The sequence below is a fragment of the Capsicum annuum genome, chromosome 1 (assembly GCF_002878395.1).
Source record: "Capsicum annuum cultivar UCD-10X-F1 chromosome 1, UCD10Xv1.1, whole genome shotgun sequence".
NCBI classification, from domain to species: domain Eukaryota; kingdom Viridiplantae; phylum Streptophyta; class Magnoliopsida; order Solanales; family Solanaceae; genus Capsicum; species Capsicum annuum.
The window spans coordinates 11722871-11794959 of NC_061111.1; the positions used below are offsets into that span (position 1 = coordinate 11722871).

Here is a 72089-nt window from a genome sequence, read left to right on the forward strand (position 1 = left end):
TTTCTTTTTCTGAAAATGATAAAGAGCATATGCCCATTTGGCATAATTTTAGTTTTTAAACACTAACAAATTTTGGTAAATACTACACAATTTATGTTGCATAATCTAACTCTTAGAAAACTCATGTCGCACAAGATAAAAGTTCTCTAAGTTTATGTCGTGTTTGTTAGATCAAGATAGACAAAAGATACCTTGATCCACAAATTTTTATTAGATAGAACAATAGAGATAAAAATTAAAAATCATCAGAAAAAATTATAGACTGCCATAACAATCCGTGCAAAAACTTGTTACGTATCACTATACAATCCCAATCTATACAGACTGGGCTATGATTCTAAAGTTCTTTTATAGATAAATATATTTTTTTTCATGCAAGATGAAATTTTAAGTTGAGGAGGAACCTCTTGACAGGAGAATATTGGAAGTTGATGTATTAGAATTCACAAAGTGCAATTAGTAATGTCAGTGCCAGAAAAGGAAAATAGCTTGTGCCAAAACGTTAGTGTAAGTGAGACTTCCAAAACACTTTATCCCAAAAGTGAGACTTCTCAGATTAGTCACGCGCTAGTTTAGATACCTAAATATCGAAGGAGAAACTAGTAGGATAGTCCCACAAGTAGAATCCGGGGAATGGTAGAATGTGCGCAAACCTTACCTGTACTTTGTGAGGTAGAGGAAATATTTGTAATAGACCTAAGCTCAAAAGAAATGACTTATTACAAAAAATCATGGAGTTTGCTCATTCCCAATCATCAAAAGTTGATATTATGGTTTCCTTTTAATATGAGTTGCTAACTCATTGGAACTGAATCTTCAGTGCACTGAAATGATTGTGATGATACGGTCTTTTTCTCAAAAAGACAAAACCAACAGCACTTACTAACAAATACTACTAATATATTCAAAACGAAATATTTTAATGGCAAATCAAAGCAATTATTCTTAAAGCAAAACAAGATCATTCTTTTCTTAATCCAAATATTAAATAACCAAATCCGGCGTACTATATAAACAGAAAATTAAAGAATATTGTTAGTCACAATTTCAGGTCATTCAACTTTCTATTTTTAATTTGCTGATAATATTATGAATTATCTGCCTGTAAGTTTCATTAAGAGATTTTCTTGCATAATACATTTTCAGAGACTCGATGACGTGATGTCTGACGCATGCCAAGAGGTCAATGTATTAATCAATCAACGACATCTCAATCTCAAAAATAGTAACTTCACTCTACTTTTATTTAAATCTCACTTTCAAAAATTGAAGGTGGTGGGAATACGGATGTTGCATTAGATGTGTGGGCTTATTAGGGGTGATAGAGTTAGGAATGAGACTCTTCAGAAGAAGGTGGAAGTGACTTCGGTGGAGGACAAGATGCAGGAAGTTAGGTTGAGACGGTTCACGCATGTGATGATGAGGGGCACGGATGCCCCCGTTCGTAGGGGTGAGAGACTAGTTTTGGATGGTTTCAGGCAGGGTAGAGGTAGGCCAAAGAAATACTGGAGAGAGGTGATTAAACGTGACACGGAGCAGTTACAACTTACTGAGGACATGACCCTAGATAGAAAGGTATGGAGAACACGAGTTAGGCTAGAAGGCTAGTGTTTGTGGGTGGGTCGTAGCTAGTAGTTAGGAGAGTTTTGGGGCAGTCGGGCTAGTAGTCTTAGGGCAATGTCCATAGATTGAAGTTGCTAGTAGGAGGCTCGAGGGTGGGGAGTGCCTTTGGTTCTTTAGTTCGTTAGAGCAAGGTATTACTTTGTGGGTGTCTTATTTCTATTACTGCATCTTGTTTCATGCTTTATTACGAATTTATTTACTATTCTTTGTCTTGAGCCGGGGGTCTATCGGAAATAACCTTTCTACTTCTCCTGAGGTAGTGGTATGGACTGCGTACATTTTACCCTCCCCAGACTCCAATACGTGGAAATATACACTGGATTGGATGTTGTTGTTTGGTTTAAATCCTGATCGATATAGCTAGGGCCAAGAGAAGTACGTCATCACGAATTCAAATTTAGAAGATTCATAATATCCCTCTTACTTACAAAGTTAAAAGGTAAAACTGCACATAATAGACGTAATATAGATGAGCTTTCATTCAACCAAGACTGCCATTTAGTAACAAAGGGGATGAATGGCTTTGAGACGGAAAAACAGCTACACTGTCGTGGTATGCAAAGGGAAATTTTGTTCTTACTTATGAGCAAGGATCTAAGCACATGTACAATTTTGATAAGTGAGGCTGAATGGAAGGAAAACTGGTCGGGAAGGACAGAGTTGTTGATCTTCGTGGAAAAAAAGGGACAGAATTGTCGATTATTTTGATCGGTAGAATTAGTGATATTACGGAAGCTGTTGTTGTGGTTTTGATCCTCCTTTGTGTGCTCCATCCCGACTTTACACCAAACGGGAGAGTTTTCCCTTCAAGATAAAGATTAAATCTCTTGCCTAGGCCTTAATGCAGAAAGAGGTGGACAAATCTTCCAATCACTAGCCAGAGCAAGCAACAGTACAATCAAATATTCTACATTCTACATTCCTGGGATTGCCTGTTCTAACAGAATCAAGTATGTTCGACAAATGACACTGGTATACTTGAACGTACACAACGTGACAACTTTTGCACTTCATCATAATACATAAAACAATCTGAAAGTAAGGTTTTATACACCCCAGGTCCATCCGTGTCGGATTCTTCAAAAATACACTACTTTTGGCGAATCCGACACGCACCCGTCGACATTTTTGACGAGTGTGAGGAACATAGCCCCAAGCACATTATCCAGATGCCTAGATGGATTTACGACTATGAGAAATACATGGAAAAATTTGGCACACTTAAATACATCTAGCTAGTAGAAAGGTCACTTGACCAAGTACTGCACTTTGACTATCTATAAACAACTATTTTTAACTTTATGATTTCTATGAAATAAGTAAAGTTGCATCATATGATTGCCAAGGAACTCTATAACAAGAGTAAACACCATACAAACATACATTCTTTAGAGGACAAGAAACATCACAAGGCAATATGAAACTACATGTTATCTTTTCGACAAAAATTATACCTGCCCTTTCTAATGCAATATCCAAAAGCAAATGATTTTCCAACCATAACTATGTCACTGGCTCAAAAAGTTGTCCTTGAGTTATATCACGAGTCATACAAAATCAAGTAGTATGTTCAGAGAGCAAATAACCCTTTGTCATGTGCAACTCTGGACAACGACAAATCAGTTGGAGGTCTCCTCCCGTAATACAGGAAGCAACCAGCACTTCAATTGACATTCATGGAACTGCAAACAGTTTGCGAACTAACAATGACCCCTGCCCCTAAACAGATTCTGGAAGTCATTCAAGCAGCATTATGATGGAAACTCAAATAACAACCGCGCTGAAAATTATAAAAACTATCCATCCATATCTCAAGTTTCATTCTTTACATATTAAGGTTACCACATTGCAACCAAAATGTTTTCAAATATACCCATATGCTACTGCTTGAAACAAAAGTAGATATATTTCCAAGACGCTATCCTATTCCCTTTACGTAATTCAATACATTATACCTCCTACAGTCGAGTTGAGGCATGAATGCAGCAGTCCTCAAAAGTTTAAGCTTTCCCTTGTGTTCCTTAATCCTCGCAAAATCTGCAAACCACCATTATTAAACCCTCAAACTCCAAAAATTACTCAACAAATAAGGATCAACACAGAATTAGAGAACCATAAAAAACACAAAAGAGAGTAACCAAACCTTTTCCACAGTAGCGAAAATTCACATACACCAGTGCGCTATGCCATATCTACTTCTGCAACAAACATGTGATTCTTAATATCTTAACATCAAATAAACTTATGTTGCTCGGACTCTTCGAAAATGTTGTTCCAACCATGTCAGACTCTCAAAAAATGCATTACTTTTCGAGTATCCCACACGCACCTGTTGACATTTTTGAAGTGTCCGAGCAATAACACTTCAAAAGTAAAAATAGTCTATACCGTAGCATCGTTGACTCTGAACGAATCAGCAGTAAGGCCTACTAAATACAACCCAGGGAAAGCATTCTGTGAACAAAAATATCAAACAGAGCATAAGATAAAAAATGAGAAAGCAAAAATGGATTAACAAGGAAAAAAAGGGCCGAACCACAAGGATCTATTGTACCACAACCTTACCCTACACAGTCTTACCCACTATTTCGACGACATGGTGACATGCCAACAACTTTACGGCTTACTAACAAACGTAAAAATGTAAAAGCTTTTTGTACATACATCGAGTTGTTTCTGAACAGCCTTGGATCTTTTTTTGGGTCTTCTAGCGGGTCTTGACCCGGTCATAGAATAAACATCTTCTTCAATTTCTTCCTTTGACAAAGAGATCCATAATTTCCTTTTGCCTTTCTTAGCCGACCCGGACCCGAGTCCATTTCCATCTGCTGCATTCTCTTTCAACCTCTGTGACCTCTGCAGCATAACAACAGCATGACTACTACTACTTTCATCTTTCTTCAACGACGACACCTTTTCACTCCTCCTTGGCCTTAAATTCCACAACGGCCCCGTTTCCTCAACTTGTTCTTCTTCTTCTTGGTGTTGTAGCTTATCGGAGTCAGAACCACCACCGCCGCCGCCGTCACCGTCGACGTTGGTGTTTGACGGAGGAGAATCGCGGCGGCGGAAGCGGTGGTGGTTAGTGTTAGTGTGCGTTTTGTTGGTGCTCCATTTCAATTGGGGTAAAGAGAAGTAGTGAAGCGGCTGTGACTTGACAGGGGCTGTTGCCATTACAGTAACTGAAAAAAAACACAATACACTTGGTGAAAATATATGTTGGAAGAAAAACAAGAACAAAGAGGACTAAGATGGTACGATGTAAGGAAGAATTATGGTTTATTTTGTCGGGAAAGGGGAGACGGCGCCGGTGGAAAACGAGGAGGATGGTTTTGCGTTGTTGTGGGCAGAACAAAGTGAAATGGAATGAGGAAGAGAGTTTACTAAAAAGGTAGATTATATATAGAATTTAAGTTTTTTTTATAATATAAATATTCTACTCTATCATTAAACTTGATGCGCTTGATGGTTACGGATTATCCAGATTATTTTCTTAATTTAAAATCTCGAATTTGAATCTTGAATATGAAAAAATTCTTCGTAGAAAGTGCTGCCTCCAAATAGAGCCCTATTCGATGCAAATTTAAATTAATCAGACTCTAATGTGGGTACCAAATACTGGATGAAAAAAAAAAAAAAAAACTAACAACAACGAGTATAATATCTATGAGACTATTTTATCCAATCTATGCATGAGATAGTAATTTTATTATTTTAGTACAATAAAATAAAATATTTTTGAAATTAAAATTAATCTTAAATTTTATTTTAAAATATTTCTTTTTAATATGTTGTATCAAACGATTCCTTAGTTCTCGATCTCAATTTATGTATATGTATTTATTGACACTTGAAAATGAAAGAAATTTTTGAAATGCAAAATTTAAAGTACATACTAATAATTATGTGAAAATGTTTGACCTGAGTAAGAATTCAAAATAGAGTTACAAAATTGTTTTGTTAAAAAAGTTAGATAAGATACTTGAAGTTAAGTTGTTACTAAAATAAAATAATATTATTTCTATCTCTTAATTTATATGTCACGAATTGAATTTTGAGAGTCAAATAATTTACTTTTAATGGTAAATTTTGACATGAAATTTATATACTTTTTAAAATAAAAGTTATATATTTGAAAATTATGTGAAAAGTACTATGAGTTACAATAATTGATTATTCAAGATATTTAAAAGGTATGTGAAAAAATTAATGTAAAAAAAAATAGTGTTTGAATCTCGAAATTCAAAAAATATTACATAAATTGAGATGGAGGGAGCATTCTTTCTGAACCAACAAAATAAATCGTGATGTGTCACGCTTAGTCTTTTATACTACTAGGCGCTAACCATAGCATCCCTCAGGAGTTTCTTGTCATTTCAACTTTATAACTATTAATTGTTTCTACCATTTTGATTATCATATTGTTTTGTGATAGTGACTATTTTATTTTTAGAATGCATTATCGTGCTTTGTTTAGCATTTTGACTTGGCTTCCTAGCTCTTGTTGTTTCTCTTCAAAATGTTTTATAATACTTTTACTTGAGCCAAATATTTATGTGTAGAATTGGAAAAAAGGTTGGACCAATTGAAAGTAAGGTCGAGATTGTTTCTAAAGCTTGAATCTGTGAGCTCTAGATCACATAATAATAATTTTATTAATTAGTTCAAGATTCCCCTATTTTCCACTATAAAGAAAATAATAGGAGTGTTTTGTTTTTGTGATACCTTAATTTTGGATCCATACCTATGATGCTTTGTAAATCAGCCAATTAATTATGGAAAGAGAAGAAGGGGAAAAAAATTCAAGAAGTTAATCATTATTAGCCCGTAGATTGCACCAGCCTTGATTGTATTACCTTTCGATTCATTTTCCAAAATTGATTATATTAATTCGAAATATGGAGGTTAAATTAATCAATACGTGATATGATTCTGGATACAGAATTTTTCTTACATAATTACGCGCTTTTTTTTCTTCTTCAGCATATGTATCATATCTTTTATTTAAGTACGTCTCATAAGAAATGTTATTTTTTAAAAATTTAGAAAATTTAACTTTACAATTATTTTTTTATTTTTACTAAAAAGGTTTATTAGCACACAAATGTCTAAAACTTGTTTTAGAATTCAGATCAAAATTTTAAAAGTTTTCATTTCTTTTTAAAATTTTGTGTCAACTCAAACAATGCTACATAAATTGCAAAGAAAAAATATGATGTAATTAATTTCCTTATATGACTGATTGACTACTTGCATATAATTGGGGTCTTTGCAATTATTTTAAATTGAAAAATTGTGAAAAGCTTTATAATGAACTCATTGATTACTTATTGTCAAGTTTCCTTTGGTGTTTGATTTCGAATCCAAGGTATTGAACAATTTTATAGAGAGCGCTACCTTCAAACTTCCTCCATCCCAAATTATTCGTCCTTAAATTTTTTAATTTGATTTCTCATTTTACTTATCTTTTTTCGTTAATCAAGAAGAGATAAAAAAATTTTTTTCATGTTTTATCCTTTGCGTTAATTTTTTTTTTAAAATTAAAATGTAAATATTATTTAATAGGGGTACTATAGTAAACTAGTCACGTTATTAATTATTTTTTTAATTAATGTGTTATTTTAATTTGAAACGGGTAATTTGAGACGAAGAGGAAGAATGAAATAAGAAGAAAAAAAAAGTTTTCCCCACTGGACAATTAATTATTTAATTTCCCTATTTGACCGGTCTGTACACGTTTTTGTAAACTTTAAATGAATATTACAAAACCTTAGTCCATCTATGAAAAGTCAAAATGTCAACGAAATTTTGGCTTGATCTCTACATTGAACGATAAACAAGAGAATTTCTCTAATACAGTGTTTAATTTAAATCTTCAAATTCTCAAATTGATGACTTTGGTTGTTCAAATAGGAATAATGGTGTGCTTTGGTGTGTTTTTATACAAAGAAAAATGTTTTCTTAGTTGGTTTTTACTTAGAATTCTTTTAGCATTATTTGTAAGTCAGTAAAAAATATTAAAATATTATTTCAAAAGTATTTATATATAAATCCAGTAAACGATTAGGGATACTTGGTGAGATGGTCAAGGAGTAAAGATTGAATAAGTTGATAGGAGAAAATAAACTTGAAATATTTTTCAAAAGAATACGATTTTTTTTTTTATTTTCATTAAAAAAATTATTTTTCACATTTTAAATGAACGTGTTTTCCTAGAGAAAATATTTTGCTCGACCAAATATAAAATTATAAAATACTCCTTCTATCCCAAATTGAGGTGACACATTGATTAAGAAAAATAATGAATAACATGACTAGTTTACCATAGTACCCTTATTAAATGATGTTTATATTTTAATTTGAAGAAAAAGTAATTAATGCAAAGGGTAAAATATTGAAAAAGATAATTAAAATGAGAAATTAAATTAGAAAATTAGGGACGGATAATTTGAGACGGTGAGTATTTTTATCTTTACCAAACACATGTCTTTATCTCTAAAGCACAAAGCATTTATTATAAATTTGAGAAAGTATAAAACCTTGTTGCCTAGTGGTTGGGACCTCCTTTCTAGCCATCAAGGCAAAGGACCTCAGATTATCCCCACAAAATTTAGGAAAAAATTGACATGTAGTCACTTTTCTAATTAATACTAGAGGAGTATGGTTTGTGTTAGCATGGATCTAAATAATGATTTGAGTAGATACAATAAGCTAGATTGATATTAATTATAGCTTGCAAAACATTAATATATAAAATATATTAACTGTTTGATAATATTAGTCAAGGAACCACGTTTTACAAAATATGTACCATATCTTATTTACATAAAAATTGAATCTGATAAACTGTGAAGTTGAGATTTTTAATCACAAGATTTATAATCGTTACATAAAATAAATAACGTGAGATTAAGATTGAAAAAAGGACTGAATTTGACGACTTCTATTCTTAAGTTCACAAATAAAAATGTATTTCAATATTCTGCATAAGCTTCCTGCAAAGTTCAGACAAAAGCTATCTAAAGTACAAAGACGTTAAAATATATGGGATTAAAACAACGTTATAAATGACTAATATATATAGAGAAAGATGTGGACAAGAGGTTGTTACTAGATGTGTTATTCATAGTTGTTGCTTGATTGTTTATTAAAAACAAATATAAGTATTGAACTTGTTGGGAGAGCACAAAGAACCTATGAGGAGTAACTACTCAGGAGAGGATTATGATAAGTTGTTCATTCGGGAAATAGTTAAGCTGCATGGGACGCCGGTGTCCATCATTTCAGACCGAGGGCAATCTATGAGTCAACAAAATTATGTTATGAAATCAACTTCGACAGGCACGTACTACATGTTTCTTTCTGTACACAAGTATGCGCACGGTGGCAGCACAAATACATAATACATATGCGTACTGATACCGTATGGAGTTGATACAATATATGTGCTCATATAATTGATATTCGCAGTCTGAATACAACTGCATACAACGATTGTAGCTACGTCTTATAAATACTTGCATTGGGTGTACACGCCTTGCGCGTTCAAACATTAGGATATTTGTGTAAATAATAAAGACGAATATAATAATTAAATTTAATAGCTTTTGAGTAGGTAAAGATGGAGAATTTATTTATTAAACCTAATCCTTACCAAAAATATTCTTAAAAGTCGATCGACATTCATCTACCATCTCTAAATTGCAACAAAACAATACAATGATAGAGTAATCAAAATAATACTACAATCTTTAGACACAAAAATTTTCTCAAAGTCGTTCGAAGTACTACAAAATAACAAAATAATACATGTATAATAGAGATAATACATGTATATGAAATCAACTTGGACAGGTACGTACTACATGTAAACAATAACAAAATAATACGATAATAGAAATATCAAAGTAATACAACTAAACCTAACCTTTACATAAGAAATTCCTCAAAGCAGACCAACATTTATCTATAATCTGTAAACTGCAACAAAATAATACGATAAAAGTGATATCAAAACAATACAATTAAACTTAAATTTTACACACAAAAATTTCTCAAAGCCGATCGAGATTCATCTACGAACTGTAAACTACCACAAAATAACAAACTAATAGAGATATTATGATAATACAACTAAACCTAATCTTTACCTAAATTTTTTTTTTTCAAAGCTGCTCCACATTCATCTAGCATCTGTAAATTAAAATAAAATAATAAAATAATAAAGATACAAAACAATACAATTAAACTTAGCCTTTATACAAGAAATTCTTCAAAGCCATTATGCTTACAAAAACAATGAAGAAGTTGAGGGTTAGAAAATCAAAGCATCCACCAATCTAGACATGCAATCGAATTAAGTTAGATGCATATTAATCATATTCTCCCAATAGGCAAACTGATTTGTTCTCTAATTTAACGTATATCTCAATATTTGTAGAAGTATTTTCGAGTCCTATTTTAGGAGTATTTTTCTAATTGAACAGTAGAAAGAAAAATATTAATTAATTCTCATACCATATATTTTAGGAGTCCCATATATTTTAGGAAGTCTAGTGAAAATAAAAATATTAATTAATTCTCCTAACATATATTTTACAAGTCCCATATATTTTAGAAAGTTTAGTTAATATAATAAAAAATAATTAAATAATAAATTAAAAAAATAGTAAAAAAACAGTTTTGATAAAAAGAGAGTCTTTTAATGAAGGACAAAAAGTTTAAATCACTTTTTTTAAAATCTACACTTTTAATATGTTATAGATTATAGATGGATATAGATTATAGATTATAAATTACACTCTAAACTATAGTTATTTATGAAAATTCTCACTTTTTGCATTAAAAAGCTAAAATTTGAATGTTAGTCCAACAAGTGGTTAGCCCATTCAATTTTTATGAAACTTTAGTCTTTCAATTCTGGGCCGGTGCGAAGTCATGGGCCCTTACCCTTGTAATGGGCCAGTATCACAATTGTCTTTAATACTGCAGTATAACGCAAATGTTCATGGCACTTAATTGACATTTGACAATTGTTTTGGGACATCACTAGTAACGTAGTATTAGTTTTATTCTTATAATGTCTTTGTTCTTGCTTTCTGTTACCATCTTATTTTTTTACGGGTGTTTTGGTTATTGTACTATTTATTGTTGTTTCATTTTCCGTATTACTACTTACTATGTTTTCTTCACTGTTGCTTTCCGTGTTTATAATTACTTTGGTTTGTGGTACTCAAGCCAAGAGTCCTTCGAAAATAACCTCTATACCTCCCACGAGGTAGTGGTACGGTCTGAATACACTATACACTCCTCAGACCCACTTGTGAGATTTCACTAGACACACATTGTTGTTGTTTTTGTTGTTCTTGTATCGTCCACCCCAACCTCAAAAGTTCGTCATCGTCGGAGTTCACCACGGATACATTGGCTACTGAAAAATCGATGCTTCTTCGTCGGAGATCGATATCTTCTTCGAAGATCACCATCTCCACATAAATTTACATATCCTTCGCATATTTGGTCATTATTATGCACGTACAATATAAAAACACATACATTGGATCTAGTTGGCTTCACACACATTTTATACCTTTACATGCATAAACATACAACTAGAATCTTCTTTAAAAAACCTATGCATATATATAAAGTTGGCTACACTTACATTCAACTTTAGCTAAAACACATACATGTATGCATATACAATGCATACATACATATATAATTGGCCATACATATATACATATACAATTACACTCAGATATTATATTCGTATGACTCAGCTAGGATCAACTTTTGTATACATATTGATATTATGTATTTTCTATATTTTGAAAGAAAAATATTTATTAAATTATAGAAAAAAAAAGGTAAGATTTATAACTATTTCGCGCTATTTATGAAAAATTCCCCTAAAGAAGTAAAAAACAAATCAAATTAAGCGAAGTGACAGAACTTCTCAATCCAAAAAGGAAATTACTATTACAATATTAAAAGGGGATAGAGATCTGAAAAACTTTCTGGAGTTTTTTTATTCTTCAAGGAAAACAAAAAAGCTCCATTAATAGTTCCACTAGTAGTAGTTGCCAATGCCAGTTTTTTTTTTAGGTGTACTTGGGCCTGTAAATGTCATCGAGGGATTTTACTTTATCATGAATCCATTGATTCTATATGACTTATTACTACTCCCCCTTTCGCACTTTATTCGTACATGGAGTGGGGTGGAGAGAGGAGAGAAATGAAATTTTATTTTTCATTTCACAAATGGGCATGCTAGATCATCTATCTATATATGAATAGATAGATCGACCGGTGAATTCGCACCAGAGATCTTTCTTCAGATAGTGGGGGTATCCACCCCTATAGCCATGTTCTATTTGGAGGAATAAAATAAAAGTAGTCTATCGAAAAGATGGCTGAGTGGTTGATAGCCCCGGTCTTGAAAACCGGTATTTTGCTAATTGAATGGATTTTTTTCTTTAGTGGTTTTGCCCAATTTGCTATCCGAAAGAAAGGGGAATGGCTCGGCTATCCCACCTAGCCAAGCCAGTTCTAGAAGAGGAAATAGTTCCTAGAGAGTGGTACAGTAGCTGCCGGAGGGCACGTAAGAACTGTTCCATCCGCGGTCACCGTGTATGTCTCGGGATCAACTTTGATGTCAGGCAGTGCATCATTATGCTTCATATCTAACTTACTGATATTTCTCACATTAGTTACAGCTTCAACCCTCTTGTTTAGTCCATATGAGTCCTTTATTCCAGCATCCAGAGCTGCCTGTTACATATAGAGTAGTTAAGTGCACATTTTATACAACTTACCTCGATTCATCGGTGCATTTTTGTGTAGCTGCAGAGCTTGTTCTAGCAAAGCCACCAAAACGAACTTCCTTAAAAAATTTGAACTTTCCCAACGTCAACTCCTATATAGTTTAAGTTCTGTGGACTCTGTATGACTATTACACCATTAGGTTAAGTTAATGAAACTAGATATTCGTAGCAAGTCTAATATTGTTACCTGCAAAATAGAGTAAATAACCTTTTGTAACAGGTTATACAGATGGTGAAAACAACCTTTACACTGTTAGGGGTCATTAGGTAGGAAGTAGTAGAAAATCTAATACAGGTATTAGGCATAGCATTATTTAATCCTTTTGTTAGGTAGCATTTTCGGTCTATGTATAACTAATACATAGACCGATTAAGGACATGTACAACGGAGTGAAAACTCGAGTGAGAAAAGTGGTGGGAGATTTGGAGCACTTTCCTTTTAAAACATGGTTGCACCAGGGATGGACTCTTAGTCCGTTCTGAGATTTGGACCACTTCCCTTTTAAAACATGGTTGCACGAGGGATGGACTCTTAGTCCATTCTTATTCTCCTTGGTAATGGATGTATTGACGCGACATGTCTTGGGGTATGTTATTTAGATGGTGTAGTTCTAATTAACGAAACTCGGGGATGCGTTAATGATAAGCTGGAGGTTTGGAAACAAACTCTAGAGTCTAAAGGGCAAGACCAAGGCAGAATACTTGGAGTGCAAGTACAGTGAGTTGATGCAGCAGGAGGCGAACGTGGTAGTGAAGTTGAATTCCCAAGCCATTGAAGATAGTTTCAAGTTATCCTGGGTCTATGATCCAAAGGAATGGAGAGATTGACGAGGATGTCACACACCATATTGGCGTAGGGGAAAAAAAACCTCGCTTCTGGAGTCCTGTGTGATAAGAAACTGCCTCCTAAACTAAAAGGCAAGTTCTATAGAGTGACAGTTCAACCGGCTATGTTGTGTGGAACGGAGTTTTGGCCAGTTAGAACTCTCATATCCAAAAGTTGAAGGTAGCAGAGATGAGGATGTTGCGATGGATATGTGGACTTACTAGAAGAGATAGGGTTAGAAATGAAACTATTAGAGAGAAGGTGGTAGTGACTTCAGTGGAAGATAAGATGCGGGAAGTGAGGCTGAGATGGTTCAAGCATGTGATGAGGAGGTACATGGATGCCCCAATTCGGAGGTGCGAGAGGTTAGCTATGGATGGTTTCACGCAGGGTAGAAGTAGACCGAAGAAATATTAGAGGGAGGTGATTCGACTTGACATGGAGCAGTTACAACTTACGGAGGACATGACCCTAGATAAGGTGTGGAGGACGTGTATTAGGGTAGAGGGTTAGCAGGTGGGAGTGCGTCTTTGCTAGTAGATAGGTGTGCTTTGTTTGTAGTGAGGCCAGTGGCCATAAGTGCTATAGGTGTCTGGTAGATTGCTATTTAGTGTCTTGTAACTACTCTCTGGGTGTCTTGTTTCTGTTATATCTATTGGCGTATTATTCCATTTGTGTTTTTGTTTTTATTTTAACTTTGTCCTTTTACTGTTTGGTGTCATGAGCTAAGGGTCTATCGAAAACAACCTCCCTACCTCGTCCGAGGTAATGGCATGGACTGTGTATACTTGCCCTCCCTAGACCCCACTTTGCGGGAATACACTGGGTATGTAGTTGTTGTTGTTGTTACTCTACCAAACGACCCCTTAGTGTATATGAAGTAAATCCCAACTCCTAAATATATGAGTGGGGTGTGTGTGTGTGTGAGTGTTGAGGGAAAGAGAGAGAGAGATACATGCCTTGCTTACAAAAGCAATTGAATTAGTACTTGCAGCCTTGGAGAATGCTCCAAACATAGGCCTCATTAACACCTGTGACAACTTGTGCTTCAGTAGTGAAAATGCAGATAACTGACTTCAAGAGGATAACAAAACCGAAAAAGGGTATTAGTTGAGCATAAGAAATATTTAAGATTCATTGATGAAGCCAAAAGAGAGAGTCAAACTATTCATTTGTTGCATAAACATTACTCTGGTATTGGATCTCTTGGATGCAAGAACTTAGGTCCAATAGCTGGTTACGAGCAAAAATTGCGACTACAAAGGAGTACCAATGTAAGAAGTTACCGGTTCAGGAGTTGGGATGCTAGCATTTGGGTCTCCCATGTTTGACCAAGCTATTACGCCTCCTTTGATCACCATTTCTGGTTTCGCCCCAAAAAACGACGGTTTCCACACCACAAGATCGGCTAATTTCCCTACCTGCAAGATATCCAATAACTTGAAACTGTAATCTATGATACCTGCAAGATATCCAATAAATTGAAACTGTAATCTATGACAACGAGAGTTGGAAGTGCTCGACTTTTCAGAGGACAATGAAGGACAATGCCTTCAGCACTACAATGATAAAGGATGGAATAATCACCTCTCAAGATTCTAATAGCTTTATACAATGCGAGTTTCTACGTGTTTTAAGTTTTCTACGTTTTATATTATTATGATCTCGTTTCTAGCTAATCAAATCAACTCCTCGGTTATTTTCTGTTTGATTAAAATGAGATTAATAGTTTTACCAAGAGCTCCTGGAAATTGCACAATTTGATCAGTCCCAACTATTGTAAGGACTGATGAAACCGCATTTAGATTGTCGACCACCCTCATCCCCCAAAAAAAGAAAAAAGAAAATAAACCTTCATTGACTGATGACACAAAGATGTGTTCGTCCACATCATAGCATCTGATAAAAGTCGGTTATTCCCTGACTAATAATAAAATCAAAGACGAAAATTTATCGGCAAACAGACTACAAACTTCCTTATTTTACCAAACTAAGTTACTCCAAACTTATGGCCATAGAGGAGATATTAAGTTATTCCGCACTTTAAAATCCTTACAAGGGTCTCCTTTTTTATCTCAAAAAATGGAGTAAACTGTGTACTAAAATTCTTTAATGTGTTGATGAGATTTGGCTTGTGCTTCACACGATGCTAAAAATGATATTAAAAGTGTATACTTCGCACTCCTTTAGTTGGATTCAACCCTATCCATTCCACCCGTCCCCTCCTTTTACACCCCCCCCCCCCCCCCACCCCCACCCCCAACTTTACATAGACTCAGATATTATGTTTATATATGGATCTTGTTAGAACATGAGTAGGAATAGGAAGAGTACACAAAATCCTACTTGGAAAAGGAATGTAATGTAGTGCCTATAAATAGGGTGGCAATGTAATAATGTAGTAGAACAATTTAATAATATTTTTCTCCATTATTTCTCACATGGTACCAGAGCATTGGTGAGAAACTTCAGAAAAAGAAAACAAGGTCATTGTGCTTCAATTTCCGGTGACCGACTTGTGTCATCTTCCGTTTGGTACATGTGCGAAAACCAACAGTACCACGAGGCTCAATAATCTCTGAAAACTAAACCCCAACAAGAACCAGTGGAAAATACCTCTGCTCGCGCCGGCAACAGTAAGAATTTCCGACGAGATCTCGGTCACATGCTGAGCGATCGAGGCATTTTCCGATCTAGTTTCTGAATATTTCTTCTTCTATTGGAGTCGCCTAGGCATTCCAATCTCATTTGTGAGATTATTTCCAAATTCTGATCGCCGGAGTTGGGGTTCTAACGACTTTCAGAAGCTTTTCCGGCAACAAATCTAAGATTCCGACAACTTAACACAATTTTTCCAGATTCCGGCAACATATTTTTTAATTTTTTGCTAGGTGTCCTATGATTAAATCTGAACCCTTAATGAGGAGATCAGAAAATCAAACGTCACAGTCCATGAAGAATCAACGAGGAGAAGGTCGATTTGGAAGATCTCGACCAAGGTGTAGTTATTGTAAAAGGCTTGGACATACTCGTGGCGTATGTTATTCTCGACCTAAGTGTGATTATTGTAATAGACTTGGACATACTCGTGGAATATGCTATTCTTTGCATGATCGACCACCTAAAAATGTTCATGTTGCTCAGTCAAACACCACAGGTGATCAATGGGTGTATTTACCTGACAAGGAATATCACAAGTATCTTCAGTATCGAGCAAGTAAGCAGATATCTCTACCAATAGCCTCAACTGCACAATCGTCTACCTTTGGATCATGGGTTGTGGACTCAGGTGTTTCGAATCATATTTCTGGTGACAAATCACTTCTATTGGACATTGTTTATTCACAATCCCTTCCTTCTAGTACTTTAGCCAATGGGATCCGAACAAAGCCAATAGGAGTTGGACATGCCAAACCCTTATCTTCCGTTACTCTAGACTCTGTTCTTTATGTCCCTGGTTGTCCTTTTAATCTTGCATTTGTTAGTCGTTTGACACGTGCCCTTCATTGTAGCATAACTTTTTTTGATGATTCTTTTCTAATGCAGAACCGCAAAACAGGACAGACGATTGGCATGGGACATGAATCACAAGGCCTTTACCATCTTACCTCTTCAAATTCCTCACAAAATACTCCATTACAGACCCTCCCGACCTTATTCACAAACGTTAGGGACATTCGAGTTTATCCAAGCTACAAAAGATGGTGCCTAGTTTGTCTAGTTTATCCATATTAGATAAAGTCGTGTCAATTTGTGAAACACACTCGTACTACATTTTCACATAGTGTTGAGAGTCGTTTGGAGTCTATTTTCTCATTATGAGTCGTGTCAACTTGGGAAACACACTTGTACTACATTTTCACGTCGTGTTGAGAGTCGTTTGGAGTCTATTTTCTCATTAGTTCATTATGATATTTGGGGTCCTAGTAGAGTTAGTTCACCCTTAGGATTTCGTTACTTTGTTAGTTTCATTGATGATTTTTCAAGATGTACTTGGGTTTACTTGATGAAAGATCGTTCCGAGTTATTTTCTATAGTCAAAAGTTTTTATGCTGAAATACAAAACCAATTTGGCATTTCTATTCATACTTTTCGTAGCGATAATGCCTTAGAATACTTATCCTCCCAGCTTCAGGAGTTTATGACACATCAAGGAATCACTCACCAGACAACCCACAACAGAACGGCATAGCAAAGGAAAAATAGGCATCTCATTGAGACTGCTCGCGCTCTTCTTATTGAATCCCATGTTCCGCTGCATTTTTGGGGCGATGCAGTCCTCGCATCTTGCTATCTCATTAACAGAATGTCATCATTATCGATCCAGACTCAGGTTCCCCATTCCATACTATTTCTTCAGTCACATCTCTACTCTATACCCCTCGTATTTTTGGAAGCACATGCTTTGTTCACCAGAAAAAGATAAATTAGCCCTCATGCTCTCAAATGTGTCTTCCTTCGTTACTCTCAAGTTCAAAATGGGTATCGATGCTATTCACCTGGGTTGCTACCTTATGTCCACCGATGTCACATTCTTTAAATCTCAACCTTACTATACATCTTCTGATCATCTTGATATCTCTGAGGCCTTACCCATACCTCCAGTCTTACCCACGCCAATCTTTGAGGAATCTACGGTTACTTCTACTCTCCAGCTGCAGTGCCACCATTTTTGACTTTTCACCGCCGCCCACATCCAACATTAGTCCCAGATGATTCATGACATGCGCCTGAAGCTTCCCCTACTGCAGACCTGCCTTCTCCTAGCCAATCAGTTGCATTACAAAAAGGTATAAGATCCACAGGTAATGCTAACCTACATTATACTTTCTTGAGTTATCATCATCTGTCATTACCCCATTATGCTTTAGTATCATCTTTGTCCTCCTCTATTTCCAGGTGAAGCACTTTCCCATTCAAGATGAGAACAAGCTATGATTGATGAGATGTCTGTTTTACATATGAGTGGTACTTATGAGCTTGTTTCCCTTCCTGCAGGTAAATCTACTGTTGGTTGCCGTTAGGTTTATACAGTCAAAGTTGGTCCAAATGGTCAGGTTGATCGGTTGAAGGCTCGCTTTGTTGCCAAAAGATATACGCAGATATTTGGATTTTGATTATAGTGACACTTCTTCTCCCGTGGCTAAAATAACATTTGTTTGTCTTTTCTCTCTATGGATGTCGTTCATCATTGATCCCTTTATCAATTGGACATTAAGAATGTTTTTCTGCATGGTGATCTTAAGGAAAAAGTCTATATGGAGCAACCACATGACTTTGTTGCTCAGGGGGAGTTTAGTAGCCTTGTATGTCGATTACGCAAGTCACTCTATGGTTTGAAACAGTCCCCTCGAGCCTGGTTCGGGAATTTTAGCACAGTGATTCAAGAGTTTGGCATGATTCGCCGTGAAGTTGATCATTCAGTGTTTTATCGCCATTCTGAACCAAATCTGTGTATTTATTTGGTGGTTTATGTTGACGATATTGTTATCACTGGCAAGGATCAAGATGGTATCATTAACTTGAAGTAACATCTCTTTCAGCATTTTCAGACTAAAGATCTCGGAAGACTGAAATACTTTCTAAGTATTGAGGTTGCTCAGTCCAGATAAGGTATTGTTATTTCTCAAAGCAAGATGCCTTAGACATTCTTGAGGAGACAGAAATGATAGGTTGTCGATCCATTGACACTCTTATGGATTCAAATGCTAAACTTCTGCTAGGACAGGAGCCACTCAGTGATCCTGGAAGGTATAGGCGGTTGGTTGAAAAGTTGATTATCTCATAGTGACCAGACCTGAAATCTCTTTTCCTGTGAGTGTTGTAAGACAATTTATGACTACCCTCTGTGATAGTCATTGAGATGCAGTTGTTCGTATTTTCGATATATAAAGTCATCTTTAGTAAAGGACTACTCTTCGAGTCACCCTCTGTTAGACGTTCTACATCCGGATATTGTGTTTCGATAGGAGGTAATTTGGTGTCCTAGAAGAGTACGAAACAGAGTGTGCTTGCTCGATCTAGTGCGGAAGCAGAATATCGAGCAATGGCCGCAGCAACTTGTGAGCTGGTTTGGATCAAACAATTGCTGAGAGAACTAAAATTTGGAGAAACCGGTAAGATGGAACTTGTATGTGATAATCAAGCAGCCCTTCATATTGCATCCAATCCAGTGTTCCATGAGAGGATTAAGCACATAGAAATTAATTGTCACTTTGTTAGAAAAAAAATGCTCTCGGGAGATATTGTTACAAAATTTGTTTAGTCAAGTGATCAACTTGCAGAAATCTTCACCAAGTCCCTCATCAGTCCTCGTATTATTACATTTGTAACAATCTAGGTACATATGACTTGTATGCACCAGCTTGAGGGGGATGCACCAGCTTGAGGGGGAGTGTTAGAATATGAGTAGGAATAGGAATAGTATACAAAATTCTCCTTGGAAAAGGATTGTAATGCAGGATCTATAAATAGGGTGTCAATGTAATAATGTAGTTACATCAATTCAATAATATTTTTCTCCATTATTTCTCACAGATCTAATGTGGCCATGTCCAATGTTATTACAGGTTTTTGGGTGTATTTTGAAGGACTTGCAGAAAATATCCATACCCTTGTCATACACCTTCAGCGTCTAGGTAAATGAAGAGTCCATATATCACAACCCCATCCCCCTAAAAAGAAATAAAAAAGAACTGTAACAAAAGAAAAAAATTGTCCAATTCATAGAATCACAGAAGCATCTCTCTAAAGAAATTGGAATTTGGTATTGAAAGTCACAAAGGTAAAAGAGTCTGTAAACAATTAAATAAATTCATGAGATGAACAGAGAGGATAAGGACAGACCTCAACTGATCCGACATATTGAGAGATCCCATTAGCAATTGCCGGATTTATAGTGTATTTTGCGATGTAACGTTTGATCCGGAAATTGTCATTGTATGGCCCATCAATGTCCAATGGTCCTCTAAATGACTTCATCTTGTGGGCAGTCTGCCATGTTCTACAAATCACCTGGTAAGACAAGTATCTGTCCCATATATCATATAGCCAAGTTTTGAGAACGTGAAAAATATATATTCATCTCAATAACATTCAGTGTTAACTCACAGCAGGTAGCTGATTCCAGGCTTAACAGAAGAACCTGATCCTACTCGGTTAATTACAATTTTCATATTCGCTAAAATGTTGCAATTCAATCCCCTGTCCAACTTTTCACCCCACAGCAGACATGCATACCCCTTGATAACAACAGAGATAAACTATATCATATACTTCTGAATCTCTCCCTTGAACTTTTAAGAAGATGACACTCAAGTTACTGTTATGATTTTATGGAGGATGACACTCGAGTTACAAAGAGAGAACTCAGAGAGTCTTTTCAAGTGTTATGAGGTGGAAACCTAAAGAAAATAGCTTAAGAGAGCTGGAAGGAGGTGTGTATGGTGCTGCCTCTCCTTCAGACCAAACTACTTGCTGCTTGTAAGTTCCTAGCACAAGGACAATCGCAGTTTCCTGTCAAAATCTGGCAACTGCTGGGAGTTAGGTCTAGGATATGACCTACTCAGTTACTTTCTTTTTTTATATTCCACCTTCAAGAAATAACAATAGCCTGAATAGAAATAAATTATACTATGTATAATTCTATGGATACCTCCATTGTTCATTTTTTTCGTCAGTTTAATTAGGTTCCGGATTCAAGCACATGGGATAATAAGTAAGAATGTCTTACAAAAAGTTCTTTCATATGCGCCTTTGCATTAATCATGACATGAGCCTATCATATCATCTAACAAGAAAAGGTAGATTTTGCTTCCTTGGGAAGCCCTAATCATAATAGTAGTATTAGAATATAAGTAGGAATAGGATAGAATATAGAATCCTACTTGGAAAAAGATTGTAATGTCAGTGTCCTTGTTGGAAAAGGACTATAACGTAGTATCTACAAATAGGATCTCAATGTTATAATTTAGATACAATAATTCAATAATACTTTTTCTCTTATATTTCTCACATGATATCAGAGAGTTGGTGAGAAACTCAGCCACGTGCGCCAATCTTCGGCCACTTTCAAGTAAATTTTTTTCCCAATAGGGTCGTGTCATCTTTCCAACCCTGCCCAATTTTTTCTTTTTTTTTCCCAGGTTTTGACCACTTTTCAGCAGTGAAACCTAATTTTCCAGAGGTGCAGTGCAATTGCTGCAAACGTTCATCATTGATTTCAATTTTGTTCTATGATAAAGTCTGAACCCTTACTGGATGTCGTTTTGAAAGATTTCGACCTAGGTGTAGTTATTGTAAAAAACTTGACATACTCATGACGTATGTTATTCTCGACCTAAGTGTAGCTATGGTAATAGGCTTGGACATACTCCTGAAATATGTTATTCTTTGCATGGTCGACCACCTAAAAATGCTCATTTTGTTCGGTCGAATACCATAGATAATCAATGGTGTATTTATCTGAAAAGAAATATAATCAGTATCTTCAGTATCGAGCAATTAAGCAGATATCTCTACCAGTAGCCCCAACTGCACAATCTCCTACCTTTAGATCATGAGTTGTGGACTCGGGCGCACCTAATCATATATAATGGTGATAAATCCCTTCCATCAACTATTGTTTATTCACAATATCTTCCAACTGTCACTTTAGCTAATAGTAATCAAACTAAAGCAAAAGGAGTTGGACAAGCTACTCCCCTATCCTCTGTTACATTAAATTTTGTTCTTTATGTCCCTGGTTCCATTTAATCTTGCATTAATAAGTTGTCTGACTCGTGTCCCAAATTGTGGCTAACTATTTCTTAAGGACTCTTTTATCTTGCATGACCATAGTATGGGACAAACAATTGGTGTATGATATGAATCACAAGGCCTTTACTATCTCACCTCTCCTAACTCCTCCACAGCATGTTCAATTACAGATTCTCCGAACATAACTCACAAACGTTTAGGGCATCCTAGTTTGTTCAAACTACAAAAGATGGTGTCTAGTTTGTCTAGTCTATCCATATTAGATTGTGAGTCATGCCAACATGGGAAACACACTCAAACTACCTTTCAACGCAATATTGAGAATCGTGCAGAGTCTATCTTTCCTTAGTTCACTCTGAGATATATGGGAACCTAGTAAAATCACTTCAACCTCATGGTTTCGTTATTTTGTTAGCTTCATTGATGATTATTCAAGAAGTACTTGAATTTTATTAATGAAAGATCACTTTGAATTATTTTCAATATTCAAGAGTTATTGTGCTAAAATACAAAATCAATTCGTTGTCTTTATTTGTACCTTTCGTAGTGATAACGCCTTAGAATATATGTCCTCCCAATCTCAACAATTTACAACTCACCAAGGAATTATTCATCAAACTTCTTGTCCATATACCCCTCAATAGAATGGAGTAGCAGAGTGGAAGAATGGGCACCTCATTAAGACTGGTTGTACTCTTCTCATTCAATCCCATGTTCCGCTTTGTTTTTGGGGTGATACAGTTATCACATCTTGCTATTTAATTAATCGAATGCCCTCATCTTTCATTCAAAATTAAATTCCTAATTCAACATTATTTCCTCAATCACCTCTATACTCTCTTCCCCTTCACGTCTTTGAGAGTAAATGCATTGTTCATAACTTCACTCTAGGGAAAAATAAATTAATCCCTCGTGCTCTCAAATGTGTCTTTCTTGGTTATTCTTGAGTACAAAAGGGAGATCGTTGCTACTCACCTGATCTTTGTCGGTATCTTATGTCAGCTGATGTCAAATTCTTTAAGTCTCAACCTTACTTTACATCTTCTAAACTTGATCATCCTAACATGTCTGAGGTCTTACCCAAATCGACTTTAGCGGATCCTATCGTTATTTCTACATCTCCATCCATAATGCTACCAGTCTTACCTACGACTTTTGAGTAATCTACAATACCTTCTACAACTCCATATATGATGCCACCACTCCTGACTTATCATCATCGTCCACGTACACACCAGACTTATATGCCATTATATCATTTTTGTCCTCTGTCTCCATCTAAGTCCACAAAAGAAGCACTTTCTTATCCAGGATGGCGACAGGCTATGATTGACGAGATGTCTGTTTTACATACAACTGGTATTTGGAAGCTTGTTCCTCTCTCTTCAGATAAATCAACTGTTGGTTGTCGTTGGGTTTATGCACTCAAAGTTAGTCACTTGGTCCAGACGGCCAAATGATAGACTTAAGGCTCGCCTTATTGCCAAGGGGTACACTCAAATTTTTGGGCTTGATTATAGTGATACTTTCCTCCCGTGGCTAAAATAGCATATGTTTCTCTTTTTCTATCCATGGCTGATGTTCAACATTGAACTCTTTTTCAGTTGGATATTACGAATGCTTTTCTCCATGGTGACCTTGGGAAGGAAGTTTATATGAACTAGCCACCTAATTTTGTTGCTAGGGGGAGTCTAGTCTGATGTGTCAATTGCGTCAGTCACTTTATTGTCTCAAACAATCTCCTCGAGCCTGTTTTAGAAAGTTTAGCACAGTAATTCAGAAGTTCGGCATAATTCATAGTGAAGCAAATCACTTGTGTTTTATCGACATTCTGCTCCAAATCTATGTATTTATTTGGTGGTTTACGTTAATGATATCATTATTACCGGCAATTATCAAGATGGTATCATTAGTTTGAATCAACACCTCTTTCAACATTTCGAGAATAAAGACCTCGACAAACTGAAGTGTTTTTTAGGTATTGAAGTTGCTCAGTCCAAATCAGGTATTGTTATTTCGCAACTCAAGTATGCCTTAGACATTATCGATGAGACAGAAATGATGGATGTAAACCTATTGACACTCCTATGGATCCGAATACTAAACTCCTGTCAGGACGGGGAGCCACTCAATGATCCTGGAAGATATAGGTGTCTAGTTGGTAACACAGTGACCAGGCCTGACAGTTCCTATCCTGTAAGTGTTGTAAGACAGTTCCTATCCTGTGAGTGTTGTAAGTCAATTTATAGATTCTCCCTGTGAGAATCATTGGGATGCAATTGTTCGCATTATGCGATATATCAAGTCAGCTCTAGGCAAAGGACTACTCTTCGAGGATCGAGATCATGAGCAGATCGTTGGATATTCAAACATTGATTAGGCAGGATCAACTAGTGCTAGACGTTCTACATCTGAATATTGTGTTTGCAAAAGCAGAATATCGAGCAATGACGGTAGCCACTTGTGAGTTAGTTTGGATTAAACAGTTATTGAGGGAGTTAAAATTTGGAGAAATCAGTGAAATGAAACTTGTGTGTGATAACCAAGCGGCTATTCATATCACATCAAACCTGATATTTCATGACAGGACTAAGCACATTGAGATTGAGTGTTACTTTGTGAGAGAGAAAATACTTTCCAGAGATATTGTTACAAAATTTGTAAAATCGAGTGATCAGCTTGCAGATAATTTCACCAAGTCTCTCACTGGTCTTTGTATTGATTACAACTGTAAGAAGCTCGGTACATATGACTTGTATGCACTTAGCTTGAGTGGGAGTGTTAGAATACAAGTAGGAATAGGAATAACTTATACAATCCTACTTGGAAAAGGATTGTAATGTTAGTGTCCAAGTTGGAAAAGGAGTATAATGTAGCGTCTACAAATAGGATTTCAATGTAATAATTTAGATACAACAATTCAATAATATTTTTCTCCTATATTCTCACAAGCAGGATACCTATTATAACTTATGTTTGAAGCGTTTGACCATCTCATATAAAAGCTTAAGCAATTAGAAAGAGAACATTCTTATTTACCTGATTATGTGTTCACCACACTGCCTCACGTGTCGGCTTGATTGTTTAGATGATCCAAGCACATGGAATTTCTTTTTGATAGTGGTGATGGTGAGACTCGAACCCAGAACTTCTACCTACTTTGGTACCATAATAAAATGGGCATCGGGTCTAACTCAATCCCCAAAGCTAGCTCAAGAGGTGAGGTTATTCCAAGACAATACAAGGAGACAACAACCCATTTCTATACCAATATGAGACGCTTAACACCCCCTCCCACCTAGGACAGGATATTTGGAGCGTGGATAACATAATAAGGGGCAATATTGGGTAAACTATAAAGAGAAATACTCTGATACCACGTGAAAATAGAAAAGAAACTCATTGACTTGATCAACAACGTACAAGACGTGCTCCTCATATAGAAGTTTTTGGATACATAAAATGTGGTTGGTAAGCAATTCCTATGTTAAAAGGTAAGTAAATGTTCTATAATTAGATTGAACATATCCTAGTGTATTCTGTATGATTTTCCTCATACAGGTAGAATGAATCTCAACACATATTCACTTAATATTCTAACAACATAAATAGAACACTGGGTTATCGTATGTAGGTTTAAAACGTCAATGTACCAGCTGCATACTGCAGTATGCTGATGTGATTATACAAATCTCTACCGGCTCTTAACAGAGAATATTTTGAAAAAAAAATAATTGGTTAAGTTTGCCTGCAATATGATGTTTCTCAATCAAAATATTAAATAGGAAATTAGACAACTGCAAACCTCTCCAATTCGGCCCATGGCTTGTGAATCAGAAGATATAATGCTAATTGCTCCCATATCATGCAAAATGTCTTCTGCAGCAATTGTTTCAGCCCGAATCCGGGATTCAGCAAAAGCTACATCCTCTCGGATGTCCTTGTTAAGATGATGGCATACCATCTGCAAGTAGCAGTATCAGGACAATATACTGTTCAGGAGCATCGAAACTTCACCTTATTATAAGCATCTCTTACCAGCATGTCAAGGTGCTCATCCACAGTATTCAAAGTGAATGGACGTGTTGGATTGGTTGATGAGGGAATTACATTCTTTACACCACAAACTTTGATTATATCCGGAGCATGTCCACCACCAGCACCTTCACTGCAGAATACATGTTAAAGATATGAAATAGAAGAATTCTCTTCATTGGTCTTATAGGCAAGAAGCAGCGCATTCTAATCTTTTTTCTCAATTCGTCATTCTTGGCTGTCTGTTTCTTCTTTGTCCTATTTTCCTTCAGAGTTGGACGGAGAAGGTATGTAAGTGTGTACCTGTGATATGTATGTATGGTGCGACCTTTAAAAGCAGCAATTGTACGCTCAACAAATCCAGATTCATTCAATGTGTCAGTATGGATGTTGACCTGCATTTCAGAAGTCCTAATCACCTTTTAACTTGTAAAACTTGGTTAAATCAGCAAACTCAGAAAGGAACGAGCACCTGAATATCATATTGATCTGCAACAATTAAGCACATATCTATAGCAGCAGGAGTAGTTCCCCAGTCCTCATGAAGCTTCAGACCCATTGCTCCAGCTTTGATTATTTCATGTAGGCCATCAGCCTTGGAACTGTTACCCTGCAGTCAGAGGCGAACCCAGGTTTTCAAGGTGGGCACCACTATCTTTAAGACAACCATGCGAGTTACCAGCTACAAAAATTTTGGCATGCAAGTCCAGCAAATCTATTAAGGAGGGACGGGGTGCAAGGCACCTACTTCCCAAAGTCAAAACCAAACAAATAAATCAACTTGCCACGATTCTTGAATCTTTTTTGTTTGTCTAGGACATTTTAACCGTAGAATTTGTTCAACTCAAAAACGTAAACAAATAAGGTGCACCATTGTAGGCGTGAGGATTTCGAAGCACAACATTCATAGTTTAGGGTACCCAAGAGCTAATATAGACCTTATATAAGATATCTACACTTGTATATATAAAAATACTACTGAGGCTCACGGGTAACCGTGACCCTACTAATCCCAATGTAGGTCTGCCATTACCTGCAATACAACTGGGCAAAGAAATAAATGCACCAGAAGACATGCATTCCATATTATGAAAGAAGAAACATCTTGTTATGGACTTCAAGTTGGAAATAACCAATGTGTTTTTTAGTCTTTTTGGAGATTGGGAAAATAACCAATGTGTTACACTACAGAAATCAGCATAAAATTATCTATTTATGCCCAACACAACGAACACGGAGACAAAGGTCTTTTGCTCCAATTTATTGGTCCCAATAGTAGGAAAAAGTGTGAGGACATCTGGTTCTGTCTCTGTGAAATGCCAGGTTATGCCACTTGAGCTTACAAGCAAGTAAACAAGGTTCGGAAATTTGGAGCTATACATAGTTACCCTGTTGCAGCAAATCACAGAAAATATACTTTTTTCACCAGTAAAACAAGCAAGCAAGTATACCTTTCCGGTGAAACCAAAGTTTAGGGGAATTTCGTCTGTTGACTGCAACATCAGCTCCATGTGCACATGCCCCGGTGTACATGTGGTTGCACGTGTCCCATGAGCAGGCCCTGTACCACCTCCGATCATTGTAGTGATTCCTACAACAGCCATAAAGAAGGAAACAGGACGAGAGGTTAAACACAAAGACTAGCAATCTCTCACTTCACTTCGCTTTCCTAAAACACAATAGATAGAGTTTGTCTAATAGAAAATTAAGCCACTTATAGAACTATACAAGGGAAGCTTAAGACTCAGCCTGTTGAGAAAATAGATAATAAAATCCTCCTCTACTTCTGCTTGCAAATCTGACTACCCATATGACAAAATGAACCTTATTACGGCATCCAAATGCATGTAGTTCTGGCAATATAAAGTGAGTTAAACAAATCAGTTTATGGTTGGACTGCCAAAACCACAATAGCTAACCCTTTTTCATAATTTGCTTAGATCCAAAAGTAGAGCATCAGCCAACCAACATTATCTAACACTTAGTCTCATACTTAGAATGACTATTAGCACGTACACTACAATCTAGCATATGTACATTTTTCATTGAGGATGAATAACTTTTAGCTGCCAAAATTTTTGAGGTCTTTTCTGAAGGTGAGTCAAGACCATATCACACAGAAAAGAAAGAGAAAAAAAAGGCAACATATTCCCAAACATTCAATCAAATTGAACAATTATCTCCAGAAGAACACCAAACACCAAAGAAAATATGCTCAGTTTGATAGTGATCGTACATACCAAAGAAAGGAGGTAAATAAATCTGAAACACTACAAGAGCATGGGATATCGTACTTTGTACATATCTAGCTAGACACAGTTGTTAAATAATCATTCTACAAAAACGTAAAAACAAAAGCATGTATTAGCAATTTTCGAAGGGAATTCTAAATATACAATACAAATTATAAAATTTACCACTTGATATTGCCTCATATGCTAGTTGAGGGCATATAAAGTGCACATGACAATCTATAGCTCCTGCTGTTACAATCATTCCTTCGCCTGCAATAACCTCAGTGTTAACCTGAAAGATCAGGAGTCAATAGCTTCACATTCGAGTGACTTCTGGCAACTTATCATAAGAATATTCCAGACTTACCCCAATTATTGTATCAACATTCATGACATCTGGGTTACCTGCCTTACAAAGGGAAACAATACGACCATCTTTAATTCCAATATCACACTTGAAAATTCCTGTATAGTCAATCACTACAGCATTTGTTATAACAGTATCCAAACAAGCTACTGAAGAATATCCACATGCCTGACCCATTCCATCTCTTAGAACTTTTCCACCCCCAAACACACACTCATCACCGTAGATACCAAAGTCTTTCTCAATCTCAGCAAATAGGTCAGTGTCACCCAGACGTATTCTGTCTCCAGTAGTGGGGCCATACATGTTGGCATATGCCTCATGAGACATCGAAAACGAAAAGCCAGATTCTTCTCCTACAACACCTTCCCTGCAAAATACTTTTCAAGCTAAGATATACCCTTTTCTCGCAGCTACATTAGTTAAGCAACTCAATCAACTAAACTAAAATTTTCAGGAAAGTTCTGAGAGAAAAAAGCTAATGTAACAATACTACCAGACCTTGCATTTGGCTCCTCCAAATTACCAAATCCTCCTTCACTCAGAGCTCCCATTAATTTCATAACTTTTGCATCATCAACTGGACAGTCAGCAACTGCATTGCCTCCTCTGATCACTTGTTTGCCACTAATCGTAACAAGAACAACACTTCTTGTTTCTCCTGGCTAAAAGATGGTGAACATTTGTCAACTCCGATCATAATCCAACAGAAATTGAAGACACAATTGATGTCAAATTTGATTAGCAACCCCAAAATTGCTTAAAAAAAAAAATTGAAGTGTAAAAAATACGACACTTGGGCCTAACTCAACGCTAAGAGCTAGCTCATGAGGAAAGCATTGTCCAAGTCCATATAACAGACACCAGTATATTTCCTAACCAATGTGGAACTCTAACTCAATCTAGCACCCCCTTGACGCCCAGACCCAACTGGAGCGTGGACAATATAACATTAGGGCCCAACATGGAAGGACTTGGCTTTGATACCATGTAAGATATGGTACTTGGACCTAACTAAACCCAAAAGCTAGCTCATGATGAGAGGATTGTCCAACTCCCTATGAGGAGACCACCGGTCCATTCCCCCAAGTAATATGGGACTCTAACCTACTCTAACAAGCCCATTTACTCTATAATTAGATGTTTAATCACAAACAACACAAGTGCCTTGATTCCCGTACACCTCTTTTTTTCTCGGTAGCGTTCCTGATAAAGCAATATGTTCAGAAATACATTAACCTAACCCAAAAATCAATGCACATGCCAATTCAGGAAAACCTAATTCAGAACCAAGCTCAAGAAGCATCGTTGTATGCAACTCCACTATTCCACATAAATTCCTAACCACCCATATTGAAAAATGAATACTACAGGCAGAAGAGATTTTCAGAAAGAAAGATATATGTTTGTTGCTTTTGAAACACTTTCTTATTCTTGCAAAAGCAAGACATAAATGAAGAGAAGTGTTGCTTCATGTTGGTTTATAAAAAAACAAAAGAAAGACGGGGCAGCAATAAAAGGGATTGAAATAACTTTCAATGGATTGAAATGGCTTTGAATTGCTTTCAATAATTTTATTGAGCAAGGGGCTTTAAATAGCCAACATGAAGCACAACATAATTTGAAATTCAAAATAACCTAAAATATCTTTTTTTTGATGAAATAATTGTTATATTGACTGGCATCAAGAAGATGCTGAAAACAGTACAAAGAAAATTAGGGAAAGCTCCTAGATACAAAAACCTACAGATATAACATTGAGTCATTTCCCTAAATGTGCAAAAAGTATGGCTGTTAAGCCAAAGACAAGGAACTAATGAAATCTACAAGAGGAATAACATCGTTTACAGGGGTTAAATTGCTCCACCTAAAAAGAAACATCAAACAGTTGGACTTCGGAGAAGAGTTAGGAGTTGAAATCCCATCAAAACATCTACGATTTCTTTCCATCCAGATACTCCATAAAATGCATGCTAGTATCATTTGCCAGATCTTCTTGATGGCTCTGTCAACTACCCAAAGGTTCCAGCTTTCCATAGTTTCCTTAACATTCCGTGGCACTACCCAACTAACCCCGGAAATTGATAAGAACATGTCCCTCAAATCAGATGCAACTGAGCAATGCAAAAGTAAATGGCTGACTGTTTCTGAGCTATGTTGGCACATAAAACACCTATTTGCTAGTTGAAACTTTCTTCTGCAAAGGTTGTCTTGAGTTAGGATTGCCTCCCTGATGATTGTCCATGTAAAGCACATGGTTTTATTGGGGAGTTCAGTTCTCCAAATCAGCTTCCAAGGCCAGTGTTCAGTCAATTCATTTTGAGGACACAGTTTACTATAACCTACCTTGACTGAGTAAGACCCCTTACTTGAACTACCCCATCTTAGCTTGTCACTGGCCCGGGGATTTATTGTGCAATCTTCTAAAATTCTGTAAAGATCAAAGATCTCCTCTAGTTGGAGGTTCCATGAGGTTCCGGCTCTATTTTGTGCTATTGTGGAGTTGGGATTTACAGCTAGTCGATAGAGGTTTGAGTGAGAGATCTTCAAGGGTTGGTCGAGAAGCCATTTGTCATTCCAAAAACTCACTACATTTCCATTCCCAACTGAAAACGAGACATCAATGAAAAAATCATCTCTGAGCTCGCTTATGTGTTTCCAGGGTCCAACACCATGGGGAGCCGTGCATGTGCTAGTGCTCCAGTGATTTTGTTTCCCATACTTGGCGGTCACCACCCTTTTCGAAAGAATAGCAGTTTCTTGACTATATCTCCACCACTATTTCATAAGCAAGCTACTATTGTGTTTCGATAAGTTTTTGATTCCCAAATCCCCCAGGTTTTTTGGTTTGAAAACCTCTGACCAGTCCACCAAATGAAATTTATGACCTTCACTGTTGCCTTTCCATAGGAATGTTCTCCTTACTTTATCAAGATGCTTCAGGACCTTAGATAGCATAGGAAAGAGGGACGTGATGTAGGTAGGTATACTATCAAGAACACTGTTTATTAAAACCAACCTGATACAAGAAAAACCAAGGAACACGAGAAAAGGCTCAAAACAGTCTACACAATATGGAGAACCCGAGAGCTCCCCTTGGACAAGTTTCGGCCAACAACAAGGATCACAAGAATGACAAGATTATGAGGTGTTCAACACCTTATTTGCAGCGAACAACCAAACTAAAAATGAGATTAACAAGATGAAAACACAATAAGAGAATAACAACAACAAACGGAACAAGATACAATAACAAGAACAACCAACGGTTTCACTAGAACAACACAAACTAGTACATGATATGTAAAGATAGGAAGTGAGACATACACTATTACACGGTTAAGAATCCAAAGATGTATAGCAACACCATACTTTTGCGTGACACAAGAGGGATTCCACCGCTCAAGCATCAACGTTTCCAAGCAATACACAATCACAAGTGAATTCACACTTGTTCATGTCCTAGTTTTGGCCTAGAGACCCTCTCTCTCAAGAGATGTGTTCTTTCAACAATATTCAATAACTAATGAACTAAAACTCTATCATGTTCTATTTATAGACTTATTACAATAAGTGGTAAAAAGACAAAAAAGCCCTTTAATGAAAAGGGCACAAAATAGGCGCCCATAGAGTGTGTTTTGGGGCGGCCTTGTGCACACCAAGGCCCTTCTTCACACTTTAATTTGCACACTCACTCGGTTGCATTCAAAATACTCAAAAAGGTCCATCGTCATGATCGTGCCCGTATCACAGCCTACCACCCATGGAGAGGTACTGCATCTGCCAGAAAGCTAATTTCTTCTTCACCTTTTCTATCACTCCATTCCATACTTTAGCAGCCTTGTATTTGGCTCCCCGAGGTAATCCTAAATAGGTTGTAGGGAAGGAGCCTATACCACAACCCATAATTTCAGCTAATTCATCCATGTTCGCCACCTCATTAACAGGGAAGATAAACACTTTTTGACATATTGATATGCAGATCTGAGATTGCTTCAAAGAGAAGCAATGTGAGATTAAGATATTGCATTTGTAGTTTCTCGACCCCACAAAAAACAAGGGTATCATCAGCGTAGAGTAGATGTGAGACTGAAACTGAGTTGTCATCATTGATGCCTGCTCTAAACCCTTCTATCCACTCTAATTGCCCTGCTTTATCAAGCATCTTGCTTAGGCCTTCCATGGCTAGAATAAATAGAAAAGGGGACAAGGGATCGCCTTGTCTAATCCCTTTGTGGTGAGAAAAAGCCAACTGGGGATCTGTTAACAAGAATAGAATATTTCACAGTGGTGAAGCTGAATTTGATCCATCTGATCCATCTATCTCCAAACCCATTTCCTTTAGCATAGACAATAGATAGGCCCAACTAACTTTATCGAAAGCTTTCTCGACATCAAGCTTGCAAAGTATACCAGGAATACCACGTTTTAGCCTCTCGTCAAGCAATTCATTGGCCACCAGTGTTGCATCCGTAATTTGTCTTTCTTTAAGGAAAGCATTTTGCTCTCTTGAGACCAACTTTCCAATTACAGATTCAATCCTTTCCGCCAGGAGCTTGGCTACTATTTTGTAGACACTGTCAATGAGACTTATAGGCCTGAAATCTCTAAGTTCTACAGCTCCTTTCTTCTTAGGGACTAGAGCAATAAAGGAGGCACTACTAGATTTGACCATGTAGCAGCGCTGGTGAAAGTGATTAAGAGCATCCATGATTTCTGCTTTAGTGAAAGCCCAAGTCTTTTGATAAAAAGCCATTGTGTAGTCGTCCGAGCCTGGGCTTTTATCGGGGGCACATAAATTTATTGCAGCCAGCACTTCTTCTTCCTCAAAAGCTCTTTCCAGCCACTCTCTCTTAGTTGTAGAGATGGTAAAATTTTCAAATTCTGCACTAGGTCTCCATTGCTCCTCCTCTTTGTAAAGGTCTTGGTAAAACCTTAGAATTTCTGATTTGATCTCCTCATTGTCCTCAATAATCTCCTCTCCAATCAACAACCTATCTATGGAATTATTTCTTCTATTTGAATTAGCCATTCTCGAGAAAAATTTGGTGTTTCTATCGCCTTCTTTGAGCCATAAACATTTAGATTTTTGCCTCTACGAGATCTCCTCAGCTTTGGCCATTTTTTCCAATGTCTGTTTTCAGTTGCTTGATCAAGTAAAGCTAGTTCATCAAGTAGCTTGTTTTTTTGTGCTTCCAATATACCAAAAGTTTCCCTGTTCCAATTTGTGATGTCTTTCTTTAATCTTCTTAGCTTCTGTAGAAGAATAAAATCTGGATTGCCCCCGATAGTGTAACTTTGCCACCAACCTTTTACCTTCTCTATGAAACCCTCCACTTGAAGCCATATGTTTTCAAATTTAAAGTAACAGGGATTAGCTTCCCAATCCCCACATTCCAAAAGCAAAGGCCTGTGATCAGATACTATTCTTGGCAGAGCTAATTGTTTGATAGCATTGAAATTTGCAACCCATTCTGAGGAGATTAGGAATCTGTCGATTCTAGAAGCTTGCATTGAGTCACCCCGTTTGAAGCATGTATAATGAGACCCCTGTAATGGGAGATCAATGATGCCCAGGTCTTGAATGGTGTCTGTGAAAGATTTCATGGCCCTTGATCTCCGGATGCAGTTGTTTCTTTCACTTTCATACATACAAACATTAAAATCACCTCCTATCACCCACTGTTCGTCCCAAAGACCTCTGATGGCTGCCAATTCATGCCACAGTTCTTCCCTCTCAGGGTTTGAGTGGGTCCATAAACCCCTGGGAAGCACCACCTGAAGAGGTCGTGAGAGCTTTCCAGTATACAAGAGATGGTATATGCCCCAAGTTGCACATCCATTTTAGACCAGAATCTTTTGTCCCATAGTTCAAAATAACCTAAAATATCTCAACAACTAAACAAACTAACAAACATTTAAAATTCAAATTCATCCTAAAACTAGTAAACTTATTAATCTAAAAAGTTACTGCAGTAACTAAAGTAAACTTCAACACTTCTAAGCTAAAAAGGTAAGAAGAAAAGTGTTGCTTCAAAGCTAGAAGGGTAAGAAGTCTTACTTCAAACCTCGTGGCTGTTCCTGCAGGTATATTTAGACGCATGCCATGTGCTCTCATTCGATCAAATATCAAGGATGGATTGACCTCGATAAAGTGATAGTGGCTTCCAACCTGGAAAAAATATGGTACCATTACCTTTTTTCCGCATTTTTCATTTCAAATAGCTGTACAGAATACCTTCGGCACAACTCAGAAACTAGCACGATAACTCAAATATTTCTCTTCGATAATGTCTTATCTGTCTTTCCATAATCTTTTTCTTCTCAGTATTCATTTAGGAGGGTCGGGGGTGGCTTACAGGGTCACGTAGTGCAATCCTGTAATGCATAAAGGAGGGAAGAAATTTAATAAAGACAAGCACCTGAATTGGTCTGTCGCCTGTATTAGTCACTTTGAGAATTACTGCCTTTCTTTGAGGATTAAGTACAATAAGTCCATCTCGAAAGCACATTTCACCGGGAATTTTACTATCTTCTAGCACCGGAAACTTGTCCTGAGGAGGAACTGCAAAATGATACCTTTCAAACAATAAGTGCGTGAAAGTAGCACTTCTTATCAAATATAATTCACTTCCAGAACAGCAACAACAACAACAAACCCAGTGTATTCCCACAAAGTGGGGTCAGGGGAAGGTAAGATGTACGCAGTCCATACTCAAATATATTCCTCAAATTACCAGTGTGCAGTGGAGAAATCACTTAATGGCAAAAACTTTCCCAGAGATTACAACGGGTAGCTCAAATGAAGCTGCTGCTGCATAGGTTGAAGTATCATATGGGTCTAAAAGGATCAGGATTTCTATTGGCAAGAGCTACCACTAAAATTTCTGCATACAGCAGGAGGGAATTCTTGCCAGCCCCTCACAAATAATGTCCTGAGAGACAGAACTGGGGTAGGCAGGAGAATTTAGCAGGAGAAGACAGTGAATAGAAACTCTAAGATTGGGGCAGAATACCCACCAAATTCAATTAAAAATGGGCTCTGGGCACTTGATCTACAACTTAACTTTGAAATATGGAAATTCAGATCAATGATAGGCCATGTGAGTCAATAAGCATCAACTTAGAGGACCTTATTCATACAAGTGAAATAATGATTCCACCAAATTCAAGTTCTAGTCAATAACCTTTTTTCAATTAGTCAAATAACCTTGCAACACCAATTTATGGAGAAAGAATACCTATTCCATAAGATTTATTTCTACAGAAAAGAATGAAACCAAGCTTCTTGCTAATGAACGAAAATTACAGTTGAAGATGCTAAAAACAGTATGTGAGATGATTACCAGGAAGGAAAGAACCGTGCAGAGCTAGATCCAGATTTCCGTTTTCACATGATATAGGGTCATGGATGGTAATTAATTTTGTTCCATCTGGAAAGGTCCCCTCTACCTAAATTACATTACCACTGAATAGTCACCGGCTGCCTTGAACTGCAGACGAACAATGGCGAGGAGAATCAAAAAAGACCGAGAAAATGGGAAATATGTAGTACCTGAACAGTATCCAACATATGAGGAACCATTGGAAGAACTTGTCTCCTGAAAACAAAAAAGGTTAATTGTAAGTCCATTGATCTTACTAAGAAACATGCAGTCATTCAAATAATTACATTCTTTGAGTCATTTCAGTCCACTCATATGGATTTCACCTACAATCGATTAACATGCACAGTTCTCATGATGCACTCTTTACATCATCCACGTTTACTTATAATCCCCTTCTTCCATTTTCTAGGTGACTTTTCGACTTCCTGGTGCCAAGGCAATCATAATTTGAAGTATTTTTTCTTGCCTGAAGTATTTTGAAGTATAAAATAGAGAAAGCAATGCAATAGGCCAGTTTGCAAACTGTTTTCCAATTAATTTATCAACTCTACTTTACATAGCAAGGGCAGCATTAATGTCATAGAAGATCACTAAATTGCATGGTATCTGCTGTCATGTGCAGTGTACCTTCCCAGTAATTGTCTCCCCATGTCCATCAGCTCGGCCACACTCTTATCTCCATCACGGACAAATTCTAAGACCTAATAAAACATGATTGCAGATAAGCTTCTATCAATACAAAAATACCCCCTTTCAAAAGGAAGTTATGTATTATCAGCATGTAGGATAGTAGATGAATCATATAGTCCCCACATGTTCAGAAAGTAAACACAACAATAACAACAACATACCCTGTGTATTCCCACAAAGTGGGGTCTAGGGAGGGTAAAGTGTACGCGGTCCATACCACTACCTTAGTAGAGAGGTTGTTTTCGATAGACCCCGGCTCAGGACAGATAATAGTATAACAAACAAACAAATAAAAAACATAAAAGCACACAACAAATATGGGACAACACACCACTAGATAATAAAGAAAACAAGACACCCAGAAGGTAATACTATAAACTATCTATTCGAAATCAAAGACATCACCGAAACACCACGAACAAGAAACTACAGGTGTAGATACAAATAAAAGCACTCTTACCTACGGACAAACTCTTGCCCACTAACTCTCTACACTAATCCGCATCCTCCACACCTTCCTATCAAGGGTCATGTCCTCCGTAAGTTGTAACTGCTCCATATCATGCTTAATCACCTCCCTCCAATATTTCTACAGCCTACCTCTACCCCACCTAAAACCATCCATAGCCAACCTCTCACACCTCCGAACTGGAGCATTCGTGCTCCTCCTCATCACATGCCCGAACCATCGCGACCTCACTTCACCCATCTTGTCCTCCACCGAAGCAACTCCCACCTTCTCCCAAATATCCTCATCTCCACCACCTTCAACTATGGATATAGGAGTTCTTAACTGGCCAACATTCCGCTCCATACAACATAATCGGTCGGACTGTCACTCTGTAAAACTTACCTTTAAGCTTACCGGTTAGAAAGTAAACACAATTTTAAATAAAAGTCTACAACCTGTATCACTGGATTTACCCACCCCCACCCCCCACAAAAAAAAATAAAAAAAAAATCAATCATTCAACTATTTGATACTGGCTCTATAGATTCTCATATCATTCTGTTTAGTTCACGTTTTCCCTTGGAATGCAAAACAACCCAATGACGTGGGTCGAGCACCATGAGCAGGGGCGGAGCCAGCCTTCTATTCGGGGTTCGGCCGGACCCCCTTCGATGGAAAAATATACTATTTATACATGATTAAAATTATTTTTTATGTGGTTATAGTAGGTGTTGAAACCTTCGACTAAGTTTTCTTTGACCCTTTAGCTGAAATCCTAAGTTTTCTTTGAATATAGAACCCCTTCGTAAATCCTGGCTCCGCCTCTGACCATGAGGTGGGTCTCTCGATGTGATTTCTTCCATCCGTGCATAGAGTTACATGAAACATGTTGTTAGTGGGATACATGTTGTTAGTTGGAGGTGACATGTATCTCGTGGGAATTAGTCCACGTGTGTGCATGGCTACCAAAACACATAGTAAAATAAAACTTGACCCAAAATATTCATAGGAAATAACACAAGTTACTTCTTTTTTTCTAACAAGTATACTAGTAAATCCTAAATTAATTGAGGTCCGGCATGTGAATTCTGTACCATTTCATTCCAAAATAAAAAATAAAGAAAAACGTATTTGGGATAGGTGACCTGAGCTGCAATAAGAGCAACCGCTTCAGTATAATTAAGAGGTTGGGCTCGGGCAAGACGCTTTTGAGCTAGATATCCAGCATTATGGAGCATCAATTTCTCTATTTCTCTGGGAACCAAATTCATTTTTCCACTCTCAAATGAATAAAAAAGCAGACGAGGAAACCAAACCTAACCCGCCCGCTATTGATTACAGAAAATCCATTGACGCTGGATTAAAAACAACCACCAACATCCCAATTTTGAAGGGGAAGTGAGTTATTAGTCCAACTCTTTTGCCCCGTGAATGAACCCATTCAATATTATGACTATTTTCCTTAAAAAGTTATTTCCTCTTTCAAAATAATTAAATTATTGAGATATACCACACTCTTTTAAAAATAATAGAGTATCTGAAAACATATAATTTATACACTACTTTCTACTTTTATCATTTTAATAGTAATTCTTAAAATATTCTCCTAAAAATATAAATTACTTAACAACCTCATTAAATGAAAGAATAAATATGAAAAAAAGTTTCAACAATTTTCTTCAACTTTAAAAAATTCATTCATTTTAAGTATTAAAAATACGTCAATAATTTAATTATTTTGAAATGTATGAAGTATCTAAAAGGATCATAAATAACTTCAAGTACTAATTAATTCAAAAATATCATTCATTTACCTGGACCAAAAACTTCCTTCCATAATTCCCTTTCATCCATTTTTGTGACTCATCAAAAATACCTCTTTATTTATTTTTATTGCTCGAATATATTCTTACAATTAATGAATTTAAAAGAAAAAAAAATTCATTAAATACGAGACAGTTTTTATTGATTATAAATTAAATTAATTAAAATAATAAATTAAATTCAAATTCAACTAAACTATTTGATTCAAATCATTAAAACCGCCCTAACCTACTAAATCTGATCCAAATTAAATACAGTGGCAAACATTAAGCAAAAGGGGTAAACCTAATTTTCTTCAAAATCACCAAAATATTTTCATCATTTTGAAGCGGAGATTTTGGGCAAAAGTAATAGTGAAGAAGTCGATGCTCATCGATTAACCTTGTATGCGAGCATCGGCTTCTTCACCGTCACTACGCCCAAAATCTCTGCTTCAAAATGAAAGATATTTTGTTGACTTTGAAAGATATTAGGTTAAGAAAAATGAGCTTGCCCCATTTGTTTAGTGTTTGCCCCTCTATTTAATTGTGGTAGGTTGGGGCGATTTTAATGGTTTGAGTTGGATTTGAATCGGGTAGTTTTAGTTGAATCCAGATTTGATTTAAAGTTTTAATAAATTTAATTTACAGTTAATAGAAAATTGTCACATATTTAATGATATTTTTATTATGGTGCAAAAAAGTATGTTAGTTGTAAGGATATACTTCAGTCATAAAGATGGAAGGAGGGATGTTTTTGGCCCAAGGTAAGTGGAGGTATTTTTAAACTAATTTCAATATTTAAAAGGTATTTCTAACCCTTTTTCGTAAAAAAATAACACCTCAAAAGTTTTATCATTGTTTGCATGTCATACCATTAAAATCATATTTCTTTTAAATACTAAACCATTTAATTCATCAAACTCATTTAATCAAAATTATAATTTTATTCTTTTTTTCCTTTTAAAAAAAGATGCATTAATTTATTTTTAATGTTTAGGAATTCTTTATCACACTTAAATTTTATCATATTATTTTTACATGCAAATTAATTCCTAGATAATTTATATAATTTAGTGATATTATTATCTTTAAAAAACAAGTGATCTTTGTATGCAATTATATATGAAAATATGAATAATCATCTAGAAAAAATAAAGTATAAGTACCTAAATAGGAGAGTTTCTTCTTAAAAACCTAAAATAATTTTTTTTTAACAAAAAAATATAATTTTAGTTAAATTAGTTTGATGAGTTAATATGTATATTATCAAGAAAAAATGATTATTTATTGATATGGTTGTTAACACAGGCCCAATCAGTACAAGTCAAGGCTTAATATGCTGATGAAATACCCAAGCCCAACAATCTATTTTCAGTTTTATATTCTTTATACTTAGTTGTATATATACTCATATTTGGGAATATTCTAGATAAGGAAAGATATTTTTTCTTTCACTAAAGTGTTGTTTCAATTTCTCTCTCGTCTAGAACTGTAGTAGGGTTTTCCATATATATTTTTGCTCCGATCTAGAGATGTAGAGCTCTAACATGGTATCAGAGCTAGGTTCTATGATCCTCTCGTCGTTCTCTTTCATCCGATACTACCCTTGACGGTTATCGTCGACATTTTTTCCGGCAACTGTTGACCTACCATGGCGGTTTTTGGCTGTTTTTTACCGGAATCTTCATCGGTGAAGGCTTTTCTTCTTCAAGTAACGAAGAAGGGCGGTAACGGTTTATATTCTTCTTTATATCGACATATAGTCTTGTGTTGACATGCTTTTGCTATTGTGATTTCGTTGTTGATCTATAGTTTAGCTGCTAGGAATATTCGATTTGTATGCTTTGTTTCATATTTTGTTATCAATCATGACTACTATTTCAACGAGATCAGTTGGGGGTTTTGAGGAATTCATTGTTTCACCCACTCACTCGTTCTATATTCACCCATCGGATAATCCTGGTACTCACTTAGTTTCCCCTCATTTTGATGGGAGTAGTTTTGTAATATGGCGAAAGAATATGTTGACCGCCCTATCTGCTAAAAACAAACTGGGCTTATCACAGGTACTGTGCCCAAACCTGCCACTGATTCACCATATTTTCCATTCTACGAGAGGTGCAATGATATGATCATTGCTTGGATCACCAATTCCCTATCTCCTGATATAGCCACAAGTGTCATGCGTTTTGATACCGCCAAGGACATTTGGTCTGACATCAATGAAAGATTTGGTCAATCTAATGGTACCAAATATATTCAAATCCAGAAAGAAATAAGTTTTACCACACAAAGCTCTTCCAGCATTACCAACTATTTTACTAGGTTGCGCAGCCTTTGGGATGAACTTAGCACTTCTTATGTTGGTCCAGTCTGTACATGTGGGGCATTGGGTAAATTTCTTGAGCAACAAAAGTTGTTTCAATTTTTGAGTGGGCTAAATGATCAATACTCAACATGCAAGAGCAATATTCTGACAATGTCCTCACTCCCTACCATAAGCAATTCTTATGCCATGTTACAACATGTTGAGAAACAATTGGAGTCCTTCCCTCCAGTCCCTAGTTTCTCAAATAAATCAGGAGCATTCCATGCAGGCTCCACCAATAGTTCATATACTAGAAACTATACTCAGAGATTCCATTTTGACCCTAAAAGGTCATCTTCAACTCTAAAGATACTAAGAGGGTATATCATTCTTCAAATGTTGGAACTCCCCAACTGGATGGCAGAAGGACCTCTCCCTCCTCTACTGGTAGTCCTAATTCTTTTTTCTTTTGCAAATACTGCAAAAAGACTGGTCATCTTATTGACAAATACTTTAAGCTTCATAGTTATCTATCAGATTTTAAGTTCAACAAGCCTTCTCGATCTGCTTCAATGGTTCAGTCTGGGAGTCAATATGCAGAATCTGTATTTCCTTCTTTGACCCTTGATGATAGTGGTTACAGACTGTCCAAGGAATAATTTCAACATTACCAGCACTTACAAAAGCTATATTGTGATCCTTCTACCAGTTCATCTTCTGCCAGTCCCCTGGTGCAAGATCATTCCAATGCTAAGTTTGCTCACTTTGCAGGTGTGATATCACATCCTGATGTTAGCTCTGTTGCCTTTCATGCTAGTGTAGTATCTCATTTAGGCCCTAATCCTTGGATAATTGACTCTGGAGCAACTAACCACATGACACCACATAAACATTTTCTTCACAGCTTAACTCTTTTAGTTGTCCCCCTTTTAATCACTCTTTCTAATGGGTACAAAGTGAAGGTCATATCTACCGAATCTTTACATCTTAGGCCTGACATGACCTTACACAATGTCCTATTAGTTCCATCTTTCCATTTCAATTTAATTTTTGTACACAAATTTCTCTCTCAGTTTGATTGTTGTGCCCTTTTCACCAAATCCAATTGTATGTTACAAGGCCTTTCTCTAAATAAGCAGTTGGAAATTGGTAAAGCTGTAAATAGACTGTTTTACCTCACTATTGAATCATCCTCTCCTCCGAGATATTCTTGTCCAATTACTTCTTGCATTTCTGGTTTTTCTCATGTAAATAACATGGACTCTTCTAATAATAATCTATTTTGGCATCAAAGATTGGGTCATCTTCCCCTTCATAAAATGAAATCTATTGCTTATGTCTCTTCTCAAATCTCTAATAAATAATATTTTATCCGTGATGTATGTCCCAAAGCTAGACAACATAGGTTACCTTTCTCCCACAGCTCTACTCACTCCTCTATACCTTTCCAGTTGGTTCACATAGATGTTTGGGGCCCTTACAATACCTAAACTTATAATGGATTTAGATATTTTCTTACCTTGGTAGATAATTACTCTAGAGTTACCTGGACCCATTTACTCTCTTCTAAATCAAGTGCTTCATCTGTCATCAAAGCTTTTGTTACAATGTTTAAGGTTTATTTCAATCTACCAGTTTAAATTTTTAGGTCAGATAATGCTCTTGAACTAGGTCTCAATTCTGTTCTTCAACAATTTTTTTCTTCAAATGGTATTCTTCATCAAACAACTATTCCTCATACTCTTCAACAAAATGGTATTGTAGGAAGAAAACACAAACATTTACTTGAAGTATCTAGGGCCCTACTCTTTCAATCACACCTCCCTTTAAAATATTGGGGTGAGTGTGTGTTAACTGCTATTTATCTCATTAATGGATTTCCCTCAATTGTCCTCCACAGTTTGTCCCCTTTTAAAACTCTATATGGTTCTTCCCCTTCTTATGACAATCTCAAAAGCTTTGGCTACCTTTGTTATGTTGTTTCCCCTAAACCTACTAAAGATAAATTCCAACCTAGGTTAATTCCTAATGTTTTCTTAGGATATCCTTGTGGTAAAAAGGGTTACAAACTCCTTAATCTCACAAATTTTTCTATTTTATACTCTAGAGATGTCAAGTTTCATGAAAATATTTTTCCTTACCCACTTTGCTCTTCTTTCTCAGTTTCTCACTTTTCACCTCCATCACCTTTTGTTGATACCTCTAATCCTGTTCCACCTACAACTTTCCCTGCTTCAGCACTCCCTGTTTCTCCTATTCTGCTTGCCCCTCTTAGAAGGAGCACTAGACCATCTCATCACCTTCTCACCTCTCAGACTATGTTTGTTTTACAATCCTCCCTAGCTCCTCTATTCCTGTCAATTCCAAGGTGTCTTTTATTGACCTACACATGCATAAACCTCAGTTTTACCAGCAGGATGCATTTCATCCTACCTGGCAAGAGGCCATGCTACATGAATTTAAAGCTCTTAAGGATAACCACACTTGGGACATTATTCCCCTTCCTCCTAATAAAAAAGCTATCCCATGTAAGTGGGTGTATAAAATCAAACAAAGGTCTAATGGTACTATAGAGAGGTACAATGCTAGACTTGTTATTAGAGGTGACTCTTATAAAGAGGGTATTGATTATTCTGAGACTTTTTCCCTTGTGGTCAAGTTGACCACTGTTAAATGTTTGTTGTCCCTCGCTGCCAAGAATAATTGGACTGTTTTTCAGCTGGATGTTAATAATGCATTTTTACATGGGGATCTTCATGAAATTGTGTACATGAAAGTCCCTCCCGGTCTTGAGGTCACATCTTCCTCTCCTTGTGTAACTCATTTGGTTTGCAAGCTTAAGAAGTTTTTATATGGCGTCAAACAGGCTTCCAGGCAATGGTTTTCCAAATTGTCTGAAGCTCTGTCATCTAGAGGCTACATTCCTAGTAAAAATGACTACTCTCTATTTACTAAGTCTTCTGGTAATTCTTTGGTGGTGCTGGTTGTATATGTTGATGATATTTTGTTGGCTGGTTCAGATATTTTTGAGATGAACGACCTTAAATCCTTTCTAAATAATTAATTTAAGTTCAAGGATTTAAGTTTCGTCCATTATTTTTTGGGATTGGAAATACTCTCTCATGATTCTGGTTATCTGATGCATCAGCATAAGTTTACCTCTAATTTACTAAAGGAATTTAACTATTCCCATTACTCCCCTGTTTCTTCTCATTTGGACCCATCTATCAAGTTGGTTCCTGGTATGGGTGATGTGTTGCCTGACCCTTCCACTTACAGAAGTCTGGTTGGGAAACTTAACTTCCTCCAACACACTAGGCCTGACATATCTTTTGCAGTTCAACATCTCAGTCAATTTTTACAACACCCTTGTGTTTTTCATATGAAAGCTAGTATTTATCTTCTTAGATACTTGATGAATGCTCCTGAACAAGGCATCTTCTTGCCTTTTACTTTCTCTTACTCGTTACTTGCTTGTGCTGATTCTGATTGGGCTGCCTGTCCTTTCTCAAGGAGGTCAGTCACTGGCTATTATATTTTTTTTTGTGATTGTCTTGTTTCCTGGAAATGCAAGAAGCAACCTACTATTGCTTTGTCCTTTGTTGAGGCTGAATACAGGGCATTACGCAAGGTTGTTGCTGAAGTAGTATGGCTCACACACTTATTTGCTGATATGGGTTTGACTATTACTTCTCCTGGACCTAGTTTTTGTGACGGTCAGGCTGCTTTGCATATTGCTAAGAACCCTGTGTTACGAACGCACTAAACACATTGAGATTGACTGTCATTACGTTCGTGATTGTCTTACTGCTGGTATCATTTCTCTTCATCATATTTCTTCTACTGATCAGTTGGCTGACATCATGACAAAGCCTTTGTCTGGACCTTTTCATCACACGTTACTCAACAAGCTCGGAGTGTGTACACCCTCCAGCTTGAGGGAGGGTGTTAACACAGGCCCAACCGGTACAATTCAAGGCCCAATATGCTGATGAAATACTTGGGCCTAACTTTCTATTTTTAGTTTTGTATTCTTTATACTTAGTTGTATATATACTCATATTTGGGAATATTCTAGATAAGGAAAGATATTTTTTCTTTCACTAAAGTGTTGCTTCAATTTCTCTCTCTCTCGTCTAGAACTGTAGTAGGGTTTTCCATGTATATTTTTGCTGCTATCTAGAGATACAGAGCTCTAACAATGGCATGCTAATTAGAAGAGGAGACTTGTGAGGTATTTAGTAAGCTTTGAAAAAAATATTGATAGCTGAGTGATAATGATCTTTTTTTCTTAGCAAAAACAAAAGTGATTTTTGTATGCAACTCCAAAAACATGAATGACAATCCAAGAAAATAACTTAAGAAAAAATAAAAAGTTTGTCAAAATCTGAAGCCAGTAGTCCAACATTCAAAGGAGTTTCTCACAATTCATGAACAAGGAGATTATCAACTAAGAAGAGAAAAACTGAAAGAGAACATTCTGTGAAACTAAAAGCTCTACTAAGTAATTGTGATTATCAGTAGTTAAATACAAAATAGAAGATAAAATATCTATAGAATCCTAACTAACTAACAGCCTGTAGAAACTGGTAATAATGGTGTCATTCTTATAACTAAGTCACTCTAATCATTATAAAAATAACTGACTAATTAATTAGAATGATCGACTAACTAATAAGCTAAGAATAATAAATACATATTCTCAATACCCCCCTCAAATTGGAAGGGATGGAAAGACTGTCAACTTGTCAAGAACTATTGCATGTTTAACACCAGTAAGTGCTTTATTTAGCATATTTGCTAATTGATCAGTAGTTGGAATGTGATGTAAATACATAAGGCCTTCATGCAATTTATTCCTTACAAAATGACAATCCACTTTAACGTGTTTTGTCCTCTCACGAAACACTGGATTTCTAACAACATGAAGTATTTATTGATTGTCACAATAGACTGCAGCAGGAATAATGAAAGAGATGGTCAACTCCTGGAGTAACCTTTCTGACCACACTAATTCTCCAACAACTTTTCTGATAGATCTATATTCAGCCTCGACAGATGATAAAGGAACAGTGTCCTGCTTCTTAGGTTTCCAACTAATAAGACTGTTACGCAAAAGAACCAGATAACCACTAGATGATCTCCTGGAATTTAAATGCCCTATTAGAGTCATAAAAGGCTCTAATTTATCAATCGGGATCATTAGACATGAAAAACCCATAGTGGGATCACCTTTCAAGTATCTAAACAGATGAAAAATAATCTTGAGGTGTGGTTCTCTGGGATCCTGCAAGAACCATCTTAGATATTGAATTCCATATGCAATGTCTAATATGGTATTAGTAAGGAAATTAAGCTTTCGAACCAGCTTCCTGTAATAAGTGAGATCTAGCAACACTGCACCTTCCTTAGCTTTGAGTTTTTCATTAGGATCTATATGAGAATAGAGAAGGAACTAATTACAGGAAATCATATTCCTTAAGAAGGTACAAAACAAACTTCCTCTGAGAAATGAGTACATCATTAGACTTATAAAGAATCTTCAAGCCTAGGAAGTAACACAGCTTCCCCATATCCTTAATCATAAAGCAATCCTGAAGAAAAATTTTAAGTTGTTGTATCTCAATCAAGCCAGTTCCAGTGATGAGAACATCATCAACATACACAACCACAAAAATAATGAAAGAATCTATCTTCTTGAGGAATAGAGAATAATTATTGAGAGAGTGTCTACGACCTCTAGAACAAAGAGCCAGAGCAGGTTTGACATATCATTGCTTGCTTGCTTATTTTAGGACATATAATGATTTATTTAATTTACATACCAAAGCAAGATTACAAACAACAAGACCCTCAGGGACTTACATGTACACCTTCTCACTATGATCTCCATGTCAAAAAACATTATTTACACCTAGTTGGTAGATATCCCATTATTTCTTAGTTGTAGTAGCAATTAATGCCCTGATCGTGATCATTTTGATGACATAAGAAAGAGTTTTTGTATGGTCTATCCCAAACTGTCGAGTGTACCCTTCAGTACAAGTATAGCTTTAAGCCTTTTAATGCTACCATCAACTTTGTGCTTTACTTTGTATACCCACTTACAATCAGTAGCCTGCTTATTCACTAGTAGAGGGGCTAAGTCCTAAGTGTTATTGATATGTAGGGCCTCAAACTCCTAAGACATGACCTTCTTCCAAGAAGGATTGACAGCTACTTCTTCGTATGAAGAAGGCTCATTGGCATGACAAACATTCTCAATAAGAGTCTAACTAGCAGAATTTAAGACATCAGGTGCAATATGGTGGTTCAAAGAAAATAAGGCACTAAGAGAAGTGGTAGGTTAAGTGACATTAATAGGTTTAAGAGGGTGATTATAATAATGAAGATGATATGGTAGTTTGAATTGTCTGTGAGATATTCTTACTAGTTGAGTGATAATGTGATCAGAAGGAGGAGTGTTACAAATAGTGTGGTAAATGGCAAGTCAGATGATCCAGATGGGCTTCTAAGGAAGGGATCGGTATTAGAAGAACTAGAGGGATCAACTTGATCATTAGATGTCTTAGTAGTTGACGCAAAAGTCATGAAATCACTAGTGTCAATTTGAACATCTGTATTTCTCATCATAAATTCTGTATGTTCCTCATAATCAAAAGTTGAATTAAAAATAACATCACAAATGGAATTGTAAGAATTGGAATTATTAACAAGACTAAAGGAAAAAATGTTTTCATGAAAAATAACATCTCTTAAAACATGTATCTTGCGTAGATAGAATCAATACTTTGTATTCCTTAATATCAAAAGGGTATCCAAGAAAACATGTGAAAGAGTTTTGGGCTCAAACTCGATTTTGAGGTGCTTAGGAGTAGTTAGATAACAAAGGCATCCAAATACTCTCATGCGTAAGTAAGCTGCCTTTTGTTTTTGTAAAACTTCAATAGGAATTTTATTTTCAGGTTAGTCCTAATACTCAGTTGAAAGATTAGACTGGAAGAAAGAAACTTTTGCGGTTTTCAAGGGATATTTATGTTTCCTCTTGAGCTGAGTCCGTTGTCTTATCATTTGGCTGCTGAAAAATTGATGATTCCTTGTCGGAGATCGCCATATTCTTCGAAGATAACTTATGTCATCTACAGGCCCTCAAACTTGTCCTGAAAAATCACTTAAACCCATCAACTAAGGTCTGTACCTATCAGACTTTTGATCTAATTGGGCATTTTTTGCTTATATGGCATACTGTGTGTTGTCCACTCTCCGAAGGCACCTGAGGACTGATTTTTTTTACTAAATTACCAATAAAAAGGTGTCAAGTAACACTGAGCCCCCCACCCCTTCCCCCTAAAAAAATTATTCATAAAATAAAATTTTAAAAGAAAATTCAACCATATATTCCCCCTCCGACACCCACACCCACCTGATACCTCCTCTTCATCTTCTTCCTCATTTTTTTTCTTAAACTTAAATCAATGGAGCGCTACTTTAATTCTCTTTTCAAAAATCAATTTCTTAGTTGACCAATTTTTAACTTTAAATTAATTCCCTTTTCAAAAATCAATTTCTTAATTCCACTGAAGTGTTATGAGCTTCTTGAAGTTTTACATTATTTATGTATTTTTTCTGGTGTTTGTGTGGTGTATGATTGGATTTGAAAATAAAGTTTGTAACTTTGGAAGAATTCTTCTTTCGGAATGAAATTGTTTCGAGGTTCTTGAAGTTTCATGTTGTTTATGTGTTTGTTCTAGGTGTTTTTGTGGTTGAATTTGGGGATTAGGATTGAAACTTTGGGAGAGTTCTTCTTTGGGAATGAAATTGTTTGGACGTTCTTGATTTTTTTTAGTTGTTTATGTGTTTGTTGTAGGTGTTTTTTGCGGTTGAATTCGGGGATCAAGTACAACTTTGAGAGAATTCTTCTTTGGGAATAAAATTGTTTGGATGTTCTTGAAGTTTCATTCTGTTTATGTATTTTTGTGGTGTATGATTGGATTTGGAGATAAAATTTGTAACTTAGGGAGAATTCTTCTTTGGAAATGAAATTGTTCGGAGATTCTTGAAGTTTCATGTTGTTTATTTACATACTTGTTCCATTTGCTTCTGAGGAAGATGATAACTTTGTTAAAGAAAGGGAATAGAGAATAAGGATAGGGGTGTACAAACCAAATCGCTAAGTCAAATCGAACCGATGAAACAAATCAAATCGAGAAAAAAATCGACTTATGATTTGGTTTGATTGGCTTGGTGTCCAAAAAAAACGAGCATTCTTGGTTTGGTTTAGTATTAGCAAAAATAAAATAAAACCAAACTCAAATCGAACCGACATAATACATATATGATTTTAATTTTTTATACGTAAAAAAATATTACTTATAATCTACTTTGTAATTACTTTTATTACTTTTTTATATTCAGAAAATAGATATATATTCTTGGCCTTTAATTATAATATTTGTCCATTAGTAACAAATTAATACAAAGCCCAATTTTAATATATAAACTTAAAACTCTTCAATTGCTTCACTTTACATTTTACTTTCCAAGTTTTCAGAGAGTTCTCATTATTTTCGCATCTTACTTTTCTCACTCTCCTTGTTCATCAAGTTGTAATCTCTTTTTTCTTATGGAGTTATGTTATAATTAATTATTTTATGGAGTTAAGCTTTTAATAAGTTGTCTCCAATTCTTCATTCTTTTGTATGCTCAAATTTTATGTGAAGGGAACTTTCACACAAGCTACTATGACTAGTGACTTAGAAATTGAACCACTGGGTATCCACATAATATTACTTTGAGAGATGGTAGTTTAGACGTCTTAGTAATTTGCCAACTTAATTTTCATTAGAACTACTCTATGACCTTCTTTTTTTTTTTAATCTTTTTAGTGAAAACATTTAATTTTTTCTTCAATCACATTATAATTATAAAAAAAAGTCGAAAAAAATGAAAAACCAAAAAAATTCGACTAAAATCGAAATAAAAATAATGATTGTATATTAGTTTGATTTGGTTTATAGATTTAGAAAACCGACGTTGTTGGTTTGGTTATATTTTAATGAAAAAACGAACCAACCTGACCTATTTACACCCCTAAATAAGGATGGCTGGAGAAGAAGATGAAGGGGGCGGGGGGGAGGCAGGGGTGTTTAGTTTTTTTTTAAATATTATAATTCTTTTTAAATTGTAATTTAATTAGTTATAAAAAAGTTTAAATTATTTTTGGATTTTAATGTCACGTGTGACCTTTTAATTCGTCATTTTTTCCACATCATTGCATATGTTGCACACACTTCAACTTTTAGCTGATTGACAAAAAAAGACCTAATTGGATCAAAATTCGGGTGGGTTAGGGGCCTGATAGGTACAGGCCTTAGTTGAGGGATTTAAGTGAATTTTTAGGACAAGTTTGAGGACTTGTTGATGACTTAAGCCCATCAAAGATCACCACCTCCACATGTAATTTACATATCATTCACATACAGTTGGTCAATAGTTTGCACATACGATATAAAAACACTTACATAATATGAAAACACATGCATTGAATCTAGTTGGTTCCATATACATTACACCTTAACATGCATGAACATACATCTAGAATCTTCTTTAAAATCATATGCATACATATAAAGTTGGCTACACATACATTCAACTTTAGCTTTAAAAGCACATAGGCCAAAGTCATCGATAGACACTTAAACTTATTGCCAAAATTCACTTAGACACCTAAACTAAGGCTTGTTCCTACCAGGCCCCTAAACCCCCTACATTTTGTTCCAATTGGGCGTTTTTTGCCCTATCAGCAAAAATCTCAAAGTGTGTGTTGCACACACGCGATGACGTGGCAAAATGAGCTAATTGGAAGCTAACACATGGCATTGTGGGTCCAATAATTATTAAAAATTAATTATAATTTTTTTAAAAAAAGTATATACAAATGGCATTGAGGAAATTATTAAAAAATAATTCTAAAATTATTTTTAAAAAAATTGATTATTTTTAAAAATATATAATTTTTTTTAAAAAGAAATAAATTATTAAAAAATTATTTTAAAAAATAATTATTAAGATAAATTATAAATTTTTTTTAAAAATGAAAATAAAAAATGGCGAGGAAATAAATTATGAAAAAATAATTATAAAATTATTTGAAAAATAAAAATAAAAAACTGATTATTTAAAAAAATTATAAATTTTTTTAACAATGAAATAAATTATTTAAAAATTAAAAATTAATTATTAAAAAAAATATAAAATTTTTTAAAAAATAAAAATAAAAAATGTCATTGAGGATATAAATTATGAAAAAATAATTATAAAATTATTTGAAAAATAAAAATAAAAAACTGATTATTTAAAAAAATATTTTTGTAAAATGAAATAAATTATTAAAAAATTATTTAAAAAATAAAAAATAATTATTAAAACAATTATAAAACTTTTAAAAAATGAAATAAAAAATGGTATTGAGGATCCAAATTATTAAAAAATAATTATAAAATTATTTTTAAAATAAAAATAAAAGCCTAATTATAAAAAAGAAATTATAAAATTATTTAAAAAATAAAAAACTAATTATTAAAAAGAAATTATAAAGTTTTTAAGAAATAAAAATAAAACTCCCCCACCTACCCCCAGCCTCGCAGTCCCCAGCGTATTGTTTTATTAAAAAAAAATAAAAAAAATTGGGACCCCCTAATGCTATTTTGCCTAATTAAATAAAAGAAATTATAAAATTATTTAAAAAATAAAAAACTAATTATTAAAAAGAAATTATAAATTTTTTTAAAAAATAAAAATAAAACCCCACCTATCCCCAGCCCAAGCGTATTATTTTATTAAAAAAAAATTGGGACCCTCTAATGCTTTTTGTTTTATTAAAAAGGGCCTTTAGGGTTTAAAAAAACAATGTTATTAAAAAAAATTTGGGGCCTTCAATGCCACTTGGCATCTTTTTATTTGTAAATTAGTAAAAAAAATGCTCCTCATGCGCCTTCCACGATGGCATTGCACGTGCAGTGCCACATAGGCAAAAAATGCTCAATTGGAACAAAATGTGGGGGGTTTAGGGGCCTGATAAAAACATGCCTTAGTTTAGGTGTTTAAGTGAATTTTGGCAACAAGTTTGAGTCTCTATCGATGCCTTTGGCCAAACACATACATATATACATGCATAAATGCGTATATAATTGGCTACACATATTTACATGTACAATCACACTCAGATATTATATTCTCATGATTCAATTAGGATCAACTTTTGTGTACATATTGATATTATGTATTTTCTACATTTTGAGAGAAAAATATTTATTAAATTATGAGATAAACACAGATCAGATTTATAATTATGAATTCTATTCGCGTTATTTATGAAAATTTCCCCTGAAGAAGTTGTTACAAAACAAATCAAATTAAGCGAAGAGAACATCTCAATCCAAAAAGGAAATTACTATTACAATGTTAAAAGGGGATAGAGGTCTGAAAAACTTTCTTGAATTTTTTTTTTTATTCTTAAGGACAAAAAACTAAAAATTACACAAATACACAACTTATGTTTTCAATATTAGAAAAGATCTCAACTCCCTAAACATATTACAAAAATCCCACATATACATAGAATGCTATATATATGTCGGCTATGTCATGTATATTAATAAGAAGAGAGAGTAAAGCAATTTAAAAAGTGGAGAGAGTGTAATTACTTTTAAAAAAGTTAAATTTTATTTTATTTAAAAAAAAAAAAAAAAAAAAAAAAAAAAAACTCCATTGACAGTTCCACTGGTAGTAGTTACCAATGCCAGTTTTTTTTGGGTGCACACTTGGACCTGTAAAATTTGGGCCATGGTAAAGCAAATACAGGCCTGTCCATCCAATATCAGGCCCAATTTTTATTTTCTCTCTTTTTTCCTCCTTCCAAAATTTCTTGCATAGAACCCAATTTTTATTTTTAAGAAAATAGAAATTCTCCTGTTTTTAGCTTATGAAAGATTCGATATAATATCGGAAATTTAGGGAGTGTTTGGTATGAAGGAACAATGTGTTGTAAGTTATAGCAATACCTTTAATTACAACAGTCATAAACACTACTTTACTTGACAAACATTTGCTTGAACCTCTCCATGATTTATTCACTGGCTAATTAGACTCTTATTTATTCTCTATATACAATTATTTTCATATGTCTTAGATTTAATCTAACATATATGTCTTAGATTTAATCTAACATTTTTCACTTTGTAGACATCATTACAGTTTGTTCTAGACAACCCTTCATATGCAAATTCCATTCTTCCTAAAGTTGGTACATTTGTCTAACGTGTGTATTGGCTGGACCTCGCACCAATTCAGTAAAATACATGCTAGGTATATTTATTTTCTTCCATTCTGCTCGTAAAAAAATAAAATTGAGAAAGATCTTCATATAATTGTCTCAAGTCAATTCTGAAATTAAGTGAACTCATTTCTATTTCTTTCCAATGTACATTTCAGATTCACAGGAAGTGCATGGTAATAAAATCGCTGGAGCAACATTAATAGCATCAACTTGCTGCAACTCAAAAGATGTTAATGTTTGTTTATCAAATAGTACTATTTAATTTTGAAATTTTTTGTTCTGCTGAAACATTTTTTGTGTTGTTTGTATATATCTCGAAATTATTTTGCTTTTTTTTTTTACAACTTCTGTGTGTATTGTGCAGAACACTCCTACAACGAGATGGTCTATATATGTATGGTGTATCTGAAGTAAAACATCATTTTTATTCTTATGCAACTCAAGAACAAATGTCATGATTTATAAATTTCACGACATGAGCTAGATAAGATGATAATGCCATTTTTGTATTTCATTTTTATCCTTGAATTTATTTATTTTTTAAAAAAGAAAAATAACGACACTACTCACCAACACTGCATCATTCCCCCATTCTCATGTTCCACCATTTCCCTCATCACTTCCATATTAAAAAATTTAAAATATAAATGAAAAATTCTAAAATAATTTTGAATAACAAAAATAAATTAACAAATGTGAGGATGCTATGTGAAAAATTATTTTTGATTGAATCCAAGTGTTGCAATATTTTATTAATGTCACATTTTGGAATGTAAATTTTTTATACATTTTTCAAAAAGGAAAAATTGTATTTTCTTATTATTTAGGTTTTAATAATAAAAAGGTGTTGTGTATATTATTTTAGTTAATTTTTGTTTTACTTTATCTATTTAGTCTAAATATAATTAATAGTAACTTTTATCATCATATTTATATTTTTATCTTTAAAAAAAAGAAGAGAAAGCATAAAACCCAAATTAAAGAAGATAATTTAAATTAAACCTAAAAAAGGAAAGTGCAAACCAACTTCTCAAACTCCCTCATACACTTAGGCGTTCTAACTTATCATTTTCATTTCACCCAAATGTTCTCATCTCTCATCCACAAGACATGCACACACAAATGCATTAACTTCTTTATAGATTGCCATTTCTATAGTTATATCTTTTCCCCCTCTTCTTTTAATAAAAGAATTTATCATTATATTATGTAAATTGATTAAAAGAGTCTCTCTATTTCTTGAACTTATTTTTATTGTGTTTCATAATGCGAAATTGAATGAATTACACCAAGATTTCTCTTTCAATTTGTTAATTATAAACAATAATAAAATTAATTCAAATATGAAAAAAAATTTGAACTTATTTTTATGAAAACTGAATGAGGAATTTTGTTTTGTTTTATTTTGTTTTGAATTAATAATTTTATGCGGTAATATTTTATGATGTAATGCTTTAATGTGATGTAATGTTTGAAATGACTGCATATTTAACAATTTTTGTCTGTATATAAGGAGGATAGTATTATACAATTTTGATTCATTTATAACAGTTCATGAAAGGAAAAATACAATTTCCTTTCATGTATAACAACAGTTTAACATATAAGTTACCTCATACACTATTGCCATAATAATAGTTGGATAACCTGTTAATGTTTTCGGGCATGAATGTGAGACTGTATTATTGAGACATGACACCATAGTACCTTGAGCATATATAAAATTATTAAGACATTGTTTGCTACCAAAATACTTTTTCTAAAAAAAAAAAAAAAAAAAAAAAGGCCAAACCTTCATGCTTGAATAAAAGTTTGTCAATTTTTCATAGTTGAATTAATTTTATTATTGTTTATAATTAACAAATTGAAAGAGAAATCTTGGTGTAACTGGTAAAGTTGTTGTCATGTGATTACGAGGTCGTGGATTCAAGCCTTGAAAACAACCTCAGCCAGAAATGCAAAGTAAGACTACGTACAATAGACACTTATGGCCGGATCCTTTCCCCAACCTTACACACAATGGAAGCTTTAGTGCATCGAGTTGTTCTGTTTTTGTAACTAACGTTACATTTATCATTTATTACATATTTAAAGGAATTTTTTTTTTTTTATAGATATGATGTATACAGATATCTCATAAATGCAAAATGAAAATTTAAAAGATAAATCAGTACGATGAATAATCAAAGTACATAAAGAAATTTTACCATATTATCAAGGTATATTTTAATGCTTGATTTAACTTTATTATTATTATTATTGATAATTAACATTATAACTAAACAATCTGAAGTTTCTATAGATAAGAATAAGATATACATAAATATCTCATACAAAATGTATATTTGAAAAATAAACAAGCACGATGAAAAATTAAAATTTATAAAAAAGTTTTACTAAATTATCCATGCAAGGAATGATCATAAATATTTCATGAACATACAAAAGATTTTTTTATATTATTCACTGTCTTGGAAATAATGACAAAAATAAAAGAATATTTTATGTTATGTTATTTGGTCGATCTACTTTTTTTTTCTTTTGATATACCGACCTATATGAAGATTATCATTACATGTATATTCTTATTGATTAAAAGTTTATCCTTCTCATAGTAAAGATTCCAGTATTCTACATTAAACCTTTTACAGTATTATCATAGCAGATATAATTTAATAATTTTTTTATTAGGAATTAAAAATAAAGTAAAAAGTGTAAGAAAATCGATATAATACATGTTTCTGTTAATATAAATAGAATAGTAGATGTATGTTATATGTTTATTTCAATAAGAAGTTACTATATGTATATACTTCTCACTTAATTTTACTTTATATATAAATTATATAAAACATATATTAAAAAATTTATAAAATAAATTTATTATTTTTTCCACATACAATTCTTATTTTTAATCACTTTTCATCTAATATGACTTTTAAATTTAAATATAAACAAAATGACCTTATGTGTTTAGACTAAATCTAATATTAATTTAACATTAAAAAGAAAAAGACAAAACAAGGATAAAAAATATTTATATTAAAGAAGGAGAAGAAAAAAAAAAGAGAAAATGATCAAAAGCCCTCCAACCTTTGCCCCAATTCCCAACTACACACCTATACTTTACGAGGTCCTATTACTCTTGAACTATTTTAAAGTGGAATTATTATACCCCTAAAAGCTGGCATGGCAAGAGAGTGTGTTTCACTCTCTTAAAGAGATTGAGAACGAAAATTATACAAAAAAAATTATATAAATTAAAAACTTATTTTTAATATTTCTTTACATAAATATATATAATTTTCTCTTTTTTCTTTATTCTTCTTATTCTTATTCTAATTCTCCTTCCTCCTCCTCTTCTTCTTCTTCTTCTCACAAACAAAAACCTTAAAGAATTCATCAATGGCATTCAAGACTAATTTATCATCTTCCTCATCTCCATGCACAAAATCAATTGATTCGGACTTCAATATCGTCGAAAATTTCAAAATAGGTTTTATTTACTATTTTCAACTTCAAGGTCGGCGGAAATTTCAAAATCGATATTGTCCATTATTTCCGATTTTAAGATCGTCGTAAGTTTTAAAATGGGTATTGTCCGTTCTTTCCAACTTCAAGGTCATTTGAAAATTTTCAAAATTATCTACTATTTCCAAATTTAAGATTATCGAAAATTCTAAATTCGGTATTGTTCATTGTTTCCGGCTTCATGGCCGTTGAAAATTTTGAAATTGGTATTGTTCGTTATTTCCGAATTTAAGATTGTCGGAAATTTTAAAATTGATATTGTTCATTGTTTCCACTTCAAGATTGTTGAAAATTTCAAATTCAATGTTGTTTATTATTTTCGACTTCAAGATTATTGGAAATTTTAAATTCGATATGAGGTTCCGGTGGACTTCACACAGCGGCGGCGGCGGCCATGGCCGGAAGTAGCGAGAAAAGGAAAATATATAAAGTAAAATAATTAATCTTTTAGATAAAAAAAAATAATATGACTTGAAATTACATGGCATGACACGTGGCAACGTGTGCAAGCCACTACTTGAAATAAAATCTGTGTATGAACAATTAGACGGGTATATATTTTATTTAAAAATAGTTCGGGTGGGTCATAGGACCCCTGAAAAGTATAGATGTGTAGTTGAGATTTGAGGTAAAGGTTGGGGAGGTTTTTGACCATTTTCTCGAAAAAAAAAAAAAGACATCTTTTTAAAATAAAAAGAAAAAAGATAAGAAAAGACAATGGAAATGAACTCAATTATATCTACCAAATTCACGTAACTCCATTATTCCACCCACCCCATGGCCTTGACAAACACGAGCAAATTAAAAATACAAATTTTTTACATATTTTTTTGAAACTTACAAAACTTAAAATTTGAATTCAAATTTAGAAAAGAGTTAGATGTAGTTATAAGTTACATGGAATGATTTTTTTTTTAATTTACAACTTCTTAATTAGTAAAGATTTTTAATTTAAAATTAACATAATTATTTGTTACAGTTTTATAATTTATCAATTTCAATAATCAATAACCTTCATAATATTATAAACACTTCATTATGAAAAAATTGAGTTTAATCATTGTTTTAGAAGCATTTCAAATATGAGATGAAGGGGCTAATGAATGTTAATTGTGATCAAATTTAGAGTATCTTATGACTATTACGTATATTATTTTTTATTTATACTCTATAATTATTACTAAACTCAGAGACAGGGAGGCAAAGGAGAAAAAATTCACTCACTTATGAGAATTAGTGATAGCTTTTCACATTTATTTTGTAATATTTTTAAGGTACACCTACATATTAGATAAATTTTTAAATTTATTAAAGATACTAGATATTTCATAAACTTTGTTTGTAATAGTAGATAAGTAGCTCAAGCATTTATTTTATACGAATACAGGATTGGAATAAGATAATGCACATACAATTTTTAAATTAATAATACAGTTATTTGATGTAACAGTCACATTGCTAATGTTAAGGTTTTCCTTCGTTGTTGTTATGCACTAACCTTGTTTCAGTGTGAAAATTCTTACTATCACAACTTAAATGTAGGTCAACAAGTAAATCATTTAGGGGAAAAGGGTCAAATATACCTCTCTACTTTTATTAATTGGCTAACTTTGCCTTTTGTTATACTGTGGGGCTATTTATACCCTTACTGATCGCAAACTTGTCAAATATATCCTTCAACTTAACACTTTTTACATTCATACCAAAATTGCCCCTTTAAAATTGAAATCACCCATTACAAATGGATTCTCATTTGATCTTACCCACAATCCACAAAAAAAATTTAAACGAAATAAAATCAAATTAACGGCACTAAAGAGGGTGAACTCTCAGATTAAATTACTCTTTCATGGTTGCAAAAATTAAAAAAAAGAATTGACATATTATTAAACAAATTAAATAACACTATATTAAAGAATCAAACAAATTTTAAAGTAGTTTTACATTGAATAAAGAATCATAATTTTATGAAAATCGATCAAATTAATTCTCATCCAAATGAATATATGGGAGCTGGGCTTTTGTGATTTTCCATATTTTTGGAAAATGGTTCCACTATGCCTCCATTTTCATCGTCTTCTGGCAAAATGGAGTGAAATAAGTTTAATTCCCAATTTTCGCCACCAGCTCCACCACACAACCACTGGCCTTAGACTTTCTCACAATGGATCTGAAAAATACCCCCCCCCCCTCAAAAAAAATGGATGAAACACACAAAAGTTCAGAAAGAAAAACAGATTCCTCAAACTACTTTGTACAATCTGAACATCATATACTAAGCAAATCAAGATAATTTGGCTATAGTCTTCGCCTTCGTTTAGCTATGACGAAGAATGAAACAAGAAGAGAAATGGCTCAGCTGCTATGGATGTTTCCACTGACTAGACGACCATGGGTCCCCAGACAATGAATACTTCGGAATCAGTAGCTCCAAAATCAAATATAGGTGGATCACATAGAATGTCAAGAAAATGCAGGCCATTGTAAAGGCTATTTCAAAAAATGAGAAATTGATGAAAAGAATCGCTAGGAGCGAAAGCAAAACAGAAAGAACTAAAAATGCCAAAAACTATATGAGTAAATAGTTCTTTTTTGTGATTTTAATTATGAATGAGTGGTGATTTTGTTTTGTTAATGTTCTCATCAAGGGCATTTTTGGTTAGTTGATTAGTTGAAAAATGTTAATCAACTAATCCTCTTTCCCTATATAACTGAAAAGGGGCAATTTTGGTAAGAAAGTGGAAAGTGTTAAGTTAAAAGGTATATTTGACAAGTTTATTAACAGTGAGGGTACAAATAGCCACATAGTATAACAAAGGATAAAGTTAGCCAATTAATGAAAGTAGAGGAATATATTTGACCCCTTTTTCATCATTTAGTGTAAACTAATGATTCTCAAGTACATGACTGTGAAGAAAAAGACAGTGTGAGGTTTGAAATTTTGCATGTGCTAATTACATTAGTTGTCCCTAAGAATTAATTATGCAAGCAAATAATATATTTATATATATATTTATATATATTTGAGGGCATCTAAAATATTTCATAGTTTTTACATTCACTAGTAGTAGAACCCGCACAAAGTAAAAGTAATCATTAAACAAAGATAGATTAAAAAATAATTTAAATTTACAAATTTATCAAATAGTAAGGCATAAAAAAATTTTCATTGACCAATAGATAAGCCAACATAAATTAATGAAATGTAAGTCAAAATCTCCAATCAATTATAGTTTCTTGAATAGTTCATAACAAATAATTCATAATTAATTACTTCAAAATAAAAAAAAAAGTAGATAAAATCAATTTGAATTTGTTAAAAATATTTACCTATATACGAATATTGAAAGGAGATCAAGTATAAAGAAAAAATATTATCGTTCTAGTTATACCATTTATAACATTCACATTTAAGTCAAAATAGGATCATAAAATACTAAATGTAAAAAAGAGATAAAATTTATCTCTAAAAATTTTAAAATTTTAAACGAATAAATCATAATAATCTCAAGCAAGATCTTGAATTTTTTATTTTTCATTCGTGTCAAAAAAATTGATATATATTTTTTTAAATTTTATTAATGGATTCATTATTTAGTGAGACTATATTACAAAAATTTGTATTTGGATAAAGAAATCACTAAGGTAACAAACTTATTTCTCAAGTAAGAAAAACACTATGAATAATTAAAATTATTTGTAATCATTTTTAACAAATAATTTTCTTGTTTCAAACTTATATTGTTTGAATATATAGTGACCTTCCCATAGGTTTCTTCTTCTTGAAATCTCATTATTATTTAGTAACAACACTCCTTCAATATACGTATCTTTTACTATACCAAAATATGATATTGAATAACAACTAATAAAATAAAAAAACCCAATCATTTTTATATCATAATTATGCAGGACCTCAAAATAATATACAATCAAGAAATTGTATTATTCATAGTATAAATTTATATTTTGTATAGAGAGATTAAAAAATTAACAAACTTAATTTTCTTGAGAAAGAAGAATCACTATGAATAATTCAAATCATTTTCAACAAATGATTTTCATGTTTCAAACCTATGTTACATTATGATTACATTGTTCGGCCTTCTCATATGTATATTCTTCTACTAAACTCCCATTCTGAAATATTAATAACATTTCATCAATATGTGTGATTCTTATTATGTCAAAACCTTTATATTTAAAGCCTGGAATTTATGAAGAAAATTTTGAATTGATATTTAGCAAACTATTGACAATTCTTATTTCTACATATTCATAATGAAAAACTTAATAAATACCAATAAGGCTAATGATCAATAACAATAACAGAGAGAGAGAGAAAAAGTGTGATAATATTTCTGTGTTATTGAATTAGTATATAAGGTCAATTTTTTCATATAATAAAAATGGAATGTAAATTGTAAATTAATTTTTTCAAATTAGTACACAAATTAACTTAAATTCTAAAACTAAAGATATTTATTTTTTCAAAATTTAAATTTTTCATATAAATATCACTGAATTGATATAAATAATATTTTAAAACATGATAAATGAATTAAATAATTCAAAAATATTGTGGCATTATATTTTTTGTCTCTATTTTATTTAATACATAAGAGATGTTAAAGCCATACAATTACTTCATTTAAATGTGGAAATCTTGTTGAAGACTAATACCCCACTAAAATAGATTAATGCATATTAATTTAAAAGTTCAACAAAAGAATCTCCTTTCTTTTATAGTCCAAACTTACCATTTAAAAATTATTTAATTTGAATTAATAAGTTCATAGTAGATTGCACAAAATAAGTTAATTAATTATATGTATTTCTATTAAATAAATAATGTACGACATAATTGTAATACGACTACACAATCAACTAATTATTTTCAATTAATAAGAATCAATTTTATAATCATAATATCTAAACTCAAGTTCCTTAAATTTAATGTTGTAAATTTTAAAATATATTTATGGATAAAGTAGTCAATGTTCATTGTTTTTTTTTAATCAATATATGTATATCAATTACGTAACTTTGCATATATTTTCTGTTAAAATAATTCTCAATATTAACTAATTTTTACATCAATTTAATCTAATTAATTTGATGAAAATAAAATTATTATAAATATTATAATATCTACTTACCATAAATTTGTCCTAATTTTATATCTTGATTATATTTAATTAATGTACAATTATATAAAGGACTCAAAAACGGAAACAATTGATATTAGTTACCTTTGTGATTTCGGAAATTCAATTCCACAAATTTATCATATTTTTATAGTTTGATTATATTAATTTGATATTAGTTACCTTTATAATTTGGGGAAGAATTTTAAAAGGGTAACAATTATTTTTTTCTCAATTACTGATTTGTTTCTCAAAAAATTCTTATAAAATTATAATTTGACTATAGTCAATTGATTCTTTAATTATATTTATAATTTTCTAATCACTCAAATAAGATAATAATTATTTTATTTCCTAATTACGGATTTTCTTATATTCATTCATTTATTGTTTTACAAAAATAGGTCAAACTTATTTTCGATTAAAGTTGAAATATATTTTTTTTAAAATGTCAATTAAACTTTTTTCATATAAGTTATTTGATTGCTAATTGATTATTAATTCTAATACTTTCTTGTTTTACTCAGTTGTAACGAAATCATAATTTTTTTTAATATAATATCATTATTTATATTGTTTGCATATTTTGAGAGATGATATCTATATTTTTATTTTGAGTTTCCATCCGGTGTTCGATGCCCTCATTGGAGCCCTAACTAATTTGGATCGCGCGTTGCAGGGCCCATTAAGGTGGCAACGCTTCCAACAGAGTTTTCTCCATACCCAGGGTCAAACCCTCGACCTATGGTTAAGGGTGGAGCAACCTCATCCACCGCACCACAACCCATATTGGTGACACTATATTATCATAATCCCCATTTGATAATATTTGTTTCAAGATTGGAAATTAACTATTTTCTATTATACAAAAATGTAATTAGTGAAATTCATACAAAGATTGTTTAATTAGTTGAATTAGTCTCAATATAGTACTAATATCTAATTTTAACTATCTTTCAATTAAATTCGTATTTTTGTTTTATTTGAATTCAAAATTTTACATCCTTCCATTAATACTAAAAGTTTCTCATCTCAATTAAAATATTTCTTTTCCAATTATGTCTCTTGATTGTAATTGATTACCCTGTCATATTGAGTTACTCAATATGTCTTTTCATATATGTCAAGTAATTGCACAACTAATATTACATACATTATTTAAACATACGAATGCTATAAAATAAATAAATAATCGACAAAACATAAATTAATTAACTACTAATCTTAGTATGAAATAATTGAACAATCATTTATTTTTACCACTATATGAAATGTGAGATAGTATTAAATAAATAAATAATCAATAAAACATAGAATAATATAACATAATTAACTGCTAATCTTAATATAAAATGATTGAACAATAGTAATGATTTTCATCCGACAGAAATGAAATTTAATTTTTTTTAACCACAATAAGAAATAATATTAAATGAAATAGTATGAAATCATAATAGCTTCCACCCAATAGAAATAAATATTAGTTATTTTTATTTACCAAAATATGAAATAAAAAATAATATTAAATATTTAAATAATCAATAAAATAAATTTTTGTTATAAAATAATCTGTAAAATAAATTTTGTTGCCAAGAAAATAGATTTTTGTTACCAAAATACCAAGTGACTAGTTTTCAATAAGCCACTTGACATAATTTTATGAAAACTTCTTTGCTTTATTATATATACTAGTATATATATGTGCTAAATTTGAATTGTGAAATATGTTATAAATATATTAATTATTTTTCAAACATTTATTGAAAGAAGAGCAGGGGTAAAGGATACTCAAGAGTAGGAATGACGAGATAATAAACTACATCACAAATTTCTAACAATATTTAGGAGACTATGGAATAATAATGTATTTGAATTTACAGGTAGTTTCCTTGAATTCGATGTTGTTAATTTTTGAATATTTTAGAAAAAAATTACTTTATTTTATTTGAGGATTTTCTATCTCTCTCTATATATTCATAAATATCATCACTATGTGGCTATGGCACTTTTGTGTTATTCAATAACTATTCACTAATATGATTTGTATCCTTTTATTTCACATTTTTTATCTACGAAAATAATATTGCAGAAAGAAATAAAATAATAGTTGAAATATTATTATACCAACAAAATTTAACGTGATCAAATTAATTATCAAATAATTATTATGATTATTTTTTTTATTATTGACCGCATCGTGCGGGTACAAATATTAGTTACTTTTAAAAGGTTGGTATTTATGTTATTTATAAAAAAAAAAAAAAAAAAAAAAGAAGAAGAAGAAGCTCCATTGATAGTTCCACTAGTAATAGTTGCCAATGCCAGTTCTTTTTGGGTGTACTTGGATCTGTAAAATTTGGGCCATAGTAAAGCAAATACAGGCCTGTCCATCCAAATATCAGGCCCAATTTTTATTTTCTCTCCTTTTTCCTCCTTCCAAAATTTCTTGCATGGAACCCAATTTTTATTTTTAAGAAAATAGAAATTCTCCTGTTTATAGTTTATGAAAGATTCGATATAATATCGAAAATTTAGGGTGTGTTTGGTATGAAGGAAACTTTTCAATTTTTTTATGTTTGGCTAGTTAAATATTTTCTCTAAGAAAACAAGCTTCCGTAAAATGAGCTCGCTAAGGAAAAGTAGGGAAACAAGTAATTACTAGTGACATTCCACGTTGTGTCCTCCTACCCTCCGGCACAACTCATTTTAACCCCTACTCCCATAACCTTCATCCCCACTATCTCACACCTCTACTCTCACCCGCAATAATATTTTTAAAATTATATACAAATGCTTTTAAAATAAAAAAGACAACCACAATAATTTTCCTAGAAAATATTTTTCAAGCAAACATTTTCTATGAAAATTATATTCATTCCTACCAAACACACCCTTAATAATGATAATCTTCTCTAAATCTTAACCCCAAAATGTCATCAGCACCAAAAAAGATAATGAAAATTACTTTTAAGCAATCAATAACCATAAGTAGTTCTTTTTTTCTCAAGTACTACAAAGAATAATAAGTAGTGGATATAAATTATTTGACAGTAGACTAAACTATAAAGTTGTAAATTTTTTTCAATCAACTCAAGTATTATGGACCTTATAAGTCAATTTTGAATTATCTTAAATCATATCCAACATATCTTGATAGAATTACTTTTTCTAAGACATCAAATAAGGGGGGAAATTGACAAGATAATCATCTAATCAACCAATAATATTCTCCATATATAAATATTAAGGAACTAATCGTCACAATCAAAATTCTGAATGGCCCTTTAATTAAAGTTGAAGCAATGTTATGTGTAGCATAATAACCAAACATAATTTGGTCTTATTCTAACGTAATCACATGTGGTTGCTAGCTAAAGATGTTAAAGGTGAAAAAACATATTTAGGATTAACGTTTTAAAAAGAGTTTTAACTGTTACTATATTGATATATAGTGCAATTTTTTTATATGGAGTTGTTTGATACGCAAATTAAATTATGTTAAAATTAAAACTTTGGGATTGTAATTTCTGGATGATAATCTCATATAGGAGGAGGAACAAAACAATTATAAGTTTGATGAGATAAGATGGATATTTCACTATTAAGTTGGGATAAGAATCATATCGTGTTTGATTGACAACATAAATTTATCTCGAGATAAATTTATACTGCCACCCAAACATAACATAAATCTAATTTTAAATCTAACCTTGAAATATTTCACCTTATCCCACGTATCAAACGACTCCTTAAATTATATGAAAACTTGCCATAGATGACTTATTATTGTTTACAATAAGTGAAACTAATATCTATTCATCAAAAAAAAATACGATTCAATACATTTCTTATGTACTCATAGGTACTATATTGGATTTGAATTAGATTTCGAATCCCTCTATATTGAGTGACTGCCTCCAATATGTTGTTACTAGCAAATACCACTATTTTTGGTTTTGAATCGTCCAAATTATTCTCGCAGAAGATTCGAAACCATTTTTTTTTATCCTTCGAGAAAAAGATAAGATTCATTCTCTTTATAAAAAATAGGAGATAGAACCAATCACGAAAAAAGTAACGTGATTTATTAATTACAATATAAAGATTATTTATGCAGTCGGTGTATATAAGTTAAGTTATTATGATCGTCATATAATTGAAAAAAAAACTCCATTTCAGAATCGTAGATAAAATTTTCATTTCGTATGCATACAACTTCTCCCTTATGTACATAATGAGATAACACAAAATTTTTTTTTTTTAAAAAACTATCTATCATAAAAATACTGTCATTACGGGCTCTGTATGGCTAGTGCTTTACAAAAAATCTCTAACTAAAGCCTAAAATAATTATTGTGTTAATATACTTGTACAAGTTAAAATAAGTTCCAAACGAAATTGTCAAAGAGTGACATGAAATAATATAATGTGTTAGGAATAGGTCTTTTCTTCTGTTGTAGTAGCACTTGTATTATGGAAGTGGGGAAGAAAGATGCTCATATTAATGGAAGCACCATTGTCCACTTTTTGCAAACATATCATAAAAGATGCAATCTTGATCTCCAACATAATCCAACCATTATCTCAAAGTTTGATTGGACCTTTGAAGAAGCAATCATATTATCATTTCTTTTTATATCAATCCAAACATTTGAAGATGATCCCAAAAGTCATTTTTTAATACATTTTCATAGAATACATTTTACACCATACATGTCCCCTTATATAATTCATTAGGAAAAAGGGAAGTATGGTATGCCATGCATTATGTGTTCACATCGATAAAAGCCGCATCTTACAGGATACGTGAGCTTGCTTTCAGTGTACAAAGAGCTTTAATTTGTGAAGTCGATCGACAGACATATTTTGGATGAGTGGTACTCAGAAAAAACTAGGAGGTTGGAACATAGATCGATCTCTTTCTCATGAGTTCCGTGTAAAAAAAATACTATAGACCTCCAATTGCTTAATAATCCAATTATATATAAGCAATTTATCCTACTATCAAAAATTTATCTCACAACTTGAACCGTAATCACATAAAAATGACTTTACCAAACCTCCAAAAATTAACTTAAATCGTAATAAAACAAAATTTGGAAAGAGAACAAATGGTATAGGTAATCATCAAAGCATAAACTGATAAAAATATGAAACTTTTATTGCAAATTCAGTGAAGTTATATAAAGTGCCCCACATAAGTTTTTCCCGGAACCCCCCATAACTAAGGTAAACAACGTAGGAAAAGCACCTATTTCTGTATCGATTCCAAAAGAGCAAAGAAAAAGGGAATGATTTGTTAATAGAAATAAAAAAAGTGTTTTAGCCGTAACGATATAAATAAGATTACTCATCCGAGCCGTAGGAACATGTACCTACGGAATACTAGACTTCTTCTTTTAAACATACTAATGGGATATTACAAATCAAAATGGGACCTTGACTACTCTTATCTCTTTGTAGAAGTAAAACACATTACAATAAAATTAAAAAACACATTTCTTTTTCACCTCCTTTTTCTTTCTTATCTTCATTGTGGAACATGGTTCTTTTTCTACGTGCGAATGATAATTCCGATGTTTCTCAAAAGAAGAAATTAAAACAGTAAAGTAGAATCACTATTTCTCCATTAATTAACACAGATTTAATCACATAAATTATGTTTCACTTACTTTATGTAACAGGACAGGAATAACTTATGATTTGAAAAAAAGCATGTGTTACTTAAGGCCCACACTACGAGTAATTTCAAAAAGTTGACTCCCTCCATATACTTTTTCAGGCTCAAATTAATTCTCGTAATCTATAATAATATTTAACTAAAATGATATTGGAACCTTGGAGTTTTGATGAATGACAATATGAATGAAATAAGTTGATATACATGTTCCACTGATCCGACAAGTTCAGGAGTGCAGTCTACGGTATAAATAATTAAAAATCAGAATTTAAATCAGTGCAACTGGAAACTTCAACTTATTGATCATATGTGGGGAATAGAACAAGTTGAATTTGATTCAAACACTTGATGATAAGAGAAAACAAGTTGAGTTGAAAGAGGAGTCCTATGTGAAGAAGGAGTTTCACTTCTGAGCATGTTCTTAAGAGTCCTATGTGTAGAGGGAGAGAGAATCTAAAAATTGCAGAAGTTCATGCAAAATGTATAATTTGAACGACTCTTTGGAGAGTTGGAGTTTGACTACAACACTAAAGAGACAAGAGTTGGAATTGAAGAAAGAGTCTCACTTGAAGTAGAATTCTATGCAATGAGAGTTTTGATTAAAGGAGGAGTTTAAAATAAAGAATGACTCTTTGGAGAGTTGTGTAAGTATAGAATCCAGCTAAGAGTTTTAACGTTTATTTTTAGAGTTGTTCATTGTGTTTGAACTATTGATGTAGTCTTAGTTTCAGTGTGTTATAAACTGAATTAGGAGTTAGTCTTCGAGTTGGGAAAACTCAGAGACTTTGGGAAAGCATACCTTGGGAGGTGTGTGTAGTTAGGAATTAGAGTTTATAATTCCTAGTTGTTGAGTCAAAGGAATTAGAGTTTATAATTCCTACTTGTTGAGTTATAGGGATTAGAGTTTATAATTCCTATTTGTTGGTTACAAGAGTTTTGTAATAAGTCGTTGTTGAGGCTCAGAGTTATTTAGTGAAGTTGGGGTTAAATCCTGTAGAGGTACAGGTCGTGGTTTTTTTTACACCTTTTTGAGCTGGGTGTTTTCCACGTAAAAATCATTGTATTCTTACTTTCTATTTTACTGCTTCCTTGAAACACGTCAGTGGAACACGTCAGACAACCCGTTCCATCGATAAGAATAGTTAGGCGAAAATAAAATAATCAGTAGAGCATTAATTCTTAACAAGTAGTATCAGAGCAAGATTGTCTTAAAAAGGGCTAGAACCTACGACAAAGATCAATATGATGAATTCCGCACCACCTACTGGTCATACTGAAGGTCAATCCACTACTAGACTTCCACTCTTTGATGGTTCTCACTTCATTTGGTGGAAATCTAGGATGGAAACATTTATTCAAGGGGAAGACTACGAGTTATAGGACAGGATCACTGATGGTCCTACTATTCCAATGAAGTTAGAAGATGGTGAACAGGTCAAGAAGGTAAGAAGTAAGTTTACTGTTAATGACTTAGTGACATTAAAGAAAAATGCTAAGGCTAAGAACATCTTAGTCTGTGGACTAGGACCGGCTGAATACAACAGAGTGTCAACCTGTACCACTGCTAAGCAAATCTGGGATTCACTCATCAAAGCACATGAGGGTATCTCTCAGGTAAGAAAATTCAGGATTGCTCTTCTCTTTACTGAATACGAAGCTTTTAAGATGAAGGAGAATGAAACCTTGCATGAAATGATGACAAGGCTTACTGCCATGACAAATGAGTTGACTTCTTTAGGAAAAGTCATCACCGTTGAAGAACAAGTTGAAAAGGTGTTGAGGGTGCTACCAAAATCAAAATGGAATGTTAAAGTGACTACTATTAGGGAGGCAAATAAGTTCTCACAGGCATGACACTAGATGAACTAGTAAGGAATCTTAGAACTTATGAAATGGAAATTGATGAAACTAAAGAGCTAGAAGCCCTTTAGGATACCTTAGCTTTAAAGGCATCTGACAGTGATCAAGAAATTGAACTTGATGGAAAACAAGTTGCCTTTATAGCTAAGAACTTCAGCAAATTCTTCAAAAAAAAAAAAAGAAAACAAGTAGCAAAAAATGGTCCAATGACAATCCAAATGGATGCTACAAGTGTGGTAAGACTGATCATCAGATCAGAGATTGACCTGTTTGAGAAATAGAATGGAGAAAGAAAAGGGCTGAAAAGGAATTGAAAGAAAAAAAACAAAAAGAGGGAAGAATATACAACGGTAGCAGCATGGGGATTTAACTCAGATGATGATGAAGTTGATGAAACAACACTCATGGATCTTGGAGATTCAGACTTGGAGGAAGAAGATGATACTTCTGAGGTAAGTATACTTGAACTTAAAGAAAAGTTGAATTTATTTTCTAAAACGAAACTTATTTCCTTAATGAGTGCTCTAATTGATGATTTCCAAGAATTAACTTCTTATAGGGATGAGTTATTCAACAATCTTGCAAGTCTCAAGTTTGATTTTATTGATCTAGAAACTTGTAAGAACATTGTTGAAAAGGAAAACTGCAATCTTAAGGAACAGGTTAGCAGACTTGATTCATCAAACCTGACCCTCAAATCTGAAATCTTGAAACTGACTCTTTCTGAAAAAAGGTGAAAGAGGTCAAAAGTAAGGAACAAGAAAAAATTAAGTGAGAATTGACTAAGATTAAACATGAATACTTTTGTTAAAAAGAAAAGGTTAGTCAATTGAGTCAAGAAGTTTCTAAATTGAAACTTGATCTTGAAAGAGCTAATAGATGGACACATTCTTCAAGAATTATTCATAAGTTAGATCAAAGAACTCACAATGAAAAGGTTGGGTTGAGCTTTAATAAAAGTTCTAATGCTATTAAAGATTTGTGTTATATTTGTGGTAACTAGGGGTATCCAACCACTAAATGTCCAGTTGCAGCAAAAAGTAAATCAAGAAGCATAAGCCTAGCAAAAAAAATCTGATTCCATGTGAGCACAAGCTAACAAGAAGGTCAAATCTGGTCAGAGAAACAGGTACATAACTTGTTGCCTCGATGGGCTAGAAAGGACCTCATACATCCTTTCTCTCATAAGAAAGGACCCGAGCTTGTCTGGGTGCCTAAAGTTAACCTCTAATTATTTTGCAGGTGAGAGTGAAAGAAGGCAAGAAAAATTTGTACATGGATAAAGCTTGCTCAAGGCACAAGACTAGAAGAAAATAAAGTTTCTTTCACTCACCGCATTTAAAAGGGAAATGGATCATTTGAAAGATGGCCAGATTTGTAGGGCTCGTGTAAGGGGGAAGCAAGAGAGATTTAAAAAAAATAAAAAAAGAGGATGATTGTGAAACTGATGAGCATGCACAGGAACATGTTGTTCCACCTGATTCAACTGTTGTACTGACTGAGGGCATATTGACAGGGGGAACAATAAATCAAGAAATTGATACATCAATAACACCAACACAAGCTAATGATAATTTTGTTGGTAATTCATAAGAAGTGGTGTTGTCACAAGAATCTTGAGATATCTCATGGGAATCAATGGATTGAGACTATGGTATTCAAATAAAAGTGATTTCACTCTTGAGAGCTATAAAAATGTTCACTATGTGGGTTACTTAATTGTTTGAAGAAGCACCAAAGGCACTACGTAGAAAGCATTTTGAAAGGAATAGGTTAGACTTGGGGATGATTAAAACTGCATGAACTCCCCTCAATGATTGACTAGAATAATCATTTTTCTTCTTTATCTTATTAGCTAAAAAGTTATTCTATTCAGTCTTGCACATTTAGTTGTGTGTCCCAATTCCAGATTTTTGACTTTTCTAACCTAATTTTGTATTAGATTGTGCAGAAAAATAGATACAAACAAGCAATTGTGACCACAAAGTTCTTCTTATCAGGTATGTTCTACACTGACACAAGCATAGGCTGTCTAAGTTGAAACAGTTGAGCACACTTGTTCAATTCCACATACTTCATCATCTCATTGTCTAATAAAGCTAATAAATTGGTTGACCAAACGTTCTTTGATTCTCTCCAAATGGGTGTGCACAAATATGTTAATCCTACACCAGAAAATCCTTCTTCTTTCTCAACCAAAATATTAGTTTTGTACTATAATTTT

General features: G+C 33.6%; 3 protein-coding genes across 8 annotated transcripts in view; 1 reads left to right on the forward strand and 2 right to left on the reverse strand.

The window, feature by feature from the left end:
• The window catches only part of LOC107868041, an 11884-nt gene extending 6866 nt beyond the window's left edge, over positions 1-5018 (reverse strand). Inside the window, exons 1-3 of one of the 4 annotated variants that reach the window (XM_047393820.1) lie at positions 4288-5010; positions 3579-3660; positions 2600-3342 (exon numbers count right to left, since the gene is read on the reverse strand). In XM_047393820.1, the coding sequence (XP_047249776.1) occupies positions 3616-3660; positions 4288-4797 (555 nt within the window). In that variant the 5' untranslated portion in view covers positions 4798-5010 and the 3' untranslated portion in view covers positions 2600-3342; positions 3579-3615. Of the gene's footprint in view, positions 1-2599; positions 3343-3578; positions 3661-3759; positions 3822-3952; positions 4078-4287 lie in introns of those variants that run through there. The other 3 variants (XM_047393811.1, XR_007042980.1, XM_047393817.1) reach the window with 3 other exon arrangements.
• A 6500-nt stretch (positions 5019-11518) lies between these two features.
• LOC107868058 (urease) lies at positions 11519-38696 on the reverse strand. Of its 3 annotated transcripts, XM_047393827.1 has the most exons (18): positions 38343-38696; positions 36684-36757; positions 36224-36269; positions 36015-36120; positions 35091-35233; positions 34730-34840; positions 29170-29333; positions 28669-29038; positions 28485-28593; positions 27519-27658; positions 26540-26677; positions 26371-26462; positions 26071-26200; positions 25838-25996; positions 20122-20289; positions 14562-14696; positions 14235-14306; positions 11519-12396 (listed from the first exon to the last, which is right to left on the reverse strand). In XM_047393827.1, exons 1-18 carry the CDS (start codon positions 38466-38468, stop codon positions 12175-12177), a joined length of 2505 nt encoding a protein of 834 aa, XP_047249783.1. In that variant the 5' UTR covers positions 38469-38696; the 3' UTR covers positions 11519-12174. The 3 variants fall into 3 exon arrangements, with proteins under 3 accessions (XP_047249783.1, XP_047249787.1, XP_047249791.1); XM_047393831.1 differs by lacking the exon at positions 20122-20289 and having other exon boundaries at positions 38343-38641; XM_047393835.1 differs by lacking the exons at positions 11519-12396; positions 14235-14306 and adding an exon at positions 19888-19949 and having other exon boundaries at positions 14558-14696; positions 38343-38641.
• Positions 38697-44554: 5858 nt separating this feature from the next.
• LOC124897210 (uncharacterized mitochondrial protein AtMg00810-like) lies at positions 44555-45076 on the forward strand. Its single transcript, XM_047409891.1, has one exon. It carries the CDS (start codon positions 44555-44557, stop codon positions 45074-45076), a length of 522 nt encoding a protein of 173 aa, XP_047265847.1.
• The last annotated feature ends 27013 nt before the right edge of the window (positions 45077-72089 follow it).

Coding starts and splice junctions, on each gene's coding strand:
- LOC124897210 (XM_047409891.1), top strand. CDS start 44,555: ATGGGTGATGTGTTGCCTGACCCTTCCACTTACAGAAGTCTGGTTGGG.
- LOC107868058 (XM_047393827.1), bottom strand. CDS start 38,468: ATGAATTTGGTTCCCAGAGAAATAGAGAAATTGATGCTCCATAATGCT. Junction 34,841..35,090: donor CAGGCGACAGACCAATTCAG/GTGCTTGTCTTT, acceptor TATTTTTTCCAG/GTTGGAAGCCACTATCACTT. Junction 20,290..25,837: donor CCATGGGCCGAATTGGAGAG/GTTTGCAGTTGT, acceptor TTGTCTTACCAG/GTGATTTGTAGAACATGGCA.